Source organism: Brachypodium distachyon, chromosome 2, assembly GCF_000005505.3.
Source record: "Brachypodium distachyon strain Bd21 chromosome 2, Brachypodium_distachyon_v3.0, whole genome shotgun sequence".
NCBI classification, from domain to species: domain Eukaryota; kingdom Viridiplantae; phylum Streptophyta; class Magnoliopsida; order Poales; family Poaceae; genus Brachypodium; species Brachypodium distachyon.
The window spans coordinates 32,538,998-32,611,086 of record NC_016132.3 but is presented as its reverse complement, the minus strand read 5'-3'; the positions used below and the strand labels follow the sequence as shown (position 1 = coordinate 32,611,086).

The following is a 72,089-nucleotide window of genomic DNA, read 5'->3' as shown; positions in this document are numbered from 1 at the left end:
TTAGTTTGACGGCTAAACCGTCAGAAAAAAACGACAAGAAAACAATTTGTGTCGGTTGAGCCGACAGAAATATTTATTTTCTGCGTCGGTTTATTTTTGATGGGCGGCCGTCATGTTTAATGTTTTTAGCACGACGGTAATTAAGCTGACGGTGGTCCGTCAGAACATGGTATTTTTCGGACGTTCTAGTAACCGACAAAGAAATAAAAGTGCACTCAGAAAAAAATGCTTTGGGACGTTGCAATAACCGACACAAAAAATGGACTACCGTCAGAAAAATGGAATTTCACAAACTGGAATAAATGCTTTCTGACATTGTGATAACCGATAGGAAAATTGACAACGGTCAGAAAAATAGAATTTCACAATTATAGGCTAAAAGCTGCACGAATGAAACAAATAGCTCCAAATCATAATATATACAACCACATCCATTAATTAGATGCATGACATCCACACAACATGTACAGATTCATCATCCAGATCGTAACATATTTCACACATAAGTCTTGAGTCCATACATAGCTAGATTCAAGCATACTACTACCATATTCAAGTCCACACATCCAAAAGGAATGGCTGCTACAGAATACATGACCATTAATTGTTAGAACTCAAATTCCCAAAAAGAAAATAGTTTGTGATCTTAGTGGGCATGGCCAGCACTAGCTACAGATAAGCATTGTCAGAACTCCAATCACCAAAAAGGAGACAAGTAGATGACCATGTTGTTAGAACTCCAATCACCAAAAAGAAAACAGGTTGTCATCTTCTACTATTCAGTGGGTACGGCCAGCACTAGCTAGCATCACGATCAGCTTCACGGCCAGCGCAAGCATCATCGTCATGGCCAGCATCAATGTCACTGTTAGCATATAAAGCTTCACTGTCATCATCAGATCCATTCTCCTCAGCTAAATTGTCACCCCAATTGTTGCCCAAGCCGATAGCTGTAGTGTCATTGATCTCCACATTGACAGCATTGTTGTTGCCATTAGCACTGGTTCCAGCACCATCCATTCCATCATTATGGATTAATTGTGAGCCAGCATGTGAAGAACCAGGTGCTCCCTACAGGAAGCCATGATAATTTGTTAATGTGCTTGTCCATTAGAAAACAAGATTTGAGATAATAACCGAAAAACGGAAAAGGTATGTACTTTGTCACATAAGAAACCAAGATTTGATATAATAACAAGATATATAAGAACAGCCATTAGATGCATGACATCGACACCACAGTGTAATCTTCATCCAAATCATAACTAATAGTACAACAAGTCATAGACTTCACTTTGTGTCCATCCAAGTATCTCAACTAGTAGCTAGGTCCAAGTTTTAAAGTTACTACCAGATTCAAGAAAAATACAAGTGCACACATCCAAATAGCAATGGTTGCTACAGATTCATACTTTGTGTTCATCCAAGTATCTCAACTAGTAGCTAGGTCCAAGTTTTAAAGTTACTACCAGATTCAAGAAAAATACAAGTGCACACATCCAAAAGGCAATGGTTGCTACAGATTCACACTTCTAGTCCTCCCAGGATCCAAAGAAACCAAAAACTTACTAAAAATGATGCTATCCAAAGTGTTACAATTTTGAACATGAAGCCTCACTGCTGCACTGATTGTTGGCAGTCTGCCATTACAAAGATCATTAGTGATCCAAATTAATTAAATATGTCGTCCCAATTACAAAAGGTATTGCCGTCGATTTTCTTGTCACCATCAACATTTCAATTAATATTATATATGCAAAGTTGATGAATAAACATACCTGAAACTACGCTTGCACCTCTTGTCGACAACGCAATAAGTGTGCTGGTGGTTCCTTTCCAAGCTCAGCAAAAAACATCTTGCATTCATATGTATAGTTCCAGCATGAAGAAAAAATAATTAAAAAATGCATTCATATATGTTGTAAGACTTCATAAATTGAGCAGATTTCTAACTTTGGTCACTTTATGACCAAAAAGAACAGCTATGTCTCATCATATCTATTATCTATCAAAATTAAAGAAGACAAGCTAAGTCCTGCTAGCTGGAATGAAATCAATGTTTCCATGGTAATGTTTCCATGGTGACACAATCCAAAGATGGCCAGGATTTAAAATTTGTAGAAACTAAATGCAGTCAGTTTAACTATTTGGGTTAGGACTTCTTTACCATGATTAGTTCGTGGTCAACCTCTTGTTGCTGGGTTAGATGCACATTGTGTTGTGTTAGGCCCTCATTAGCACGTCGGAGTTGATGGTTCCCTTCGGACAAGTGTTGATAAAAATCAGAAGTTGATGGCCTGGATTTTTTTTTCCTTTAGCTGCAGCAACAAAATCTGCCTTTCTCACTGCGCCATCTCTTATAAGAAGGCGGCCATGAGGCAAGCCACCGCCGTTTGTGTACAAGACAAGTCCATCTACTTCTGGCTGCTCTGGATCATCTGGATGTGCAGCTTCAACTCCTTCCTGATAGTCTCTCTACAATATATAAATAGCAGTTACATTCATAGCCTCACACACAGACACACTCACACAAAGTAAACAAGACAAGATTAGAGTATACCATGCGGTTTTTGTGCTTTCTCGCTGGGGATTACTCCACTACTTCCATTGCTGTTCATATTCTTAGCACCTGATTTCATCACGACATATGTGTTCAAAATTGTAACCTTTTCGGGTCCATGTACAACTTTTAGTAATTAGTCATCATGGTTCTAAATCTAAAAATGGAAACAATGATTATTGTACTCAAGAACAATAGAGAACACTTACAATGAATTGTTGTGTCTCTGCAAATGGGCGTGAACCCCCTCTGTTTTGAGCAACATCTTCATTAGACAAGCGAGAATCTTGGGCTTTTGATCTTTTTCCTTGAACTCATCACTATCCCGGTATGCAGCAAGAAGGGGCCAAACATCCTCTTTGCACCATTCTACCCTAGCATTTAGGTACTCATTCTCATTGAGTTCTCTACGACATGCAAGAGTGTCATCAAGGATCTCTCCTTGGTTCTCATAATGCAGCTTCACACCATCGACACGAACTTGGTACATTATATTCCGCACTCTCTTCGTACAATAGTTCTCAAGAACACGGGCAGCCTCTCGCTTGTGCTCATCAGCAAAGTGAACAAACGCTGCAAAGTGCACAACAACAAATTAGTTCACAAAAATTGTGTGTAGGTCTTATATGTGACTCTAATTACCCAAAATTCCTTCTTCACTTTGTGTGCACATGTCTCTCCTTGGTCGTTAGTCTTCTCATAGTAATCAACCCATGTCGTTGCTGGATATAATTCTCCATTGCCATCCACCAAAGCACCAGGGTATTGTCGTTTCAGAATACATCCAAGCTGGGTGGTGTACTTGTACACGAGTATAGTCCCTGTACTTGAATTGCCTAAAAAAAAAATATTTGTTTAAGTATGAGAACTGCAATAAGATCAAAGACAAACAATATGCACATTTAGGAATTCACTTACATGTCACCCCGAGGTATAAGGACTACTTTCCGTCCTTGTAGAGGATTTCTCAGCTGAGTTCTTGACCTCTTGTGCCTCCCTCTTGTTTCTACAGCCACTACTTTAGCCCTTTTAGTACGAACAGAATCAGTGCCCCCAGAGTTAGTCTCTAAGTCTCCATTACCCACTGAGTCGGTGCCTTGTGAGTTATTCCTTCCTTGTGATGGGCTGATCTCCATGACGAACTGGTCATTTCTTTCAGCTGCAATACCACCAGAATTGGTTCTTTTGGTTGTTCCTTTCGCTGGGCTGATCTCCATGCCGAGCAACGCTCCTTTGGCTGCTGCCTCTCCCGGTACCTTGGCTGCTGCCTCCACTAGTACCTTGGTTGTTGCCTCCACTAGTACCAGCACTAGTACCTATACGCGACTTCCTTACTCTCTTGTGTCGAAGCCCCTCCATCTCCTATAATCAAACACAAGCTTTGTTAGCTGCTCCTACCAATGTTAAAATTAATCACATATATAAAGCACATACAGAATCAGGGAGAAATAGCAAATTAAGACAATACAAGTGAACATGTAACAGTAGCAACATGATATTAGATATTACAGCTGTTCTCAAGAAAATTATAGTGCGACAACAAAATTACACAAGCTACATGACAAATTAAACACATAACAGTAGCCATATGATATTAGAAATCTTCTGGGTCATAAGGTGTATGATCAGCAAGTGGGACTTGAAGCTCATCATCTTCATCCACTTCATCGTCTTCATCCACTTCATCTTCTGTTTTTTCAGCATCTTCACCATTGTCTTCACCTTCAAGGTTGGAGTTGGATATTTGTTCTAAATCTTTGGTATTAGTTATCTCATCTGAGATAAGGGATGTCAGATTGTCAAGATTAAGATCCAAGTCAATAGTGAAATTTCCATGTTGTTCTTCCTCTTGAAACACCGGGGCATCATCTATGGGCCCTTCGGTGGGGTTAGATTCAGTGGCATTGTCACTTGTCTACACATAGCCACGTGGAGGGACATGATAAACCACTTGCCAATCTATAAGATCTGACCTTTTCTTGCATGCATATGACAAGTAATATACTTGAATAACCTGACTTGCCAAGACAAATGGTTCAAAAGTCTGCAACCTAGATGTGTGCTTAATTTCTACCAGTCCTAAATTTGGTGAGCGCCTAACTTCGGTTGTTAGATTAAACCAACGACAATCAAATAATACAAGCTCTAGCTGCATGCTGCCCTCCCATTTAATTTTGATGATGACTTCAATGACACCATAATACTCAGTGACATTGCCTTCGTCATCGGTACAAGAGACACAAACACCAGTATTTATAGAAGCATTTTCTGATCTTTTGTTCTCATACTTCTCGAACCGAAACCTATAGCCGTTGATATCATATATTCCATATGATGTAACTTTTCGCGGAAAACCATAAGATAGTTCAGACAAACAATTATCAGTTCCAGAGGTCTTCATGCACTGCAAATGTAATATGATATGTAAGTTTTCAGTGCATTAATTTTGTTTGAAGGATTTATTTTGAAAGGTTAGAAAGATTACTTCATTTCTGAACCAATCAAAGAAATTGGGTCCATTTCTTTTGCCACGACCAACTTTCTAGACATTTAATCTTAAGTGACAACGCTGCTTGTCATTTGGTTCAACTCTAGTGCTCCTCCATTCTTCCTTTTGAAATTTGCTAAAACGATAAAATAAAGAACTCCTCCTGATTATTGAAATACATGGATAGGATTCTCAGAATTGGATTATTAACAAGAAGACTTACACAAAGAACTCGTCCATCTCTGGTATGTTGGTTAATATATACAGGGCAGCAGCCTTGTACTGATCAGGTTTGAGTATACGAGATCCTTGAGGGTTCGTGTATCGGCCTTGGTATTGAAAGATATCAATGGTGCATGAACTATCATTGGAAGGGCCATTCTCATCATACCGAGGAGTCTTATTTCTGGCTGACCGAACACCAGCCTTAAAATAAATTGAGAGAAAAAGAGTTGCCTCCTCAACTAAGTAAGCTTCAACAATGGAAGTCTCAACACGTGCCTTATTGTGTACCTTCTTCTTAAGATCCCCAATAAACCTAAAATACATGTTTTATCAACAATTTAGCTTGAAGGATGAGAATAAATCATTGCACATTGTGTGTTAAAAATTGGAAATTTACCTTTCGAATTGATACATCCATCGGTTCTGGATTGGACCTCCTAGTCTAGCTTCATAAGGAAGATGCACAATTAGGTGCTGCATAGGATTGTAAAAACCAGGAGGGAATATCTTCTCCAATTTACAGACTAGTGCTGCCACATTCTGTTCTAGAGAGTGCACAATATCCTGGTTCAATTCTTTTGCACACAGTTGACGATAGAAATGACTCAGCTCAGCCAAACTAATCCATATATTTTTTGGAAGAAAGCCTCTAAATGCTACAGGGAGTAAGCGTTCAATAAATATGTGAAAGTCATGACTTTTGAGGCCAAAGATCTTTGATTTCTTTAGATTAACACCAAGCTTGATGTTGGCTGCATACCCATTTGGAAACTTTAGTTTCTGAAACCATTCTAGGACAACTGCTTTGTCTTCCTTCTCAATGCAGAATTTGACCCCAGGCTTCTGCCACTTTGCATTGTTGTTTGGATCAGACAAATGCAAAGCTGGACGGTGGCAAATTTGTTGTAAATCAAGTTTGGCCTTCCAAGTATCTTTGCTCTTCTCAGATATATCAAAACATGTGTTCCATATTGCCTTAGCTATGTTTTTTTCATTGTGCATTAAATCAATGTTGTGACGGAGAAGTAATTTATTGAAGTACGGAAGCTGCCAAAAGCAACTTACATGGCTCCAATTGTGTGTTGAATTGTACCCTTTCTTATCATCTACAAGTCTATTCATTTGGTCTTCCACTTCAGCTCCTATCAAAGACCTAGGTGCAATATCATGTATAGTTGTAGCCTTTCTAAATGCATTCTCTTGGTTTCTGAATTCATGGTTTTCAGGTAGGTAGCGTCTATGACAGTCGAACCAGCAAGCCTTTCTACCAGCTTTGAGTCGAAATTCTTTGATATCAGACAAACAGTTTGGGCAAGCAAGAACTCCATGGGTGCTCCAATCAGAAAAGTTTCCATAAGCAGGAAAATCATGAATTGTCCACAAGTACGCAGCCTTCATGGTGATATTTTTTTTGACTGAAGCATCCCATGTATCTACCCCCTCCCATAACTTCATAAGTTCATCCACTAAAGGTTGCATTAGAACTTCAGTCAACTTCTTTCCAGGGTGTTCAGGCCCAGAGATTACCATGGAAAGGAATATGTACTCCTTCTTCATGGCTACTCCAGGTGGAAGATTAAGTGCAGCAACAAATACAGGCCAGCATGAATAAGAGGCAGTAGTTAAGTTGAACGGCGTGAAGCCATCAGTTGCAATAGCTAATCTAACACTTCTAGGGTCACTAGCAAAATCTTCGAAGTCTTTGTCAAATTTCTTCCATGCATCCCTGTCACAAGGGTGCACCATCTTCCCTGATGTGGACTTCTTATGAGACTTCATTAATTTGCTACATCCGTGTGTGCATACAATCTTTGTAGTCTATCCGTAATGGGGAGGTACCACAATATTTTCCTAGGGACTTTGTTTCTGTCATTCTCATATCTAGGGGTTTTACAGAAGTCACAAATGTATTTATGTTCATTCTCTTTGTAATACAGCATACAATTGTTATAACATACATCAATTTTGACATATGGCATTCCCAAACCTTCTAACAATTTCTTTGAATGGTAGAAGTCTTCAACCAAATTAGAATCAGGAGGAAGAAGCTCATGGATTAGCTTTAGGGTATCATCATAATGTGCAGTAGACATGTTGTATCGTGCCTTTAAATCTAGCATCCGGGCTACAATTGACAAACTTGTATGCTGTGTGTTGGTATGAACCTTATCATCAACAGTGTCAAGCTCCTCATTGACAATGTGTGGTGTATGTTCAGTGGCTAGGTCATGTAACATATCATTCATGCGGTCCCCTACATCACTAGTGTACCCCATATCAACATCATTTTCATCATTCACAATAGGTGTCTCACCATGGGCTGACCATGTTGTGCAGTTCTCCATACACCCCCATTTGGCCAGATGCAACTCTACATTCTCCCTTATGTGCTCATAATCATTGCGGCACTTCATGCAAGAGCAGCTAATGGTACCATTTTCCACTAAATTTGGCAGAGAAAAGGCACGATCTAAGAACAACTTGGTTTGTTCTACCCATTCAGTTGAGATACTTCTACGACTCCAACCACTATACATCCATTCACGATCTTCCATCAATCACACTGTTATGTTCTAAAAGAAAAAACAACACACTCAATAAAAATATAGTATACATGCAAAGGAGTGTAACATATATATCAAAGCATCGATGCATTGCATATCACCATATAACAAGAAACAACTACTCAAAATTTTAACTTTGCAGGATACATTTCAGAATGTTACAGAGTATTCGATTTCTTGATATTTACCTTGTCAGATTCGCAGGAGGCTGAACACAGAATGGAGCTTCGGTGCTACAAGCGTCGTCTTGGAGGTGCGAGCTTCGGCTAGTCCGGAGTCCGGGGCGGAGTTGTATGGCGCGGGAGGGAGAGAGAGCAGCAGCTTTGAGTGGCGTTGGGGGAGGGGAAGAGCGGCGGCAGGAGGATGGGGGAGGGGAGAAGCAGCGGCAGGAAGATGGGGGAGGGGAGAAGCGGCGGCAGGAGGATGGGGGAGGGGAGAAGCGGCCGCAGGAGGATGGGGGAGGGTAGAAGCAGCTTCGAGTCGCGTTGGGGGAGGGGAATAGCGGCGGCAGGAGGATGGGGGAGGGGAGAAGCGGCAACAGGAGGATGGGGCGCGCGGCCGCAGCGCGGGGAGTCCGGGGCGGAGTTGTATGGCGCGGGAGGGAGAGAGAGCAGCAGCTTCGAGTGGCGTTGGGGGAGGGAAAGAGCGGCGGCAGGAGGATGGGGAGGGGAGTGAAGGGGCGCGTAGAGCTAAACAAAAACTTTTCCTACGCGAACTCCCAAGATCTAGCCGAGGTAGAAGGCCACGAGGATTACCACTAGACGCGCAGTTGCGGATTATTGATGCGGCGCCTTGATGCAGTGCAGTCCCTCGATCCGATCCAGCTGATCCAATCCCGCGATCGTCGAAGTGCTGAACGTACAGCACCTCTGCCGGTATCCACACATGCGAGGAGGAGCTCCGGCGGCGGACTGCTAGGTCCGGTGCGACGGTTGAACTGAATCGGGCTAGGGTTCTCAACGCATGAGAGTGGAAAAACCGTGCCCCTTAGGCATCCCACGCTCCTGCTTATATATCGAGTGGAAGTGGGCTCCAAGCCTTGTGGCCCATCCACCCTGCGAGTCCAACTCGCATTGTCAGCCCAATTCCAGTTCGGGTCCAACCCGACCAAATACTTGCTCCCGCTCTTAAGTGTGTGACCCCGCAGGCTCATGGCGACTTGGACACGATTGGAGTCCGACTCACAATCGATCAATCGGTAGCGGCTCCTAGCAGAACGTGCCGACTCCCAAGTACCATCGAGTCATGACGACGTACCTTCCAATGTGACATACGTCTTAGTCCCTTTTGCCTCACGATATACCTTGTCGAACTATAGGCGATTAATCGTCATCCATTTAATAGTTCAACTCTCTTCTCGATCTGTGATATACGATTCATCCGACTAACTCTTAGTCGATCGACCCGGTTAACAGTTAACCAAGTCGCGCATGGCCATGCTTCCCGAATCATATCACTCGAGAGGGCCCAGAGAATATCTCTCCAGTCGGAGGGGCAAAATCCCATCTTGGTTATCCACATCACACAGCTTGATTCTCAGTCAACCCGAACTCTGCCTTTATAACTGCCCTGTTACGGAACAACGTTTGACAGAACCTAAGTTGGTGATCCACAACTCGGATTGTGCGATAACCTCAGGTCTAAGGATTACATTGATTGAGACATGCAAATGACGACCTACTCGTTGCATCTCAATATGGGTCAGTCCGACTCGCTAAACTCTTTAGCCGAGTCCGTGTAAGCTGGAATGACATCACCATGCCCATGACAAGTGGAACCGAGTCATCAGCCAACTTTCACATTTGTCTAGATTATGTGTCCAGCACAACCTCAATGACTAAGGACAATTTAGTATGAACAACATGAATACATAGTTCCACAATCAAATCACATATTCAATGATACATATCAGATGTTCAAACAAGGACAACTTAATAATATTTATCAATACATTGGGAATTACATCATACATGATTGCCTCTAGGGCATATTCTCAACAGGGAGAAACGGCGGCAGGAGAATGGGGCACGCGGCCGTGAGTGAACGCGGGATCCCCACAGCACGCGACCCTGAGTGGCGGCGGCTGTGAGTGGTGGCTGCAGGAAAGGTCGCGGGGGAGGGGAAGAACGTCGGCGAGTGGGGCTGTGCGGGGAAGGACGGGTGATCTGGGGCTGGCGGCTAGGTGGCGTGGTGCTCGGGGGAGGAAGGGAATAGGAGAAGAGAACGGTTAGGTTTTGGGGAGGAGAAGATGCGACCGCATATTTTTATTTATTTGTTCTTGTGTGCGTCTGTACAACGAGACTTATTTCTGACGTGGTTTCACAATTTACCGTCAGAAAAATATATTTTTTTGTGACGGTGCAAACCACCGCCACGATAATAATTTGGAACCTTTTCAATTAAATTCTGAAAACTAGTATATAACTATAAAATTTGACCATACTCTAAACAAGTACCGGCATAAATCATCTAATGTACAAATGTTTTCATACAAAATGATCTAATGTTTTGGGATCAAAAGGATAGATTAAAATTCATTTGCATTACAAACCTCACACGTTCACTCCAAAAGATCATATCACTCTTATGACATGCCACCATTACAACAGCATGTATGGTCATATTTCTCCCAAATGGCTTCAAGAAATTATGGCAACCTTACTAGTACCTAAATGGATCCCTGATTGATTTTCATTTTTTTGGAGCACATTTGGGTGTTATTTGAATTAAATTTGGTTAAAATACACGTTAATTCTAAATAATAGCCAACAAGTATAAAAAATTACCATAATCAAGTAGAATCTACGAAATATAGTCCTATGCATGTTCAGTTTATTTCAGAGTGTTTAGAGCAAAACTTATGGTAGTTGCTTCATAAAAGTGGTAAAAAACAATATTTGTGACAGTGTTATTTTTGTGACGGGGACACCATAACCGCCACAAATATTTGTTTTATGTGACGGTTCACCGACACATAAATTGTTAAGACCGACATGAAAATGCATATTTTCCATGACGGGCACCAGCCGCCACAAATATTTGTTTTAGGTGACGGTGAACCGACACATAAATTGTTACGACCGACACGAAAAAAAGTATTTTTCTGTTGGTTCTGTCAAAGCCTGCCCTGAAAATTAATATTTTTGTGTCGGTAGTGATGTAGCACCGACACCAACCTAACGGATCCAACGGTGAAAAAATATGAAGTACTAAAAAGTACTACAACTGAAGTACTGAAAAGTACCAAAAAGTACCAGAATTATTGATTTATTTTTTAACTAAAAGGGCTAAACCAGAAGCCGGAAAATCAGCAACTGATTTGTGTTTCTAAACATGGCTGCATGCGGCTACAAACGCTGCCTTTTATTTCTTTATTGCATGCGGTAAATTAGCTAGGTGAGGTTGCAATCGATTGAAGCCTGGCCTGTGCGTTAATATATATTTGATCAAATACAGAGTACTCCTTCCGTTCCATAATTCTTGTCGAAATATTACATGTATCTAGACATTTTTTAGGAGTAGATACATTCATTTTTGGTCAAATTTGAGACAAGAATTATGGAACAGAGGGAAGCAACGCACGTGTAATTCAATCGCAGAATCAACTTGTACAAATTTTGTAATACCTCGTAACATAACATGATCAGGAGCATTTGTCTCTTTCAGCAATAACAGGCACAAAAAATTTCTAACTACCGCGAATACCAATGGGTCAACTGCAGAATATGATGAGCAAAAGTCCCAAAATAATAGTTCAAAGATTCCACCTTCAGTTGGCACTAATAAGCTAAGTACAAACCAGTTGGCTGGAAGATACTACACCTTTGCATTAAAGACAGTTGTGATGAAGTTGTCGACTTTTGCTAAGTATAGCAACTATCTATGCTGTTGAAATTTCACATTATTGTTTTCATCATTTAATTCCCACAGTGATAAATCTACAACAACTCCTATGCTGATTTCAATAATATCAACTCGCAAGAGACATTCAACAATAAATATATAGATACACTGATTAAAATATTGTTCAACACTCATGGCACATGCGCAGATTTCTTTACTATTTCTTAATTCACAGTTACGTCAGTGCATCGTACGTCGTCCACCCCGTCGAACGAAAAAGCGCACGACCGTGTTCCCCTCTTCCTCGCATCCCTTCCCGTTCCTCTCTGGAAAAAAAGCCCCACGACCACCGCTGCCAGGCAGGGTTTCCTCTCGTGCACCCACGCCGAATGATGCAGCGCCGCCTCCCCCAACGCCAAGAACAGGCGCATCTAAAATTCTCTCAACGTGGATCCGAAACTGATTCTTTTTCTCTCTTCTTTTCGTTTTTTCTTTCTTTCTTTCCTTTTTTTTCTTCCTTTTCTTTCCTTTCTTTTTTCACAACTTTCCGAACAATTTGATCTCCAAACAAAATTCAATCTATTATGAAACACTTTCCAAAAGCACTCTCGATTGGACTCGGACTCGAACTCGGAGAAGGACTCGGTGTAGGACTCGATGGAAGATATGGTGGTAGCGGAAGATTATGGCGTGGTGGTGGTGTGGCAGGGAGTTTGGCGGCGAAAGATTGATGAACGAAACCTGCGTCACATGAAGAACAAGAAAACCAAAAGCAAGTTCGGTCTAGTAGAAAAAATCTGAAAAACGATCCAATCTAATCCAGAACCTTGACACGATTAATGCAGCAAAGATTCAACAATGCAAATACTAATGTGAAAATTGCAAGGCTCAGATTGGTTTTTGGGACGAAGGTAACTAATCTCTATTTTTTTTATTGGCTTTTTCTGGACTATAGGTAAAATAGATCTAAACTATGGAAAAACTGGAAAAATCTCACCGAGCAACCTTAAGCTCTGATACCACGTGATGTGGGGTCGGGGTGGCCCGATCTTTCGATGAGATTGATAACTCTCGATTTGGGTAGGAGATGACGTTGACGATCCGACTACGGTCTAGAAGGCAGTGCCTTAGCAATCGATACACCAACTCCAGCGGGTTTATTGATCACGCGAGGGCACGATCAACCTGACCACGAAGGTCTTTGTTCCTGCAAGCAATCGAAGAACAAGCAAGAACAAGATAAATAGCCGATGCAATCTGAAATTGCGAATATACTATATCAAACCAATGTCTCAACGAGACAATATGTTGGAGTCTTGACGACAGTAAAACAGGTGGTCTAACCGACACACGCGATTACACGAAAGTAGCAAAGATGGCTAAACTTTATCTAATCAAAACCCAAGGCTCTTTAGTGGGGCTCATGGGGTATATAAAGGAGGAGGGAGAGATATTTTCGTCCACCTTGAGTAAGGAGGCCGAAATCCAACTCTATCTCTAACTTTCCTAACAAACCACAACTCTTTAGGAAACAGAAAAACAGATCCGTCATCTTGTTTTGTCCGCCACGGTCAGCACGAGTCGAATATCTTGATGGGGCCAGATCCGTTCTTTCCAACAAGTACTTGTTTGCTTGATTTGGACTCCGGATGCGGCCTGGGTGATTAAAACAAATTCGGGTCTCCTGACGGCTCGAACCCGAATCGGATTCAACTTTAATTCATGATATCTTTCTCTTGCAAGCTTCGAATCATGTGCCGTTTGATTTGTTGGAAAAGTAGACTTGATAGCCTTCACTTTGAATCTCTCTTTGCAGGCTATCACACTTCATCTTCACTTTGGACTTGTAAAAGTTCAATAAGATGCCTATATAATAAGATTACACAATATAGTAGCTCCGCCTTTTTGCAAGTAACATAATGAAAACAATTTGTAATTGAATTCACCTGATTATAATTGTTATTATATACACCAACAATTAGGGTTCTAATGGTCGTATCCATGGTGATCATGTCCATATCAAATCATCTTAGTTTTTCTTCTATTTTCATCTGTAATCCACTAATTATGTCTAAAATCTTTATTTTTCAGGTACAATCATCTTAGTTTTTCTATTTCCAAACCTAACTCGTGTACCACATGGCTGAACAATTTCTCTTGAGTCCCCATTTTGTAAATCCGCCCAAGAACACTCGTGCTTACAATTGTCATGGTTCTCATAGTTTTGAATACTCCCGGTGACTCTCAAGCCTATGCTCTTGATCAGAAAATGAGTGGAGCGTATAGGTAGCAATAGGAACTCAGGCTGCAGAGGAATAATGTTTAGATATGCGCGCAGACATGGTGTATAAAACTTGTAAACCATGTCTCCAGCTAGCATAAGTGCACTGTATTTGTACTCGCATCTACAAAGGAAGTACGGTATTTTTTCACGCCTTCATTGTTTGTTTGTTTTTTTACATTAATGAATTGAAGTACGACAAAGAGTAAACCTTCCATGGAGATGGTCAGCTGAAGTGCAACAATAACACTAGTTAACCAAAAATCTACACGTTACTTCCTCATATCCTTCCTTCCATGCACACACCTCCTCTATGCCCATTGACGAAGGACAAATTTTTTTGAGGTAGGGCGAACTAATATTCATACATATAACATTTAATATTTATTTATGGTTGCAACAATGTATTTTGATGTATTTTTTTGTTTTTTAATAATTTGTATGGCATTGTATTTTGCAACATTTAATATTTACGAGTACTCATAACAAGGCGGCTAAAATAAGTCTCATATACCTCACCAAAATATGAATGCGTGTTTGTGATGATCTTTAAGCTACGTATCTTTGGTAATATAATGTTTCATACAACGCTATAACAAATAGATATGGATTGTCAACTTAGGTTTCTATAACTGTTAATATGTAGTTATATGTTTTATTCTAGAAACATCTCGATAGTTACAAAAAAAAGATTAAGTAGATATGTGACATAGCAAACGAGACTATTCTCAGCAAAGATATTGTTACATTAACAATAGTATAAAAAGTATAAAATAATAAATGTATTGTGTATAAAATAATTGGATCGGGCCGGCCCGACGCCCCACCTGTGCCGTGTCTGGGCTTCAACCTCAGGCCGGGCCGGGCACGAACCGTTTATTTTATTTTTATTTTTTGGATTAATACATTTGACCATTAGCCTTCTCAATTCTGGCCCAACCCAACTCATCTTTACATTTGGCCCGTGAACTCAACTAGTTTTGGCCCAAATCTAACCTTTTTTTTCCACCTTAGGCTTGAGGGGCCTTGCTGGGCCGTTGGCCACCTATATTTTGGCCCATCCAGGTGCTGCGCACCACGCCCTGACGCCCCCCCTCGCTAGCTCGCTCCGTCCCTCATCTTCCTCCTTGTGCGAGCACCGCCGCCCTTCCCTCCCCATCCCGCTGCCGGGCGCCGCAGACCGCTGCCTCGTGTCCTCCACCGTAGGTATCTATCTCCCATTCGATTCTCTCGGTCCCGACCTCCCATCACCCCACGAGGGCACGAACCCTTTAGTTCCCCGTCATAATCTTCCCCAATTCGTAACTGAGGCAAAAATCTATGCCCTGTGTTATTTAACACTAATAAGGGGTAATTTGTTTGCAAAGGGGAAAGGTCCCAGCCTCTCAGGTCTCAGATCTCATCCTGTAGGATCCTCTTTTGATAATTCTTTCGTATGCATATCACGAGCAGCTTCATCCTATTTACCGAGCATAGCATAAGCCGTTCCAAGAGTTCAGTTTTTCCTTTGCAGAGTTTGGTTTGATCTGAAAGAAATACAAGGATGGGTTAGTTACAGAGCATCCTGCAGAATCAATATAATTATTGCCTTCTTATCCAGCCCTTTAATATATTCTAACTGTGCCTGCTGATATAGTGGATAAAACTGAGCAAGAGAAACATAAGCAATAAAAGGGAGACAAACCTCAAGAGCAGCATTCGCATTACAAATGTCAGCAGCAGGTTTCTTCATTTTTATGAACATGTTACATAAAACATTCAACACTCAGTTAGTGGATTATGTCAATAATGTAAAACTGAATGAACTGTCAGATGACATAGGACCTATATACTATTACAAGAGTTGCAAAGCCATCCACCTGAATTAAGACTTGCAAAGCCTGATGTAAAACGCAATCAAATTCCGGTGCATGAAATGACAGAGGTGTTTACACCAGTTTATCGTCATAGGAAGTTCAGAAAATGTAGATGGTTACAGTTCGGTGATATAGTCTTTCTAGTGTCTGTATAACACAGGATAGGGAAAGAGCAAGATGGAATCATATGGCCAAAAATGAGGTAAAACTTGGGTGCTTAAATCAACTTTTGACTGATTTGCAGTACCACTTCCATAGTTGGAGCAACTCAGAAGTGGTGCCTTTCAAATGTAAAACAACAAAAGAAACTCATGTGAGAAAGAAACTCAGCTTTCACAGGAATCATACTGAAAAACAACTTACAGAAATACAACAAGCCAAACATGGGCCAGAGAATTGAAAATTACAGCGGTTAAATAACAGATAGCACCTATCAAATAAAGTTTAAGAGTTCTGACTAATCACCTAAACAATTCTCCTGTAATGAAACCATATGGTAAGCAAAAATGAGTTACTATAATCTGACCATTCAAGGCAGCAACCCAAAAGTAGCACCCTTTCAAACGTAAAAGAACAAAACAGAACTTATGTGAAAAAGAAACTCAAATTTCGCAGGAGTCGTACTGAAAAACAACTTCCAAAAAATACAACAAGCCAAGCATGAGCCAAATAAGTGCAAACTATAGCAGAAGAAGAACAGATGCCACCTGCCAAATAAAGTTTAAGAGTTCCGACTAACAACTTAATCAATTTTCTCCTGTAATAAAACCATATTGCAGGCATACATGAGCTCTATAATCTGACCATTCAAGTCAATTAGATGAACCAATTTCAGATGCACAAAGAAACAGTGTAATGCATAGATAATTCCAGTGCTGGGTTGATATGCTCTGCGCTAAACTAACACATAATGCATTTTTAGGGCCCTGTGGCGAAGATTTCAGTGTTCATTCAGTTAAGTACGACGGTGATACAAAATGTTGGGATCTCTATTGCAAAAACTTATTTAAGGTTCAAACACCAGCTGCAGCCATATGCTTCATAGATACATGTAGTAACATGAAGGTATACAGCAATAAAGGGGAAGAGGGGTGCCGCTGCCGTCGTGCGCTGATGTGCGCACGCCACCGCCGCCCCTCCGTTCGCGGGCGCGAGCCGCCGCAGCCGCCGCACCGCCCGCGGGCCCCGTCGCAAGCTCCGCTGCCCCGGGCACCTCCGCGCAAGCGCCGCCGCTGCCTCGAGCGCGGGCCGCCACCGCCTCGGCCTCGGGCGCGGGCCGCCTCATCTGCGCAAGCCTCGGGCGCGGGCCGCCGCCGCCTAGCTAGGTGGCGCGTCCGGCGAGCAGCGGCGGCGGCGTGAGGAGGGGAGTGGTAGGGGCTGACGAAAGGGGGAGATTATCGAGTCAGATCGAAGTCACGATCAGATTGTGGTCAAAGCGGCCGGTCGTGTAAATATAATTAGGATGCGGACGAACGGACAGAATTAATTTTTACGGAAGTACTGAAAAATATGAGACGGACTCAACAATAACCGTAAAAAAAAGCTCTTGTAAATATGGTCCAGTTGGACCTTGGAACCATTTGATATCACCTCCCAGCGCATGGTATTACTATTACTTCTGCAAGTTTTTACACAGGTTTTCCGCCGAGTTTCAGGGAGAGGATGTTTTTCACTTTTCACTAGTGGTTGCCGGGACTACATCGTTTTGTCTCTGTTTTGTCTCTGACTCTGTGTGATATGTTGAGTACAGTTCATCTCAGCAGCTTGATCCCGACCTCCCCACAGCATAAGCTTACAATTTTTTCTCTCACAAAAATGGCAAGCTAGGAGCTTCTATTAACGTGGAAACAGCTGGTCTGCCCAGCCAGCGCCTCGTTGGATGTTAAAGCAGCAGCAGCAGCAGCAGCGATCAGGAGGACTGATCAGGAGAGTAGCTGTCAACAGTAAACGGAGCGATGGCGGCCCTAAAAGATCCGGGCGACTTGTTTAGGTGCGTAGGCGGCCACGCTTGCGCTGCCCTCGCCAGTCGTACGAGCACCGGATCCCTTCCTGTTGCCGCAGCTACCGTGGCAAAACTTGTGGTTAAAACCGTAGCCTGCACATGTGGCCAATCTTGTGGTCAAGGGGGTTAATCCGTAGCCTGTAGCACATGTGGCTAATCTTGTGGTCAGGACTAGCCTCTTACACTACTTGCTAATGTTTGACAATATACTGAACTGAAGTCCTAACATCGATGGATTTGATTCGAACAGCCATGGTTAGGAAAGTATGTGACTTAAAACAAAACTTATTTTTCGTCAGAAATTTTACTTTAGCACCAATATTCATTTGAGCCTCGTCCCAACAGATCAGGCTCGTAACATTAGCAACCTCGATGTAATTTTTATTATGTTTACGGTGCTTTGTATTCATGCTAAACCTTTGGGTGGGCTGAAATTGAAGAGGACAAGATCTGATTTTGTATTCCTGCTTTTTAAACATATATTCCCTTCTTCTGTGGGGTTTCATTTGTGTACTAACATCTTCTCCTGGGCTCACTTACAGAAAGACACAAATAGGAGGAAGCTGGAGAAGGCTGCTCAGATGCTGGAAATGGTGATATCTGAAGCATATGCGAGGAGCTTTGGATGGGCGCCAATGACGAAAAGGCAGCTTACATAGCATGGCAGCTCTTTTTGTTGTTCTGGACGGTTTCTTTAATGGAAATCAGTGGGTAGAGCCCACTGGCTCGAAAATTCCTGCTAAACCTTTATAATATATATGGTTTATTTCTTTGAAAAATGACATAAGCTAACAAATATATATGGGTGAAATATCAGGTGAAAACCCTCGTTCGGTGCAAACCGTGAGAACTCCACCAAAAAAATTCAAAAAATTCTCAAAAAAATCACATATGTTAGAAAATTGATGCTAGAAATATGTGTAAAATTTCAAGTCTAAAGTCAATTTCATTTGGTAGCAGCGAAAAAAACAAATTCTGCATGAATAGTGATCTTTGAGTGTTTGACACTATTCATTGTAAATTTCTCTTTTTAATTTCTTCCAAATGCTTTTGATTCTGAACTTGAAATTTTGTAGGTTTGTACAACATCACACTCCCAACATATGGTATTTTTGTAGTTTTTTTTTGAAACTTTTAAACAGTTTTATGAAGTTTGCACGGTTTGCACCGAATGAGAGTTTTCACCGGATACTTCGTCATATATATGACCTATCTATATATATACGAACCAAAGTCGAGTATTTATTTCCCAATCTTCCCCACTAGTGTAATGTAATCTGATTTTGTATAATTTTTATACTGAATCAGCAACAACTAATATGGATCGGAGTGAGTAATAAAAATGCCCCCTTCGAATACTAATAACCAAAGTACCTCGGCACAACACCCTCTAGACAATACATGTACATGTCGAAAGATTGCCAGACTAAAATACTTGTTACGCCCTCTGTGACGGCGGATAGACCATGTGTTGAATGAAGGGCGTTGCACCGTGGTATTTTTGGCATTAAGATTTGGAGAGGACCATTTTTAGACAAGTCTAACCGAAAAACTGATTATTTTTTTAAGTTTATCCAAAATGATTCTAGTGTAAAACTTCAAACAAATCTGGTTCTATTGGCTACGGAAGGATATATTTGGTTAAAGTTTTACACTAAACTCTTTTTTGCTGAACTTTTAGAACAGATTTTTTTGTTGTCAGTCACACACAGGACGAATGTGTTGAGAAGTAAGCACCTCTCCCAAAACTTGTGGTCAGGACTGAGCTTCATCAGTTGCAAAAATTCCGTAGTCCATCACTCCATGACTCCCATGACCCAGCCGATGATCGAGGTAGCGTAAGATCGTGCATTATTGAGTGGCCTGGGTTGGCCATGTTGCACGAGAGCCCACGCGTGTGGGATTTCCGGTGGTCCACTCCAGCATCCGGGGAGTCGTTCTCATCGCCGCCCACAGCTCAGAGATAAGGGGGGACACAGGATCAGGTCCCATATTGTTAGGGCGATTGCGTCAAACAGTATGCAGGTAGCTTTGCTTGGGCGCCGCACTCTCAGAGCTGCATGTCAACAAAACTAAAGGGCAACATCGCAGGACCAAATGGATAAGGCGTATTATCAGATCTGTTCCTGAAATGCAAATTTTCTCTGCCTCATTTTCAATGGGAGACATTTATATATCCAAAACATATGTTCCTACGATATTGCAACAGTGTTCCCACACGCAGAAGGAACACTACCATACCATACTGCTACCGAGCCTCCTACCTATTTTAGCAATCACCTGATTAACCCCTTTCTAGACATGCTGGATTTTTACGTCTTGCAAGATGTAAAACCCGTATGAGCATTGTTTCTTACCAATCCAATAGGAGAACACTGCCCAGATGGCATTACAGCTCGTGGAGAAAGTTGAGGAGGCAACTCTTAGTTTTTCAAACATATCTTTACACACAAAAATTTGAAACAGGGTAACAGAGAAAACCAATCCCTGGCATCTTACCTTAAGCTTAAAAAGGTTGCAGAGGTGACATCAGAAGCAACTTCCTAATTCTGTTTCTTCAACCGCATATCAAATTTGCATTTGAATTTTGTAGAGTTAAAAACCTTCCTACTAGAGGTATGCAGCACTTATTGGCGTTCCGTTTAAATTTTTGTTTGTTTCTGGCACCTTTCTGTTACCCATGTTCTTATTCGGCCATTGATGTTAATCAAAATGGTCAAAGGGGTTTGACTGATCTAATGGATACAAGATCCTATATGTTTGGGGAAATATAAAACTGGAGAAAGATTGGAATTTGCCAACAAAACATAATCTCTGACTAGTTACTTTCATTTTAATAAATGGAGATGCTTGACTGTTTTAAATACTGATCATTTCAATTTTATGAACTATTTCAAAATTTATGATTTCCTTAAGAAATTGAACTTCCCAATTTGCTGGACCAAAGTGTTTATGATTCTGTAGCAAGGTATTACACTACAAAGTTTTAGTACACACCAAGGTTTCAAATTTCGTTGAAGTTTTAGTCACTTTGATGGGCTCGGAATTTTAGTCTGGCCAATCTTGTTGGTTTGACTACAATTTGACTCCGAAATAGATCATGTAAACTTGCTTTATCAGTCCACTATGCTGATTTGAACAAGAATGATTTGAACAAGAACCCAGTAATTAACTTGTGTAACTTTTGCAACACAAATTTGTGTTCGGCTACAATGTTGATAAATCTTCATGGAATTTCATACACCGAAGTCTAAAATAGTTTTCGAAATTCTTCAAATTTCCAAAATTCTGTTTATTATGGTGGGAAGTTTTGTCCAAAGCGAATCTTTAAACCTTCATACATACTGTATGTTTTTAATCTCAAAATTTTCGCTTCACCAGAACGTTGGAAATGAGAAGTTAAATGTCATGGAAAGTGATGACTAACAGATGCAATAGCAAAGATAAAAGTACACTAAACAAAAAAGAGTGAGAAAACCCAAATGCGGGAGAATGGCCTGAAAAACGGCATTGGTGTTTTTTTTCCTTGAACGCAATGACGAAGACAAGAACACATGAAGCAACGGGGCGAGAAAAGTAAATTGTTACAAACTTAGACACATGACAGAGAAATTGTATCTTTGGACTACAAAATGATACTTCATTTGTTTCAAAATATAAGGCGTATAACTTTTATTGACTGTCAAAGTTATGCCAGGTTTATCAAAAGTTGAACGACATTTGAAGTTCAAAATCAAGATCAATGTCGTGATTTTTTTTCCTAGTGTATTCATTTGAGATGTTAATGATTTTGGCGATAAGTTTGGTCAGAGTTTAAAAAGTTTGACTGTCAACAAAAATTATATGCTTTATATTTCGAAACCAAGCAAGTATAATTTCCTTCTTACTTTGGTCACTTTCATCTCTGGCTGGCACGCAGTTTTGCCACACAGCAATGACGTAATGATGACATGGGAAACAGTGTTTTTTTTATAAAAGAAACGTCGGAGCAATATTTTCATCCAAAAAGCATTCTGAAAACTAGAGACAGGGGGTGCCTTCCTTTTACAAAAAAAAAAGAACATTCTAAAAAAACTGTACCTCTACAGCGCCATCAATTTATCGGTGAGTAAATATAGTTTCAATTTTTGCGGCCATCAGGCGTTGAGACGAAGGCGCGTATAGGAACCGGCGACGTCGCGGAGAGCTCGTCCCCTCCACCGTGCCCACGAATCATTCCATTCCCATGCCTCCCACGCCTCCATAATACTACCGCACCGCCACCCCCCCAAGCTGCCATCGCCCACACCACAAGCACTCAATTTCCACTCCACTCCACTCAATTTGCGCAGGGATTCCACACTCCGCGAGGTGAGGCAAGAAGATACATGAAGGTGCTGTGCAGCGCGTGCGAGGCGGCGGAGGCGTGCGTCCTCTGCTGCGCCGACGAGGCCGCCCTGTGCGACCGCTGCGACCGCGACGTCCACGCCGCCAACCGCCTCGCCGGCAAGCACCAGCGCCTCCCGCTCCTCTCCCCCGGCAGCGCCAGCGCCGACCCGGCGCCCCCGGCCTCGCCGCCCAAGTGCGACATATGCCAGGTGCGCTGGCTCTTGGATTCATTCCTCGATCGGCATCAACCGTGTGATGGGGGATTTCGGTACTGATTGACTGATTAATTGATTGATCCTTTGTTGTTTGTTGTTCAGGAATGCCACGCCTACTTCTTCTGCCTGGAGGACCGGGCGCTGCTCTGCCGGGGCTGCGACGTCGCCGTGCACACGGCCAACGCCTTCGTGTCCACGCACCGCCGCTTCCTCCTCACCGGCGTCCAGGTCAGCCTGGACGAGCAGGAGGACGACTGCTTACCCGATCCACCGGAGCCGTCCCCCGCTCCCGCCCCTCCTCCGCCGGCGCCAGCGGCCAAGCGGGACCAGGCCTCTCTCTACGGAGAGGGCGACTTCAGCTGGGCCGCCGCTACGGCGGACGCCAACGAGAGCCTCCCGGACTGGTCCATCGTCAATGAGCAGTTCGGCTCCCCTGCGCCGCGGCACGCGGAGGCGGCGTCGGCGTCGGCGGCCGCAAGCCGGACACCCCCGAAGCGCGCGCCGGCCTTCAGCGGGCAGGGCGGCATGATGGACTGGCCCCTCGGCGAGTTCTTCGGCGGCTTCAGCAATTTCAACGCCGGCTTCGGCTTCGGCTTCGGCGAGAGCGGAACGTCCAAGGTCATCATCGTGCACCTACTAATCGCCCTGTTTCAATGAGCAATTCCTTCTTCCGCGATTGATTTGCCACGTCGAATCGGCTCAATTGTTGACATGTATCGAATTGGCAGGCTGACAGCGGGAAGCAGGGAGGCAGCACGGGCGGCTCGCCGTACTACGTGTCCTCATCGGACGACCGGAACGCGGACGAGCTCTTCGGACAGGTGCCGGAGATGCAGCGGTCCGCGGCGGAGCTCCCTTCCCCGCCGACGGCATCGGGTCTCCACTGGCAGAGGCGTCCGGCCGATTACGGCGCCTTCGTTCCGGACATCAGCTCCCCGGACAGCTCCCTCCGCTACTGCTTCCCGGCGGACCAGACGGCCGTAAAACGCCGGAGGAAATGCTAGCGGTTTGAGTTGGAGCAGATAAATCTTGGGGAAAACGATGTGGTTGTTGTACTAGTCTTTGCTGGGAGCTAGTAGTAGCTTGCAGGACACTGACATGATTGTGTTGCCATTTACTCTGTTTTTAGAAGAAGAAAATCGTGTGGTCACTTGTGGGCTTTCATGGCGATGATCGTATCGAAGCAAGGGGAAGAAGTAAACTGTAATCAGTGGCACTAGGAGCCATGATTTGGAACGCAGGAATTTCGTAGCATTTGGGTGGAAATTGCGCGATTTGGTTCGAATTTCGTAGAATTTCGAAGCCTTGGATCGATAGATTTAGATAGCTTTTCTCTGGCTCTCGTACATTTTGTAACCGCTTTTATTAATATATTGCAGTAGGCTCCGTATGTTCTTCAAAAAAAAAAACTTTTATTTCAGAACGTAAAGATAATGTGCATACCCTGTTAGACTCCACCACTCTCTGTACTCGGAAGTTTTTGGTGGCGGATCGAGAGACGGTATAACCAGAGCTCATATAAGAAGCGGTTGTGTAAGTAAGATTTTGAGTTCTATTTGAAAAGAGTCGAACTTTTTGTTACTGGACGAATGGTCCCCACCAAATCCTGAGTCAATCCTCGTCTCGGAACGACAGCTCTTGTAGACATCCACCCATGGACATTAACATACTAATCCATCTAATCGAAAGCAATTTTGTTTTGTGTGAAAACTCTTTTGCCGAAACATACTCACTCATAACCTGATCTCATAATATTTCAAAATTGGTTCGTGGCCTCCGGATACAATACTTAACAAGCAACTTTGAATTAATAATAGTAACCTTAGGATGACAAATACAAATGAGCAGGACCTATAAGCATACTACATAGGACATAACTATCAAGTTGCAAACGCATGTTTGAAAAATAATTCATAATAATATAAACCCACACATGCATTCTTATAATTAGTAAAACAGAGTGGCATTTGCAGAATATAATATTCTATATGATCAACATTATAACTTGCATTGTTCCTGGTTGTTGTACTGCTCTTCAGCTTCTCCACAATCGTCACGGTCGCACTCTGGATAATCTAATGTAAACAAATGAATACTACTATAAACACAATGTCCAAATGAATATCAAATGAACTCCAAATAAAATGATAACATGCAAATGGCACACAAGCACATATTATCAGTACCTACACATGGTATAAACTATCTCATACTAAATCTAAGCCTAATCCTAAAGGCTAGGAAAAGGATTGGTGCTAATCGGAGTTTTTTTAGGCTAATCGGAGTTAATCTAAGGCTAAAACAGAATACAATTTATAACCGAAGATGGAAATTTCTAAACGGGTTCCTTACTGATTCTGAAGTGTACTAGAAGAAATTCTGCAACTTAATCATTTCAACTCAAGAAGCAGCATCTAATTAGAGCTATGGTTCACAAGATATATGCTCTGGAAGATAGCTAAGCAATAGAAAGGTGCTGTGAAGATTAGTGTGATCAAGAAAAAAACGTGATCCATAACATGATCTAAACAACTCAAAAGGAATTGTCTAAAGCGTATAAACAGTTTAAAAGGTACAAGCCGTAGAAGAAAGCTACTTTATACTATACTGCAGCAAGTTCCTGCCTTGGTAGGACTTCAGCAGAGGAAGAGAACTCACTGGAAAAGAGAAACCCTCTCCGGAGTCGAAGAAAACAGGTGAGGCCTTGTTTGGCAGCTTGGTTTTCTAAGGGTTTTACCCGGCCCAGCCTAGGAACACTCGAAAATGCTACTGGGCCATTTGGTAGGCCGTTATAGGTGGGTAAAACCTCAAGAAAACATGGCAAAACATCGGGTCGGGAGAAACTCAGCTGCGAGTCACTGCTACAAAACGGTTTATATGTAACGGCACATCACTAACGGGTCCGACGCAACCGTTACTGATGAACAACATCAGTGTCGGTCGTGGCCGCGACTGTTACTGATGAACCAATCGGGATCTGGTTGTCCCCGCCCAGCCATACATTAGTGGTGGTCGCGCGAGGCGACCGCCACTGATGAACCATAATACCTCGCGAGAGACATCAGTGGCGGTCAGTTAAGTCGACCGCCACTGATGAACCACGCATCAGTAACGGTCGCCCTAACGCGACCGTTACTAATGCACCCCTTATTATCAGTAACGGTCGCCCAAGTCCCGACCGCCATTGATGAGTGTCACGGTTTAAATACGCGCGTCGTAACGGATCAGCTGCGGCCCCTTCTTCTCCGGCGACGGCGAAGCGCTACCCGAAGGCGCCATGGCCGCCGGCGAGCCCCCCGGTAGCGCCTCCTCCCTCTCTCTTCCTCCTCTCTACCCCCCGCGCCGGCAGCCACCGTCTCCATGGCCGCGTCCGGTGGGCGGCCATGGTCGGCGAGCTTCCCTCTCCCTTGCGAGCTCCCTCTCCCTCCCGATCTGTCTCGCCGGCCTCCAATTTCTCCCCGAATTTCCCCAATTTCAAATTTTTGATCTCCGGTCGCCGGCCAAAATGCGGCCTTCTCGTCGTCGCCCGGAGCTTCCCTCTCCCTTGCGAGCTCTCTCTTCCTCCCGATCTTTCTCGCCAGCCTCCAATTTCTCTCCGAATGTCTCTAATTTCAAAATTTTAGTTAGTCCCGGTTAATTAACACCTTAATCCCCTTGTCAATGATTAGGCTAACTATTTTGCTTTGTTTGTTTTCTTGTGTATTGTGTTGTAGATCGAAGGACCGTTCTTGGATGTACGCCAAGGAAAGAATCAATGCTCGATGGATAACCAAATGGACGGTCTTTTTTGGAGTCGTGAAAGGTGATATGGAACGAAAAGGACTTATGATGCGTTGTCCATGTGGCAAATGTGAAACACATGCATGATGAAGCCTGAAGATGTACAGGTGCACGTGCTGGCATCAGGTTTTGTGGAAGGTTATTCTCGCTGGATTTGTCACGGGGAGGATGCGGTTGATGTCGGTAGCGGTAGCGAAGATGATGATGTCCTGCGGTATGATCTGGCGAATGATTCCGAGAAAAAAACAAGGGTCGATGAGGAGGCTAATGTGGAAGTTGAAGGAGCTCCACGAGGCAGCATTGCCGAAATGCTAGATGACCCGTACCTATGGGACCAGTTGGAGGACCCCGAAGATGAGGCAGAGTCTGCTCAGTTCAAAAAATTGTTGGAGGAGGGAAACACACCCTTGTATGACAGAGCTGTCGAAGAAAACAACATGCTCGAAGTGACGCTCGAACTTTTGAGGCTGAAGGCAGCATCATGCTGGTCAGACAAGGGCTTCACGGACTTGTTGAGTTACCTTGCTTCGATTTTTCCACAGCCAAACAAGTTGCCCAAGAGCACATACGAGGCGAAGAAGATTACATGCCTGCTTAGATTAGATTGCGTGAAACATCATTCATGTCCAAACGACCGCATGGTATACATGGAGAGTACGAGAACCATGAGAGCTGCCACATATGCGGTGCATCGAGATACAAGAAGAAAAACGCCAGAGGTGGTGAAGACGATGGGGAAGAAGTGATGAAGGGCAGGCCGGCAAAAACTGTCTGGTATCTTACGGCAGGTGGCCGAGTTGAGCATTGGATGCAGAACATTAAGGACGTGAGGTATCTCGTCTATCACAATCCGGCGCAGGCTGCATTCGGTCCTGACGGTCACTACCGTGTGAAGGAAGCTGGGGTCCTAAGACACCCTGTCGATGGGACTCAGTGGAGGAACTTCGACACGGCATTTCCTGATTTTGGGGCAGAGCCCAGAAACCTGAGGTTCGGTCTCAGCACTGACGGGATAAATCCTTTCGGAAACATGAACAACAAGCACAACACATGGCCAGTGATCTTGTTTGTCTATAACTTTCCTCCATGGTTAATCATGAAGAGAAAGTACATCCACATGTGCATGCTCATACAGGGTCCAAAGCAGCCGGGAGCTGACCTAAATGTGTATCTGCAGCTAGTGAAGGATGAGCTAAAGCCGCTTTGGAACCCTGGTAGAGTGGTTTAGGACGCAAACAGGAGGGAGTACTTCATGATGAGAGCAGCACTTCTAACCTGCGTGCATGACTACCCCGCGAATGGAAATACTTCATGCCAGGTGACACATGGCTACAAAGCCTGTACAAAGTGCGGGGAAAACACGACATCGGAGAAGTTGCCCGCTTCATCCAAAATTGTTTACATGGGCCACCGAAAGTGGTTGGATGCTAAAGACCCTTGGAAAGATGACAAGGAAAGGTTCAATGGGAAGACGGAGCACGGGACAGCGCCGAAGGAGAAGTCTGGTATGCAAATCCTCGAAATTGTGAACGATCTTGAAGTTGTCCCCGGAAAGATTGCAGCGAAGAAATATAAGAAACCTGAAGGCGTCTTGTGAAACAGGAGGTCCGTATTCTGGGACCTGGAGTACTGGGCACATTTAGAATGCCGCCACAGCATAGATGTCATGCACGTGGAGAAAAATGTATGCAACAGCGTGCTGGACTTGTTGAAGACGAAAGATGGACCCAATGCACAGAATGTCCTGGAACTCATGTCTATCAGAAAAGAGTTGTGGGGGAAAGATCAAGTGTTGGCAACCAACAAGAATGGTTTCGTGACGGTGACCACGCAGTGTCGTCTTGCATGTTACAACCTGTATAAAAACGAGTTGCATAGGATGTGCCAGTGCCTGCAGGGCATTAAAGTCCCATCGAACTACTCGTCAAGCATCAAGCATCTAGTTGACATGAAGAGTCACAAGCTATCTGGCATGAAGTCTCACAACAACCATGTCATACTCACTTAGTTACTTCCAGTTGCAATCAGAGGTATCATGGAGCCGCACGTAAGGGAAACAATCATGAAGCTTTCTGACTTCTTTGACAGCATCTCGCAGAAGTCAATCACCGTTAGACGATGCCAGATACTGAAGGATAGTATGATACAGATTCTGTGCGAGCTCGAGATGTTCTTCCCTCCATCATTCTTCGATATCATGGTCCATCTAATGATCCACATATGCGATGAGATATTGTCCCTAGGGCCCTCGTTCCTACATAACATGTATGGCCCTGAACGATACAACGGGTTATGAAGCGCTACGTTCATAATAGATCGCGTCCGGAAGGTAGCATCGAGTTCTGCATGGATTGGTTGGCCGATCAGAAATCAATAGGTGTTCCCGAATCACGGCACAAGGGCAAGCTTGATGGCGAAGGTGGCCTTGGACATACATACCTTAATGTCTATGGAAGAGGAAGGGAAGCTGACTTTGAAAGAGCACATTTGTTTGTGTTGCAAACTGTCGATTGCAGCCGGCCTTATCAGGAAATGCACATGGACCAACTGTGAAATGAAAACCCTAAAAGAGGAGAAGTCTGGATCCACTAGGAGCACAATAAATTCGCAGCGTGGCTGAATAATTATTGGTACAGCAGGGAGATGACTAATGAATCTGAAGAGACGGTTGCATGTTTGTCACGAGAACCTGCTTACCACGTCTCTACTTGGCAATCATATGCGATCAACGGCTATAACTTCTACACTGCGTCTCAGGACCGTAAAAGCACGTATCAAAATAGTGGTGTAGTCATGACTTCTGAGACCACGACCGACGACAACAGCAAAACCAAAGTGTTCTTTGGCGTTATCAAGGAGATATGGGAATTGGAGTACTCGATCACAAAGATCCCAATGTTCCGTGTAAGATGGACCAAAGGTGACAAAGAAGAAAGTCACAGGTTCACGACGATGGTGTTACCTCCTGAGATCCCTCGTGAACAAGTTGACGTGAGAAAAATCCCGGCAAGAGAGGAACCATGGGTCTTTGCTAAACATTGCAAGCAGGTATTCTGCATAGACGACCCGGCAAATAAATGCCGCGTCGTAGTAAGAAGAGGGAAAAAAAGCATTGTTGGAGTGGACGGAGTTACTTCACAAGAAGACTACAAAGGTTTTCATGATCCGACGACCGCCGCAGATGACGAAGAAGCGGAACGCACGATATTAACGAGGAAAAGGAGAGGGAAAAGAAGAAGTGATGGGAGCAAGAGCGAGAAAATAACACAAAAACCCTACCTCAGAAGCACTACCGCGAGGAGTCAAGTTATGACTTACCGAAGTAAGGAGAAGCACTAGTAGTCACATTGTAAAATGTACTCGTACTGAATTTGAATGCAAACTTTGTACTAAGTGAAATTATGTGTGAAATTTGTATGCATGTGATAAATTTTTTGAATTTAATGTAGCACAAATACTAGAGAAATGCATGAATTTATTCCTGAAACATAATTTCAAAGGGACAGGTTTTTTAAATTTAAATTGGTACAACTGCTCCAACAAGCATAGGAGCACATCAGTAACGGTCAGCTACTATGTGACCGTTACTGATGTATAGGTGCTCATCAGTAACGGTCGCGTGGTAAGGCGACCGCCACTGATGTGCTTTGGCATATAAAAGGAACGGCCGAAACCCTAGCCCCTTACTCTTCTCGCCTGCGCGTCGCTTTCCTAGCAGACCAGCTGTGGACACTCTCCTCCCCCGGGCGAAGCCCTGCCGGATCTCCATGCCGCCGCCGCCGTCAATCTCCTCCCCGTCCCCGAGCCCTCGAGCCCGACGCCGCCGTCGACCTCCTCCTCGTCCTCGAGCCCTCGAACCCGCGCCGTCTTCCTCCTCCACCCCGAGCCGCCCAACTCTGCCCGACGCCGCCCAACGCTGCCGTCTTCCTCCGTGACGCCGCCCGACGCCGCCGTCGACCTCCTCCGCGTCGCGCCGCCGCCATCCTCCTAACCCTAGGTGCGCGCGCTCCTCTGCCTCCCTCGATCTCCTCTGATTTCCTTGTTCTAACCACAAGCATGTTGGATTTAGGTTACACAGCTATAGTCTGAATTGGATTTAGGTTACACAGCTATAGTCACAAAATCATGCTCTTCAATTATTATTAATTCGCACTTGCTGATTCTGTTTGCGAGTACTGCTCCATAAGACTCTGTTTATGATGTAAATATATCAATTTATGTATTGCTGTATATATAAACTGGTCCATCAATTAATGTTGTTTTGTGGAGTATATACAGAATTGTACCAATGCTGCAATAGTCTGAATTGGAGCTACTATTAAGTATGCACAGAAATTCATTGTAGGACAGAAAGTATGCACATAAATTCATTGTAGGACAGAAATTCATTGTACCAATTCATTGTAGGACAGAAAGTATGCACAACAATTTTGATCATGCAAATTTCAGTGAAACAGTACCTCGGAGCCCATGTTTTCAATTCATTAGACCAATTTGGTAGTACTACTTTTGGAGCTACTATTAAGTGTGGCCCTGGGACCTGAATTGTTTTCCAATAGATAAGCGATCAAAGCTATAGTTTGAATTGTTTTCCAATAGATAAGCGATCAAAGCTATAGTCTGAATTGTTTTCCAATAGATAAGCGAAACATTAGTTGCCCCCAAGTTGCAGAGAATTAGTAATTGTACCAAATTAAAAAAACACCAAGTACTGAGGCAAGTGAAATTTAGGATTTATATACATGCTGGGATACACCAAATATATGATTTTAGCTATATACATGCTGTTTACTTATGATTTTAGAGTAATTTAGGATTTATATACATGCTGTTTACTTATGCTATATACATGCTGTATATGATTTATATGCGTGCTTAATTTATGTGAATTGTGGGCCCGACCATCGTGTCGGGTCATTGGAGAAGGGGTCGGCCATCATGCCGAGGGGGTACATATGCGGGTGGGTTTTTTATGCAGGTTTCGAGCTCCTAGTAGAGAAAATTTGCTAGTTTTTTAGCATAGGTCATGCCGAAATTTTCGGCCGATATAGATTTGATGGTTTTGATGGCATAGGTACGAAATGGGCAAGAGTAGCCAGAAATCAGTTCTTGATCGGGAGGAGGTAGATCGTGTCGATGAAGAGTCTTCATCGGGAGAGCAAATTGCCAGCTCTGGCTCAGGTAGCTCTCGTTCAGAAGAGCGCGACAACGAGCGACGAGTGGAAGAGAGTAACTTGTAGCCAACTGAAACTACCGCTAAGAAGCCAAGGAAGAAGTCGCCGAGGGGGACCCACAACTTGAAGGAGTTTTGTTACGTGGTCACCCGACACTCTGACAGAGGCCGCCCGGAGTCGCTTGAGAGGGCATAGAAGGCCTTCGCAACGACCTGTGGAGTCGTTGCACGTAAAAATTGCAAGATCACCGACGAGTGGAATGACATCTCCGAAGTCGTTAGAACACGTGCATTGCGGACGTTGGAAGGAGGTTCCAAGTCACTGATGAGTGGCGCGAGCGATTCCTAGCGTCTGTCAACATAGCAGTGCAGAATGGTCTTGCTAATTGGAAAACCACCGCTAGAAAGTGGATGGACAAACCCTACGAGATCATCAAGAAGAAATGGCCGTCGATAACTGATGAGGCCGAATGGGAAAAATTCAAGAAGGAATCGTCTGACCCTGCCTTCATTGCGAAGAGTGAACGTATGAGGACGTTGCGCGCGAGGAAGCCCTTAAACCACAGGCTAGGGAGTGCAGGGAAAGAGGGGAAGAAGAAGGTCTGGCGCAAGTAGGACCGAGTTCTCGAGGCGGCAGGCAGGGTGCCTCTAGTGCATAACATGCTGGAGAACCAACGTGCTAGAGAATATGCACGTCAGCACATGACACCAGAGGAGTGGGCGGGCATTGAGCCAATGCAACCGCCTGTTAAAAATTTTACGGTAAGGGTTCACGTGCATTAATTTGTTTTTGGCGTTAATTATGACACTCCTGATCCATATAGACTCACGTCCTGTCTTATATGATAACAGGAAAAAATGCCCACAAATGAGAGGAGAGCAAGAGGTCAGAAACATCCGACAACTCCGTGTAGAGCAAGAGCCGGGAGTCGGCTGTGACCGCCGGCTTGCAAAAGGCAGAGCACACGGGCCGTGTTCTAGGGGAAGGCGAAGGGGCCTGCTGGGAGCGAAGCAGGGTCCAGAAAAAGCTAAGGTAGAGGCGCGAGAGCAGGCATCTGTGGTGTGTCAAGAGGTGTCAAGAGAATATGCAGTGCAAGCCGTCCATCATTTGGTGTCGGCTTTGGCCAAAGACCACCCCGCCCTTGACGCCATACTCGAGGGAGGAGTGGAAGGTTTGAGGAACCTCCTTCCTCCTCTTCCTAGCATGGACAACCCCAGGTTACAGCCCGGCTCCTAGCATGGACAACCCCCCCGCTAGCCAACCGGACCCAAGCGAGGGCATCCGGGATAACTATCCGGGTCCGAGCGACAACATCCTTGTAAGCATACTTTTCAAACTCTTTTTCACTTCTTATCTTCATGAATAAAGATCTTACACACATGTGCCTTCTTCTTGTTACGCGCAGGCACCGGTGAAGTGTCGTATCCACATAGACAAACCTGAGAAGCCTGTAGGCGCCATTGGCCGCCTGATGCCCAGACAATCACCGCCACTGGTGCACGGTATTCTAATGAACGACACACAAGTGAGTGTGATGGTGGACTCCGTCGTCGAGGAACATCGTGATTATGCTATCCCGCTACCTCCGGAAGAAGGCGTGGATATCCTAGGCGGTTGTCCAAACTACCGCATTATGTGGCCTAGGAGTTTGGTATCTCTCTACAACCAGCGCCGGCTCTCTATGATTCCATCTCCGTCCGCCCACAACGGTACTTCTCAATCGCCGCTCGGCCTTTCCCCTAGGATATTTCCTCCTGTCAATGCCGGCGGAGATGAAGAGCGGGCAATGTCGATGCCTCCACAGCTCAAAGATAGCCAGACCACAGGGTCGTCATAGGCTGGAAGCGTACCTCCTACCTTCTCTCTCTTGGGTGCCGCTGAGTCCATGGGTTGCTGCAAGATCGATGATAAGTACAAGGCAGAGGAGCAAAAGGCATGGGACAATAAGAGGAGGCATAAAAAGAGAGGGCGCGGCAGCAAGACCATCAAGGAGTCTTCCAATGTCAATTAAGGTGAGATGCACTATGTGCCTGACATAACTGGAGTCTGGGAAGACAATAGGCCTGACATTCTCATGAAGAACCCCCGTCAAGGCCAGAGATTAGAAGACGGATCCTATTTCGTGGCTAGGAAGTTTGACCGGGTGCTTATTTACTATCCTGAAAGACCGATGGTCATCGAAGATTCCCTGCATGCCGTGTCCAAAGAGATGCAAGAGCTTCATCAGTTCTAAATGCAAGCATCAGCTGGTTCTCAACAGCATGCCCAACAAATCAATATTCGAATCCCACGAGACTATGGCTTCTTTGACCAAGAAACTGGGAACATTCAGGAACGTCCTATCACCTTTGATGTGAAGTTCAACGAACTGTTCTACTTTTTCAACCGCCAAAAGCTTGATATCAACCTCTTAAGGCTGTGGGTCTGCCTACCAAATAAGAAAAATGCGGCGAATGGAGGTCAAAAAAGTAGCCATTTTAGACCCCGCAGTTCTCAACTACGGTGACATTGATCTTGAGCCAGAAAAGGATCACCCAAGAACCCTGGCATCTAAATACTTGGTGGCATGTCTGGAGAAATACGCGGACCACGACTTTATCCTCTTCTTCCTTAATTTGGAGTAAGTTGAATTTTATATATGGAACCGTTTGTTTTTTCTAATTCAGTCTTTCTTATACACCCTTAGATACTAATTAAAGTTTGTTTCTTTTGAAAACAGAGACCATTGGGTGACACTAGTCATTTGTTTGCCTTGTCCACGGTGTACTACTTTGATTCACTACTTCCAAAGAAGGGTGTTCGAGGTCGGTACTAGAAACCCATCAAATCACTCATTAACACTGCCTGGAAAGTGGCGACCAAGGGAAAACTGGCTGGTAAAGGCTATAAAGACGAGCCTCACCACAACCACAGGTTACCTTGCCAGCAACAGCCGGCCGGCAGTGTGTATTGTGGCTACTACTGTTGTCACATCCTTATGGAGAATGCCGGCATGTTCAAGCCTGAGTGGAAGGGGTCAGTCGCGGCTGTGGAAGAGTATTACCGGCCCCGAATGACAATGGCACACCGACCTAAATTGGTCGTGTATGACATTCAAAGGGAGTTCTCCCATCTCATCAACAATGAGGTCATCAAGCCTAGTGGGGACTTCTATGAACGCGTGGAACAAGTTGTGACTAGGGTTCACCTACAACAATAGTTTCAAACTTGAAATGAGATACATTTGTATTCTTTATATGCTTCTATGAAATTTTGACACTTTGTAATCAATGTCGTGAAGTGAGATACATTTGTATTCTTTATATGCTTTAAATGATGCGGCTTTATATACATTTGTATGCTTTAAATGATGTGGCAGTGTATTTTTCTGTGCTGTGATGTGATGTGCTGTGCTGTGCTGCATATATTTTTCTGTGTATTTCCTGTGTATTTTTTGTGTTTTAATTTTTTTTAATTACCGAAAATGTATCAGTGTCGGTCGCTCGCCCGACACTGATGTGGCAAAGCGACCGTTACTGATGTACATAACATCCGTGACAGGCGCGGAAACGTGACCGTCACTGATGATGATATTCATCAGTAACGGTCGGGTCGGCCTGCCCGCCACTGATGATGGTACATCAGTAACGGTCGCAAGGTTGGAGCGACCGTTACTCATGATACCCATCATCAGTAACACGAAGTTAGTAACGGCAGCCCCGATCGTTACTGATGTTGTTTTTCGACCGTTACTGATAAGCCTTTCTGTAGTAGTGAGTCGAACTCGTGTTTCCGTCGCCCACCTCCGCATTGCCTTGACCCGCCTCTGCGCAGTGGTCGCCTGCTCTGTGTTGCCGTCCCCGCGTTGCGCGTCTACGGCCGGTCGCGACCTCTGTTCCCGCCGCAATGGCAGCGACCTCGCTACCAGTCTCACTGTCGGGGAGTACGAGCCCATGGTACGTCTCCCCCCTCTCCCCTCTCTTTCTTCTCCTACCCTACTCTGCGCTGCCATTGACATCATCTGTATAACCCTATCAAGCATAGCAGAGGACGCCTTTGACTTCTCCAGGACGGTGAGTTCCTCTTGTCCTTTCTCTCCTCCTCTGCAGGTCAATTTTGGGACCATTAATGTTTCTTGTTGTTAGGTACTCACACAAGATATAGGTTGTTTTTTTTTTTTTTTTTTTGCAAATTTCAGTACAGTCGATGTGTCCTTGTTGAATTTCCCACAACAATTTTTCATTAGATTGTTTCACGGAAGAATTTTTATAGTTTTAGTTCTAGTTCTTGAATCTTGATTGGTATGGCTTCTCTTGGAGAGGAACTAATATACCTGGAAGTCAAAATATACTAAAACTGTCTTTTGCTTCTGAAAACTACCCGTCGGGTGTAGTTTCATTTCTTAGGAAAAACAAGGCACTCTTCAAGAAAAGGAAGGTACAACATCAGTTATCCTGGTGCTCAACAGAGGGACTTGGATCCCCTGACTTAAAGTCAGGGGATCCCTCTCTCTCAACATAGATGAACGGTAACAACAAAGCTATTTTCAGTGACGAAGCCTGTCATCCAACCTAATATTTTTTTCCATTCCTCGATTTCTTCATACCGATGTCGATAGGAAAGAAGCAAACGGTTGGCGCTCAGCCGCTCGAGTAGGGGTGGACCCATCCTGCAGCACCTGCTTCTTGCCACAGGCCATGGCCGTCACCTCCTTGCACTAGCCCACCTCCCCGACACGTCTGCCCGCCGCCCCACCGCATCACCACAGCCGCTGCACCGCCCAACTAGTCGCCGCCACTACTCATGGTCGCCACCGCCGAGAAAGGAGTGCGCGCCGCCATGAGGACCACGGCCAAGAGGAGGGCACGGAGTATTTTTCATCCCTCAACTTATCGATTAGTACATAAATGGCCACACAATTTTTTTTCCGTATACTTTTCGGCCATCAACTGTCCAAACGGGATATCAATGGTCCCTCGACCCGTCCGAAACGGTTTCGGCGCCAACTTGGCATGTTTTATCCCTGATTTGCCACGTGGGGATGACATGATGACTATTTAGTTGGACCCGGACCCTAGTCAGCCGACAGAAAGTGTTCACCAGACACTATCAGCCCGTGTGGGTCCACTTTGAATCTTTTATTGGTTTTTGAGTTGAATGAACTCAAGACTAAAAAAATTCTAATGCCAACGTGGCAAGTCACATCTTTTTGACTTGCGAGCAAATATGGAATGGACAGGCAATTTGCTTAGATGCATGACGCCATTTTATTTGACCAGCGCCCCAAGTTGTCGCTTGGTATCAAAATTTTAAATTATATTAAAAAAATCAATTGTCAATGTCACCTGTTTGACTTGCCGTGGAAATATGGAATGTGCATATGGAGCCAATTAGTTTAGATGCATGACACCATTTTACTTGGCCAGGCCAGTACAACTATTTGAGGGTTTGTCATACATTTTTCTCAAATGTCATGATGTGACACGGTAGTCCAATCGTCTGAGATCTTATTCCTTGCTCTCTTATCTCCATGGGCAGTTAGTCTTAGGAATGGCTAGTGGTAATCAACATCCTGCATATTTCGTCGCAACAACCAAAAGCCAACTTTAAAGACAAACGACAAGAACAAAGAGTCAGGAACTGACATCACCAGACACCCGAATTACAGAGCATGGTCACTGCGTTCTGGAAGTAAATCAGGACAGTTAGGTGACCCAATCCTGCAAAGGTTAAGCTAACAATCCAGGCCAGCAAGGATGTAGAGAAATGACCAAAATAAAACAGAGAAGAACTTCACAACGCAATCACAGTTTCGCTACAACATTCCAATCGACATCACTATAACTACAAGCAACAACATTGTAAATCAGTTCTTTTTGCGCTTAGCCCATCCTTGCACTTCGCAGGAAGGAGCCGGTCCTGGTGATCTCTCGCAGCGGCTTGTTAGTGAACCGGATGAGATTGTAGGCCCAGGCGCCGGCCACGGCCCCGCCAACCGGGCCGACGATGTAGACCCAGATGCCTTTGTAGCGGCCGGCGACCATCGCCGGGCCGAGCGTCCTCGCCGGGTTCATGGACGCTCCTGATATAGGCCTGCGTATCAAAGGTTGTTTAGGACTCCAGGACGGAATATAAGAATCAAAATATAAAATGGAGACCAGATCACGGAAGCTGTCGTGAAGTACCCGGCAAAGAGCACGTTTAGTAGCACGGTAGCTCCAACGGCCAGACCGGCGAGCTCACCAATCTGCGAAACAGGGCGGTGATCAAACCGACCGATTGAAATTTTCTACTAAATCCCTCTTTCCGCACTTTGAAATCATGCTGCAAACCATGTTTGCAATACACCAAATGCTGATCTTATACTTACAGCCCTGTTGTCGGTGGCGACCCCGGAGACGACGAACATGAGGTAGAAGGTGATGATGAACTCGAGCACGAGCGACTGCACGTCGGACCCGGCCGGGACGGTCCCGACGAAGTGCTCTCTCCCGAACAGCAGCCGCAGCGTGAGCCCGGCCGCCGTGGACCCGATGAGCTGCGCCGCCGCGTAGGCCGGGACCTGCTTCCAGGGGAACCGGCCGCAGGTGGCGAAGGCAAAGGTGACGGCCGGGTTGAAGTGCGCGCCGGAGATGTGCCCCACGGAGTACACCATGACCATCACGGCCAGCCCCCACGTGATGCAGATGCCCGGGAACGTCACCGTGCCGGCGGTTCTCTGGTTCACGGCCACCGCCGCGCACCCCGCGAAGATCAGGAAGTATGTCCCGAAGATCTCCGCCAGGATCTTCAACAAACAAGTTCAGGTCAATTGCTTGTCCGAGTTGGCCACATGTTGTTGATAAATTTAATTTAATGGATGGATAGATACTGATTGATTGATTGCAAGTATGACCAAATGAAGACTGGCTGTAGCAGCAGAACGATGACAATTTGCAAACACGAACGAATAATTCTTTTGGAATTTTCCCTTAGCCGCAATGTTATACTATTGTCGCTGATTTTGGATTGTTGTGTATTCATTCACATGCTGACACGCTCTTAGCGGATCAAACCACGCGAGAGTTTCTCAGCTTTGTCCATTCCTTTGACTCTTCTAGTGTTTCGACTTTGGACACTACTGTGTTTTGTTTCTCCTACCTGAACTACGGAGTGCTTGTGTAAGGGCGATCAACTACGATCTTCTGGATAAAAATCCAAGAATCATGTCAAGATATGCACAAAGGGAAAGAAGGGGAAGAATTGGTCGAAGAAAATCATATGCATATACAAACACATACCTTCTGGACGAACTGGACAGAGAGCATGGGGTGCTTGCCGCTGCTGTTGGGAGATTTCTCCGGATCCTCTGCTTCATTCCCTCCTCCTCCTCTGCCTTCCTCCAGAGCTCCGGCGTGCTCTTGCAGGCCATTACTACCTCCATGCTCTCCTCCTGGCATCCTCTCCGATCACTCCCTCTCTATATCTCTATCACTATCTCTAGCTTTGATCTGCGTGTTGATCAATCACCCTTTCCTCCGCGTCTGCTATTTATGGCTTCCAGGCGTCCATGCTCCAGCTAGATATAGAGCGAGGTCCACGTTTCCTGGCAAGTGTTATCTTGCGGGTTCTTTGGATTGACCACTTTCGCAATCATCTCTCACGGATATAAGGTGTGCAGAGAGACTAGTCTAAGGCTCAGCCCGGAAAATGGCAGCTGAGTCTGTTCATACCAAAGTTTCTCGGCATCTAAACGCGATCTGCAGACATGTTTTACTGGCAAAGCGATCTGCAGACATGTTTTACTGGCAAAGCGATCTGCAGACATGTTTTACTGGCAAAGCAAGTCATACTAGAAGAGGCCTTCTACGGTACCATGAAATTAATTTGGTCCGTTTATTTTAATTGATCCAACGGCATAGATTAGTTACTACTCCCGGATACTCCAATCTAGAGAAGTGAAGTATTAGACGGAGTATTGAGAAGACGAGGGTAAAATCGTATTTCCTTTCCCCTCGCTCCTTCGCTGGGGTACTCAGATGGCTGTGAAGACGGCGCGAGGGACAATGGCGGCGCCCGCTGGGAAGGAGGCGATGGCGGCGCCCGCTGCAGGCGCAAGGGACAACGGCTGCGGCGCGCCATGGGAGGGCAGCGGCGGCCGCAGGCTGGGAAGGAGGCGATGGCGGCGCCCGCTGCAGGCGCAAGGGACAACGGCTGCGGCGCGCCATGGGAGGGCAGCGGCGGCCGCAGGCTGGGAAGGAGGCGGTGGCGGCGCCCGCCGCGGGCTCAAGGAACAACGGCTGCGGCGCGCCATGGGAGGGCAGCGGCGGCCGCAGGCTGGGAAGGAGGCATGGCGGCTCGCGCTGCGGGTGCATGTTCAGTGGCAGCCGCACGAGGACGGCGGCGGCGCGCTGGAAGAGCAGCAGCGGTGCGTTCTGCCAGGATGGAAGCGGGCAGCGGGCTGTGAAGGCGGCGGCGGCCGGAGGCTGGAAAGGCGGCAGCGCGCCCAGCGAGGACGGCGGCAGGGAATCGGGTAAACGGGATTACGGGAGAGAGACTGCCGAACCATTTTTTTATTTTTTTCTCTATGTGAAAATGTGAAAAGACAGGAACGTCCTTTTCTAGTACTCCATTTAGTCTTCTGGAGTAACAGGTACGAGGGAATCTGCCTACTAGAATGGACGGCTGTGGCGCCCGCATGTCAGTGGGCCCGCACATGTTTCCGTATATGCCTTGCGTAGACTGTACAACTAGCAACATCAAGTTGTATGTCTAGATGTATTAATTTCCCTCGAAATAAAGTTGTATGTTCTCGCAAAGAAAAGAAGTTGTTTGTACTAATATAATCTGTTAAAAAAAACAAAAAACTTTGCATGGCTTCAGTTTTCGGGACGAATCAGGTGGATTATTAACGCCCGTGACATTTTTAGTTAGAAAGGCAATGCTGAGCCGTCATGCCCGTCACCATGAGCAGACTCCACGCGGCATGCAGACTAGCTAGGCCGTGAACGCGGGTTGACTATAGATGCGTACCGTTTGATGGTTTGGGTTAGGGGGAGTTTGATGTTGGTTACCAAAGAAGTTTGCAGTTTGAGCTGCAAAACATTTTGACTATTCAAATATCTAGCAATAAAATGAGTCGGCCATTTGCCATTAACGTTGGCTACTTCGTGCTGCATGCAGGCTGTTTTGCCGTGGTGTCCCTGATTAGATCAAACCGATCATGCGTACCGATTAGATTTTGCCAAATAAATACTCCCTCCGATTCTAAATTATTGTCGAAATATTTATTTTTGAAGAAAATATTGTCGAAATATTATATGTATCTAGACGCTTTTTAAAAATAGATACATTCATATTTAGGCAAATTTAAGTCAACAAATTTAGAATCACAGGGAGTAGTGTTTTGGATATGGAAATCGTCGTCGATTTGCAACTTTGTCCGTTATTTGTCATTTGAGCGAAAATCATGCATATAACTATATAAGGAGGTCAGTCAAATGACTCAAATCTACACGAGTCATCCATTCCATCCAATGGTATAGACTGATCCATACTAACCTCCAAAATTTATATTGGTGTGAATGCAAGACAAGTCCTGAACCGCAACTTGTATTTGAATTCGGCATTGAACTCGGTCGGTTAGTTTCATTTTCAATAAAATGGAGCCGGGGAGGGGTCCCTGATTTTCTAAAAAAGTCCTGCACAGTCGGTGCCTATTTGCGAGCTCAGTTTTGGGTCGATACCTTTTTAAATTACGGATGTGCTATTGAGTAGTCAACTGTTTTTTAGTTAGAGTATCGACGTGTTTGACCGTCGGATTTTAATCCAACGATAGTAAGTGGGAGAGAGAAGAGAATGATGATGACAATCAAATCTTGATCATCCAACAACGTCGACTGTGATTTAAGACTTTTTTCTTAAAAATCAGGCGATTAATAAATAGCAATACCTTTCAAATTAAAAAAAAACAAGGATCAGGCGTCTGCTGTGATTTGGACTTGTTTCGCTTACCAATGGCTTGACAAAATTTCCCATAAAGTACGATAATGATGTCGTGTGCCTTACTTGGATGGTCACGGCATTCACGATGTTCCTAGCTTTCGTAGAAAAGAGCAAAAGGTGAAAAGGAAGAAGGAAAAGAAAAGTCATCGTTTTGTCCTCTTGTAACTGTCTGCACCATTTTGATTTGTTATCAAAATTAAATCCTAATTCTAAAAGGCATCGGGTTACACAAAACTGTCTTTCTTTAGGACAGAGGATCGTAACGTCGATGATTCTATTTTATCCCAGCAATAAATCAAACAAGAGTTTGGAGTGCACGAAATGATACTGACGGAGTAGTGGAATAGTATATGATTAATTTGAGTCGCAATGTTCACGCTAACCACTCTAGGATTTTCTTTGCAATTAGACCGAGAGCCAGTCTCTTTCAGAACCGAACAGCGCTGCACTGTTGCCGTTGGTCGTGCAATCGGGCTCAAATCTTTGACATTCTACGTGGATTGTACGCCAGATGTGCAGATAGTACAAAGAAAGAAGAAATGAAAAATAATTCTGCTTAGCTCATTGACAATTCTATAATCTTTCAAGACGGTTGGTGATTCGAGATTACACAGTGTGCGTTTGACCTCACGTGGTGATCCGGCTGTTTCTTTTATAACTGTTGCATTTCGCCATCTGTCCTACGGAGTACATGTTTTTCTTGTGTGCTCAGTTTAATTATCTGAACTTATTTTCTCCGTTCATTGTAATAAATAAGCTATGTGCTCTCTCCGTACGTAAATAAAATAATGGAAATGCTTCGTGTGCGTTGGTTATGGAAATGCTGGGGAGGCGCTGATCTGGAGAGATTCAATTTTTTTGCCAGGGATGCCACCACGCTAGCTCTTTTCCAGGCTGGGTCCAGATTTGTGATTGGAGATGGGCCCGATGTTGTTTCTGGCATGATCATGGCACCACCATTAAAGATCAATTCCCTGAGCCTTTTGCTGCTTCTACCGGCCGAAATCTCTCTGTTCAAGCGGCCTTGAGGAATCAGAGATGGGTCTCGGCTGTTAGGCGCGAGCCTAATGCTCAGGTGCTTGCCCAGTTCGTCGACCTTTGGGTTCGTCTGCAGCCTGCAGGAGGTCCATCTCACCGAGGTGCAGGACGTAATTGTCTGGAAATTTAATGGCTCTGGCTGCTACTCGGCTGCCTCAGCATACTCGCTCCAGATGCATGGGCGCATTCTCTCCCTGTTGGCTTCCCTTGTCTGGCCGGTGAGAATTCCCTTGAAGATCCGCTTCTTTGCATGGCTTGCTCTTCAAAATCGTTGCCTCACAGCCGATCGTCTCGCCCGGAAAGGAATCGATCATGATCCGCTCTACAAATTTTGTCGGCTTCATCCGGAAACTGCGGCTCATCTCTTCATTGCCTGTCCGGTGGTGTCAGATATTTGCGTGTATCTCCTGCAGCTGTGGAGTTTGCCACTTGTCTGGTGCGGCTCCCCGGGTAGCTCGATGCTTGATCATTGGGGAGGCTGTGCGGAAGGGATCTCGTTGGCGGCCTCTAGGGAGCGTCTTGGAACCTTTTTGACGTTGTTCTGGTGGATCATCTGGAAGGAGAGGAATGCCAGGACGTTCAAGAGCAAAAGTGCATCTAAGGTGACCATCATCGGTCGTGCAATGGAGGAGATTGCGGGCTGGAAATTTGCTGGTCTTAAGGGAGCCCTTTTGATCCAATGATCGAACTTTCGTGGTTTCATTTAGATAGACCTCCTGAGTTACTTTAAAATTTGTTGTATTTCGGTAGTTTCGTTGTGTTGCTAGATCTGGTTGCCTAGCTTTGTAATCCATGTATATTCTTCTTGCTTAATCATTGATCATTGAATCGCAGCGCTGCTGCTTTTCGTCAACTTTTTTTTGCAACTTTGACCTTTATTTGTCATGTGATTAGTTTTTTTTATCTGAACTACGGCTGGCAAGCCTGCACAACTTTATTAAAACCAAAATGAATATTTCAAAAGAGAGGGGGTGGAGAACATACGGGGAGCGGTTAATTACAATGGTCTTTAAAGACACTATGAAGGAACCTTTCTTGGTCATGGAACGATGCTGTTCCGACATTGCCCTTTGCCCTTTGGTCCTCTAGATGTAGCTCATTACCTCAAAAGGCTCTTCTGAAACTTTATAGAAGTGGGTCTTTTGTGGGGCAACCAAATCTGCCCAAGCAGATCCACGAGTTCCCCTAGGAATGACAAGTGGTAATCAACATTACATCGAGGATCGATGGATACAGCAGTATCATACCATCGACCCGCGCTGTGTGATCGGAGGTCGCCATTAGTTTGACTTATGCTCAGTCCCCACTCTGTGTGTAGTCTACCGCAACATCCTGTCACAGATATGGCCGGATGCTACGGACATGCTACCACTAGTACATTATGCATGAGCTAGAATGCTGGATGTTGCTTTTCAAGCTCATCAATGGCGGTAATATATGCTCGTAGCTAGTGGTAGAGGGAGACGCCGATAATAACATTGGAAGTAAGAAGATCGCCGGTTTGGCGATCTCCCGATTGAACTCCTAAATTTTGGAGTTTGCAGTGCACTGCACCCCGATCCTCCTCCCCAAACATGCCTCGTGATCAAGGTGCCCTTACAAACAAAAATAGCCCAACCTGAAAATTTCTAAATAGCCTACTAATTGACTGCCAGATTGGATGCAACACTAGTCCCCAAAATAGTGCTACTTCCTCTGTTACATAAATCTTGTCTCAAATTTGCCCAAAAATAGATGTATCTATTCCTAAAATGTGTCTAGATATATGTAAGATTTCGACAAGAATTATGGAACGGAGGGAGTAGTAAATGGTACCGTAAAAAACCTAGGCTTCGTCGTCTGGCTGGTCAGGTCCCCTGTTGCCCTTCCTCCTTGCACTTTCTCCCCTTGGACAAAAGTAATTTTTGATATTAGGTGATTTAAAACATTCTACTATTCAATGTCAGGTCGATCTGCAATTCAGTAGGACTGTAGGAGTATTCAGGAAGAGGCCACTCTCTTAACTTGGTTTCGTAACAGCCACATTCTCATGCAAGTCTCCCAGGGGCGTACCCAGTTGGGTGTTGGGGTGGGGCAATAATTTTTGAAATCCTATTTTACCAATAGAAATTATCCAAAAATGGTCTTCTTCATGGACTACAGCTTGCTGGCCATTTGGGATTGATGCACCGGAGTTTGTTGTCAACTCTGACAATGTGGAACTCGTTCAAGCTATGCAGGATGGTGGTTTCTCCAGGGAGCCTGCAGCGGCGGTGATTGATAACTGTGCAAATCTAGCCAAGGACACGAAGATTGTCTTCGAATACTGCCTCAGAGAGGCAAATACTGTGGCTGACAGTCTTGCCAGAGATGCTAATCTTCCTGAGCAAGTATGGCTGGATGATCAACCTACTACTGTAGTTCCTCTACTCCTGAACCATGTAACCAGTATTTGATGCAAAAGGAAGTTTTACACGGTCAACAAAAAACTTGGTTTTGTGACATACCGAATTATGTCAAACATTGCAGAGTTTGAAGCTAAACCGAATTAGTTTTTCCAAAATGATGCAAAGCATGAACCATACACTCCCCAGTGGAAGTTTTTCCAATAGACAGATTTACATCCAGATGCATAAATCATTTGAGGACATCTTCAGCATTCCACAGTTCCAGTTTCAGTTTATCTGAACCACATAAATATATGAGTATTTCCACAATCTGCATTCAGGAAGATCCTGAAAAAACGTCGCTCACCACCATCTCCAAACCAATTCAACAATCTGACCCAAAGAGGGAGAAAATTTCAACCTGACACTGCTTAGCAACGCCTTCTCCTCGCTGGCACGGCAACTCGATCAGTTGGGCGAGACGAGATCCTTGTAGCATCTGATGGCCTCTCGGGTGTCGTCGAACCCGGCGGCGACGTACAAGAAGCCCATCACCTTCTGCAGCTCCTGGTCGTTGGCGTCGTCAAGGAACGGCACCACCGGGACGGCGTTCTCCGGCTGCAGAGAGTACGCGTTTGGGTTGTCGTCGACGATGATGGCGCAGTCGAGGGCCCTGCCAGTGGCAGCCAGATCCTTGACGAGCCTGCCATCCCCGTCGTCTCGGCAGGCGCCGCGGTACAGGCGGTGCGCGATCACCGCGCCGTCGGGGTCGAGGCGGTCGAGCACGAGGGAGGCGTACTGCTCCAGCCCCGCGGTGAAGACGACGACCTCGAAGGCCTCTGCCGCCGCGCGGAGGAACTCGTCGACGCCCGGGCGCTTGGTGACGTAGAAGGTGATCGCCTGGCCACCGATGACTGGGCGAACGGTGAAGTCGTAGCGCGCCGGCACCGGGTCGGTCTGGGAGTGGATGAGCGTCTCGTCGAGGTCGAGGAAGAGCGTCTTCTTCCCCGGTTCCGGCGGCGGCGGGAGGGCGGTGGCGTGCACCCTGTTCTGCCGCTGAGCACGGGGAGACAGCAGCGGCTTGGGCGTAGGCGGGAGCGGAATGGAGCGGAGGCGCTGGAAACCGGCGGCCGCCGCCCTGCGCTTGGCCGGGGAGCCGAGGATGGTGAGGCGGGCGAAGAGCTTGAGGAGGCGGCGGCGGCAGAAGCGCACGGAGGAGGCGACGGCGGCGGGGGCAGCCGCGAGGGACTTGAGCGGGGAGCCTCCGCTCCGCTTGGTGGCGGACAGGCGGCGGCCACAACCGCCACGGAAGGCCTTGCGGCGCCTCGCCGCCGGCGTCGGCGACGGCGACGGCTTCGCGGGGCTGCCGTTGAAGGGCCTCGGAGCTGGTGCCTTCGTGGGCGTCCTCGACACCATCGCGCAATCGGCGGCAGCTCCTGCTTCGACACTTGAGTTGGATTTTGGGATTACCGAGCTCAGGAAGACGAGGAGGAAGAGGAGGAGACTGATACGCGGTGTGTTTGAGTTTCTCTGGAGGGAGAATTTGCAACGGTCGGAAGGGGAGGGGATTGGAATGGAAATCGTGTGCGATTTGAATCGCGAGGCAACGGTCGGTTGTAGACTTGGAGTCGTTGGAGGCTCGGAGCTCGGCCTGTGACGTGTATAAACAGCGGCCCGACAGCTGCATTTTTTTTTAGAACCCGCCGGCTACACTTGAATCACGCCTGTTTTGGACTTTTTTCTGGGACTGTTTCCATTATTTAATGGAGCCGACTATGTGACAGACGAACGGTAGTTATCATATGCGCATGCAAATTGAACTGAGAGGGTTGTAGCATCAGCACATGTGCATTTAAAATGCTCTAGAAAGTTAAAAAATTGTGTAGCTCAAATCGTGTACCCGATCAATAATCCGTTTCGCAGTTGATTTCGTCTGAGCGAGGGCTTCAAAACAAGATCCCGGTTGGATATATTTCGACGAATTTTTGGTTAAGCTCAAAGTTACCAATCATGTTAAAGTTTCGCATGTGAGTTACCAGATCTAATGATTAGTTACCAGCTTTCAATCTACATTGGGGTGTTTTAATGTTGTTTTTGGAGCTCCAAAGTTACCAACCAGCAATACCTCAGTTATCAGCATGTTCATGATTTTTTCAATGTTAGATATATCTGGACATGTTTTGGTTACTTTTCCAATCTATTTTTTGATATTCAGAAATAGTATCAACTTCAACACTAGGTAAAATTGTGTATGTTTGGGCGAATGCTATGTCAGGAAACTACATCATCTTCCAAACTAGATTTCATCTCGGACAATAGGGTAACTATATCCATATTGTGACGGTGAGTGACTTACACAACCATGTAACTAGGTCGGTTTCATGATTATAACTCTAATGTGAAGATCTAGGTAACTACGTTGGCGTCATGATGATAATTTTAACATGAACACATGTATAACGACATCACTGCCGCCATGATGATAACTCTGACATGAACAACTGGATAACTACATCGGTGCCATGATGATAACTTTACCATGAACAACTGAAAATGACTATGTTAGAGACATGATAACTTTAACATGAACACCTAGATAACTACATCGGTGCCATGATGATAACTAACATGACTGGCTGGATAACTACATCAGTACCATGATGATAATTTAATATGAACAACATGATGACTACGTGGGTGCCATGATGATAACTTTAACATTAACAGTCAGGTGATTACATCGGTGGCATGGTGAACTCAAACATTGACAACTCATCGAGTAACTTTAATAAGGATATGCCGGTAAATACACCGGTCCCATGGTGATAACTTCAAGATGGAAGTTGAGTAAATGTCTCGGTACTACTATGAGTACTAGGATGATAGTTGGTAACTATAGCCCGAACAGGCGGGTAATTCCATCCATGCCATGGTGGTGGTCATTGTGACTTGGACACCTGGATAACGACATCAGTGACATATTAATAACTATAACCTAAACGGCAAGGTAACTACATCAACGCAACAAACAACACACACCTCGTTGAATTCATCATAGATACATACTGGAAGTGCATGATTGATAAGTAAGACAATGCAGAGAAGATGCAATGGATCAACCATGTCGGGGGGATGACCTCGGATAGGGTCAAGACGGCACACATCAGCCGAGATAACGAAGGCAAAGCCGGTACAGGCATGTACGCCGGCACCTTTAAGCCGAACTAATACTAGGCCGACATACCAAGTGTATGCCGGCATGTCTATCTTGTCTTATGTGATTGCAGGATAGGCACAAATACTCCGATCTCGGCCAGGGCCGAGATATCTCAATGGCCTTATCCTTATCACATGGTGCAAGGTAAAGCAGCGACCTCTTTATCACGGGAAAGCAGTCGTTGCTTACGTCTCGGTGTCAGGCCACTGCGCAAAGAAACACCGAAAGGGAATCGGTGACGGAAGCCGGCGTGTGGTCACTGTACGTGTTGCCAGACGCCAGGAAAAGTAAAACTGCCTTGTCCCCTGCCGTGCGCCCCAGAGGGAACCGAAGGACGTGCCCGGCGGGGCCCGTGGAAGATAACGTTAGCCTTTGGTCCACATGTCAGTGTGACTTGGGCGGTCCATTAATAGGAGCACTACCCCTCCGAGGAGAGGGGCTTCATTTTAGTCATCTAGGGTTTTCCCCTTCTTCTTCTTCCTCAAGAAAACCGCTCAATGAGCACCATTGTAGATCTTGGTATCTCAGCAAATACAACCAAGCAGGAGTAGGAGCTTTACCTCGACAAGAGGGCTCCGAACCTGGGTAAACCATGTGTGCGTTCTTGTGTTTGTGCGTGATTCTCATCACGTCCTCCCTCCTCCGGATCCTCCTTCGTCCATTGGCCCCAACATAAGCCATCCTATGGCATCTGCCGTGACACCACCACGACAAACCACTCAGTGCAACTACGAGACTAAATCTGAGGCACCACTTCATCGAACACCTCAAGTGCTTAGAATACCTTCTGAATCCCCCTTCAACTTTCTCTAGTAGCACTCCGCCAAAAACGAGTTTAGGCTCGCCATAGAACATTTGGCCTAGCAGCAACTAGCCGCAGAGGCAACACACAACAAGCAGGCAACACAACAAGCAAACAACGACTAGCGAGTGGCACAGGCACACAGCAGCATCGGCAACACACATCAAGCAGGAGCAGCAGCTAGGTAGCTAGTTCTGGCACAAGTTCGTGTGGCAGGAGGAGTACCTTTGCGAGTTGGACGAGGCGCTCGCACTGGTGGGCAGCTTCTGCCTCTTCGAGCTCTTCTTCCCGTCCTAACCGTGACTAGTGATGTGGTTTAGCGACGGCGAGCGCCACATGAGGAGGAGCCACAGCCGTATCCAGCCCATCATCGCCGGCGTTGTCGACGAGCACAAGGCGGCACGATCTGCAGCAAGCAGCCTGCAAGGTGCGTGGCGCGCGAGCTGCGACAACAGCCTTGGACTCAGAGCAGACATGAGGGATGGTGGCAGTAGGGACCGGGGAGAGGAAGCGTTCGTATGCATCAGAAGAATAAAAGGAACGAAGAATAAGGTTGTCCGTTCATTGCAGATCGGACGTGGCGGAACGCGTCCGCCACTACTACAGAAAGGCTTATCAGTAACGGTCGAAAAACAACATCAGTAACGGTCGGGGCCGCCGTTACTAACTTCGTGTTACTGATGATGGGTATCATCAGTAACGGTAACGGTCGCCTCGACCGTTACTGATGTACCTATCATCAGTGACGGGCAACATGCTTGTTACTGATGCCGTAGACATCACTGTCGGTCACACACAACCGCCCGCCACTGATGCAGTTCGGAGAAAATAAAAAAAAACACGGCCAGGCCCCAGGCCTGCCCCAGATCCCACCCTACGGACGCCGGCTCGTCGTGCCCTACGTCAGCGGCGGCGGTCGGAAAAGACCGGCCTCGGCCGGCGGCAGTCACAGACGGGCTATGTGGACTAGTCGCAATTTCTTCCAATCCCTTTCTCTTGTCTGTTGCTTCTACACCAAGAACAAGTCACAATTTCGTGCAATCCCTTTCTCTTGCCCTTTGCTTCTACACCAAAGAAATCAGATTATTGTGTTGCACATCCACACGTACAAAAATCAGAGAGAGAGATAGAAGGGGCGTACATCCACAAGTACCCAAATCAATCCCAGATCGATGCATACAATAGAAAATCACTTCTGCACTAGCGAGAGAGAGAGATAGAGAGAGGGGGAGAGAGAGAGAGAGTACCGGCGGCGATGGGATTCGAGGGAAGCGGATCTGGCGGCGGGCGCGGTCGAGGGCGCCGGATCCGGGGGCGGCAGGGTCGAGGAAGCCCGGGTCAGCCGCGGGCAAGGTCGGGGGCGGTGGATCCGTCGGCGCCGTCAAGCTTCGCTGCTGCTCCAGATTCTCGAGTAGCTTGGAAACCTGCTGCAAGAGGAGAGGGAAGGGGCTGGTAGCTTGGACGCCCGCGGCAGGAGAAGGGAGAGGCTTGGGCGCCCGCGGTAGGAGGAGAAGAGAGAACGGAGGGAGAACGGGGATCGGGACGGAGGCTTGGGCGCCCACGCAGGAGAGAAGCGAGAGAGAAGGGAGACGCCAGATCGGGAGGAGAACGAGGGAGATGAGGAGAGAAAAAGTTTCAGGAGGAGCTTGGATGGAAAGAGAAAGAGAGGTGGGCCAGTGGATCCGATGCCTTCGTCGCTAGGCCAATAGGGTGAGAGCACACGGATCTGTGCTTATTAGCAGTGAAATATCCAGAGAGCATCGGTGGCGGGTCTAAAGGTAAAAGTCCGTTACTGATTGTCAAAAATATGAATAATAACATATAAAAATGGTAATTCATATTTTTTGAACCTAACATTTACAAATCTCTTTGGCAATATTGTTTGACATGAGAAGATGCACTTATATACGAAAAATGAATACATTATCATGAACTATGTTATACACATGGCTGTGACTTTGGTCATTTGACTTGAAACACATACACATCATACATGATAGTTCATTTTCTGAAGTTGTTTTTAAACATTTGTCAAAATTCAAGTTTCTGAATTTTCCTAGCAACTAGTACACATAAGAGGACTCCATGCCAAAGAATTAACTTTTTTGTCATTTGCTTAAAACGTAAAGTTCAACTATGAGAAATAACAAAATTGTAATATGTAGATCTTTTTTCAAATGTTACCATATGATATTATTGTTCCACTATGTTAATCAAGAAAAAAATAAGACTTTAGCAAAAAGAATCACATTTTTCTGAGTTTTTATGAATTAGTTATGATTTTTTCAATGTTTAAAGTTCTCCAGGGGTCATCGGTGGCGGGCTTGGCATAGATGTAAAACCCGCCACTGATGTGTGTTTTAGTGAATTTTGCGATTTTTCAGATATGACTATTAGTGACGGGCATGATACGCCCGCCACTGATGAGGATTCATTAGTGGCGGGTTTTATGCGCCCGTCACTTATGGGGTTCATCAGTGGCGGGCATATCGCGCCCGCCACTGACGATGGTTCATCAGTGACGGGTTTTATGCGCCCGTTACTGATGAGCCGTCTGATGAGTCGTCCGTCACTTATGTTATGTTTTGTAGTAGTGCGCGCGTAAGGAAGTTTTCCAGACGGTTGGAAAATAGATTTCCCAAAGCAGAATTTTTTTATAGCAGCGGTGATGGTTGTCACTTTTTTTTTCCTTCCACCACTTCATTCCTATATGCAGGACCTTGTATCGGCCGACCTTATCTTAATCGCTAAAAAAATGCAGGACCTTATCTAAAAATTGGAGGCGTTGGTGTATAATGGGACTTTAAAATTGGAAAACAACATGGCCGAACGTAGCTGGCCTTTTGCCCTTCTCCTTATGTTTGATGGGCCTCTTCTCTTAATGGGCCTTTCTTTGTTTAATGGTCAACTTCTCCCTATGGGCCTTTCTTTGTTTAATGGGTCTAGAAATCTGCCATTAATTAAAAATAGCCAATTAGTATTAATGTTAAATTTGGGGCTCTAATTTTTGGGTCCTAAACAACTGCACCTGCCACTTGTATGGCCCTGTCTTATCAAGGCTCTTCGGCGAGGACTTTTTATGGAATCGTGGACCACCTCCTCTTGAGGCACTTGTTTGCTGTGAAACCTTGGCTCTTGCCAAGGATCTAAATGCCCATAAGGTGTATATGCATCGGATGCATCCATGGTGATCAAAGGAATTATTGAAGGGAGTAAGTGCTCCAAAAGTGTTATTCTTTGTGGGATATTACAAGTCGTGATTTTCAGGACGTTTGTTTTGTCCATGGGGTGGGGGCGGAGCTTCAAACAAGAATGCTCACAATCTTAATCTTGTTAGGACTTCTCTGTCACTGCAACACGATTGTTTTCTGTGGATCTAAGCCATGGAAGCCATGGATTGAGTCAATTGTATCTTTGTTGATTGATTTATAAAGACTGTGTTTATCGCTAAAAAAAATTATGGCCTAGCCCCTCTGAACTAAGAATTGCACATGTCGAATATTGGGACCATGTCTTGTTTGTTTGGCCGATCCACTTGCCCCGGAGCCCGAACGAATTCTCCGATTTCATCTCGGCCAGACAATCAGCAGCGTTAGTCCCTCTTCTCTGTCGCGTGCGCCCTCCACTGCCTATCACACGACATGACGACGGCACAGTGCATTTGCAACCACCGTCCTTCCCCTGTTTCACGGCGGTGGATAGATAGGCTAAGCGCCACCATCGTCCATGGAGATCTTGATGAAGTAGTGGTGGACTAGTTACTCTACTAACAACACGGTACGTCCACCTTCTTGTTTGGCATGCATGGATGTTGTAGCACGAGGATGTACATCAACTTGATCTACTCCTACATACCATGAACGGATGTGGTTTGTTTCAGGGACAGAATATTAGCTCAAGTACTTTTGAAATATTTCATTTATCTATTTTTGTTTTGAGTGAAAATTTCATTTTTCTAGTAGAACTGTAGAACTGCAAGGATCTCACCTGACCTTTTCTATTTCGAGCACATTTTTTTGGGTTTTTTTATTTCTATGCCCCTCCTCCTTAGCTGTACTCAGGAATACCCAGGGCTCATAACTATGCTCGCTTCTAGACTTGTTTGTTTTCTGCTTCTTCGCAAATGCTCTCACGGAGCACCTGCTAACGGTCAAGCCCTTTGACCGTTTGCTTTCGACGGGTGGGCCGCGGGAGTGCTGACAGGTGGGGCTGGAGCCGTATTTCTGGCGCGTGGGCTGCGAGGAGAAAATGCAAGCGGACAATGCTTAACGAGTCGACTGAGCTTACATGTGGGCCAACGCATGCACGTCCTGACAGTTAGGGCGGTCATCGTTAATGACAGGTGGGCCGAGGAAAGGCTGGCCGCTGGGGCCGAGCCAAAGGATGATAGGTGGGACGAGGCTTCAGATGACAGACGGGGTAAGTGTCATCTTTACTTACATGTGGAGCCTACTTGCTCTCCTTTACTCTCACCCCCAGCTCACCCAAATCCCGACCAAAACCCTAAATCGGCGGAGGATGGCGGCGGCGCTGCGGCTAGTAGGTGTGTAGAAACGAACGGGAGGCGGCGATGGCGAGCACTAACCCACCTCCGTACCACAATGTCCGTAGCTGCCGCCGATTCACGGAGGAGATATTTTGCCGCGGGGAGCCTGATATCCGGCCCGATGTGGCCGAGATAGTGATTTCCCACACCTCCGGAATGGAAGAGAAGAAGACGAGGCTGCGAGGTAAAGCCATCGTTGCTACCATCCATACAGGATCAGCGTTCAATCCGCCACCCACTTCGGCTGAAGAGGTCATGGCAGCTCTCAAGCAGCGCTGCAACTTCAAAAGGGGAGTGCGCATCACGGTATGTCCTGTGCCCGCCAACTTTCTGATTCGCTTTGATTCGAGTGATGATTGCACGGCAGCGGTGATGCAATCGATGCGCATCAGGTGCCCTGCTGACCACATCTTGTTTCGCCGCTGGACCTCCATCTTCCATGGAGAGGAGTCAAAACTGTCTTTTAGCTGCGTTCTTAGCTTGGATGGACTGATGGAGGATGCGCAAGAGTTGGAATTTGTGAAGAATTTGATTAATTAGCTAGGAGGCGAGTTCGTGGCAATTTTGCCTAGGACTGATCTGCTCTGCGTGAAGCTCAGGGCATGGATGCGTGATCCTTGTGCCATCCCGAAGTGGTTGCTGATGAGAGTGCCTACTTCGGCCACACAACCAGCTCCTCAATACGCTGATGAGCTCCTTGATGATTCAATTGCAGCGGGGGCAGAACCAGAAACCAGACGTGCTTTGTCGTTCGGGGTCATCGTCCACGTCCATGAAGTGGTCGATAGGTTTCATCTTCTTACTGATGGTTCAGACCACAACAACAGGGACTACTCTGATTCTTCTTCAGATGATGAAGCTTATCTGGACTATGGTGGTTCTGGAATACCGCGAGGAGATCTCACTCGTCTCCATGAGTTCGCCTGTTTTGCCGGCGTTGTAAATGGCTCAGGTCCTCCAAAAGCAGGGGTTAATCCATGTTGATGTTGTGTTCTACTTAATCCATGTTGATTTTGATGTATGTTGTCTATGTATTAGTAGTTTGTTGTCCGAAGACTACCTATTTGTACTGATCAAGAGCAGGTTGTTGCTCTTTATCTGAAACTGGGCATGTACTGTTATCGGCACTTATCATTTCCTATGAATTACTTTCGCAATTGAACTTCCTCCAAATTGATTTCTGACTGCACAAATGAAAAGCAAATGGAAAGTTATGCAAGATTACCAAATTTTAATATGTTTTGAGAAGGTTGACTTTTGTTGGCCACTATACAATTTTGGAGGAAGCTTAGAAAGTGAATTTGCTCCAAATTGATTTCAGACTGCACAAATGGAATCCGAATGGAAATTTATGCAAGATGACCAAATTTCAACTTGTTTTGTGAAGGTTGACTTTTGTTGACCATGGAAAAAATAGCCACATTTGTTTTCTAGATTTGATCTTTACTTTTGAATTCCATCACCATAGTTTTCGAATTCCATAGCTATACCCTGTCCAAATGAACTGAAGTTCCGTATACTGGCCACATATGTCTTGTGAAACCAGTATCTCAGATTTGTTTCATTTCTGAGATGGTTTGCTAATTTTTAAATTTCAAATTCACTTAAATTTGTTTATTTTTCACATTTTTTATGTCAAACATGTGCAATACTCATCCCAGAAGATTTAGGCATCTTTTTGAGTGCATCACAAATGTTTCCACCAGATATGAGATTTTCTGGACTTGAGATACTATATTTTCGTACATTTTTTGAATTTCTGGGTTTATTTATGAAAAATAGATAAACCCATGGAACTCATCAGAAATGATGAGACAACCAATGAAGAAAAGTTGTGCCTAGAAAAAATTGGATTCAATCCGTTTCAGTCCAATTTTAAACCTATTTGTGCATGGGAACATGGATTTCAGCACATCAAAATGGCTGCATTTGGAAGAACCCCCAAAATGGCTGCATTTGGAAGAAACCCCAAAATTCCACCTTCTCCAAATTTATTTCTGATTGCACCAATAGAAAGTACATCAAAAGTTAAGAACACTGGTGAAATTTCAAACCCATTTGAGAAAGTTGACTTCGCGTTGACCAGGATTTAAATCCACCCAAATCCATTCAAATCTGCAAAAGTAAAGAGTTTTTTTGAACTTTTCTTGGAGGAGTCAAGTACTAACAATGTTTGCATACTTCCAATAGCTGTTCCACAACTTATCATCTATTTCGTATCATTTTAGCCCCAACACATCACATTTAACTGAATTTGAAATTCAAGAAAAATATTAAAACACGTCCAAACTGAAAATGCTTTTGCCTACATGCAATACATACCAAATGTGCTTAGTGTGCCAAATTTTACAAGATTTTGACAAAAATTTAAATCCAAATGTCAAAATGAGTTCATTTCTCAAACATCTCCTTGAGGTGTTTCAGAAACACCTCACGGAGATGTGGTGCAATGTACATGAAGTACATTGTGAAATTTAGATAATGTTCTGATTTTTTTTATGTGATGAATCTATCACTAAAAATTGACACTTGCAGAAAATCATAATTTTCTGACAACTATTTCATATTATTAACATTATTATACTTTTGAGTTGAGTGTAAATCACAGTAATGAAGGTATAAAACATATAATTTTCATTGAAACCTATGTGTTTGCGTTCTACTAGGTTACAATGGGTCCAATGGACCTTTCTTACATTAATTTCTTGTGGTAAATGTATTGAAAAAGGTGATTTTTCATTTAATGCTAAAATGTGCTGAAAATCCAAAATATGTACGAAATATAGTAAATTTGCTTCAGAAATTCTGAAATTCTTTGAGAAGAACAACTAACATGTAAGGTTACCAACAAAAATTCTTATATGTTCTAAACCTTTATTTACTAACGTTTTGGACCCAACACTTGAAATATGGATGAAACTCTATCAGTGGCGGGTGAAGCAAAGCCCGCCACTGACCCTAGTCATCAGTGCCGGGCCACGGGTGCCCGCTACTGATATATCGCCACCAAGTTTGTTTTGGCCACAAATACATGAAAATTATATCTTGCCTTCCTTCCCATCAATCAACAACCGAATAGCTCCGCACATGAACTCTAGAAGAAAGAGGCCGGCAAGAAACGACAAATTTACAAACATATATCGTTGAAATTTTGATTTTAAATTTTTTGGTATCACTATCGGCCCCGAGGAGCCCGACACTGATAATTATGGCAGGTTCGAGGCCTATTTGGCAAGTTGCTGCTCATTTTTTCGAGTTTTTTTTTCTTCCTTTTTCCAAAGCGGGACCCACAATCACTTGTCTTCAAACTCACTTTTTTCAGTGTTTATTGAATTATTATTTTCAGTGTTTCCTGAATTATTATTTTCAGTGTTTCTTGCATTAGTACTTTCAGCGTTTCTTGCATATTTTCAGTGTTTCTTGCATTATTATTTGCGGTCATTTCTATATGGAAATTAATGTAACTAAAGAAAACTCGAATGGATCTTGAAAATACATATATATAGTTCATGTCTCCAGCATTACATATAGAAATATATAAAAAATACATATGGAAATTTATTTCTCCATGCTCCTGGTGATCTTCTCCAAGGCCTTGGTACATTTCTCCAGTGTACCGATCAACGATTGGAGCACTTCCACGGAGACTTGTACCGTCGGCGGCGGTGGTGGCGGCGACGCACGGCGCACCGGCGGTGCCGAAGGAGCGAGAGACGGAGATAGACGAGGCGCCGGCTACGGAGGAGGCGGTGGCAGGGCCGGTTGACGTACCACCGGCGGAGGAGGAGGCTGGACCGGCGCTGGAGACACGGCCTTCCTTTTACTACAGCGCCACCTACTACGGATTTCATTTTCGTCCGATGAGGTGAAGAATGCCCTCCATCGGTACGGACTTTCTCCCTCGAGCTCCCTATTCTCCGCTTCAATGGAGGAGCACTGGAAGGAGTCCTCAGACCACCGCACCATATCGATGGATCTTTGGTAGCAAGGAAAAAGGCTAGATGCAAAGGCCGGAATGATGGCACGGAATATATATAGGCATAGAGCTCTTTCGAGAGACTTCCGCACCCCTCAAGAAGTCAAGCTCACTATTAATTAAGGAATATTGAAGGCCAGAGGGCGCGCGGGAACACATCAGTTTCCCATGCAAGGCCCTGCAACTGCCCATGCACGCCGGTTTCCCATGCAAGGCTGCCGCGCACGCCTCCGCAAGTCAAACCGCTCCGGCGAAGAGTCCCAGAGCATTCATGCAAACTGCTTTCAAAGCCCACCACCCAACAGTCATCACCGGAAACCACTCCCCTTCCCGTTAGCATCGCTATTTAACCCAGCGCCATGGCACTACTTCTTTCTATTGTTCTCCTTTTTCTACACATCTTCACCACTCTCCACTTCTTCTGTGCGGTTAACCGACGGGCAATGGTGTTCCAATGCCGCACCTTCAACCCGCCGCCCCTCACGGAGGAGCAGTTGTTCTCACCGGGCGTGCTTGTGGAGCGTACGCTCTAGGTGTGGGCGATGTCGCGCAGCAGGAGCCCCGATGGCGTTGGTTAGGGACTTCCTCCACGCCGGAGGTGGCGCCTGTGGAGGGGCCTATCGAGCCTGGCGTGGCAGCGGAGGAGGAAGCCGGAAGCCAGGAGTGATCGGCCGGCATCGTTGTGATTGTAAAGTTATTTTATATTAATGTCGTTAATTGTTAGAATTTGCACTGCATGTTCTATGATGATGAACTGCTGTGGTTAGTAATAACCGCTATATTGAACTGCCTGTGATGTGATCGCTTCCATAATTTTGCATGTGAGGTGTGTTTTTCTTTCTTCGATTAAGCTGTGTATTTTGGCGGCGGCGGCGCCGGTGCTTCCCTTCGTAAGTCTCGCCGGCGAGCCCACGGAGGCGCATCTGGCGGCGGCGTTGCCAGTGATTCATTCGTTCAATACCGCCGGCGAGCACGGAGGCGTATTTGGCGGGGGCGGCAGCGTATTCGACAAACAACCCTAAATCGGTCCTATTTGGGGTAGGCGGGAAAGAGATGAGAGAGATAGGCGACGGACCCACCTGTCATTCGTTGCGTCGCCCCATATGTAAGTTAAGTCGACCACCCCCACCTGTCAGGATGTGGCCCCATGTAAGGGAACCAGACCCGTTAAGACCTGCCCGCTTGCACTGTCTCCTCGCAGCCCCACACGCCAGAAACGCGGTTCCGGCCCCACCTGATAGCACTCCCCGTGGCCCACCCGTCAAAACCAAACGGTCAAAGATGCTTGATTGTTAGCAGGTGCTCCGTGAGGGCATTTGCGAGGAATTGCGAAACGAGCAAGTGTAGCAGCGAGTACTGTTTCTGACCTCTGGTATAACTGTGAGTACAGTTAAGGACTTTTTTTTTAGAGCTATTTCGAGCACAGCCGTGTGGATCCGTTCTATGTTGGGCGTTTGGCTTCCCTTCAATCGCTGCTGTAAAACAAGACAAGGAGCGAAGTCAGTTCGGTAAATTCAAGCAAATCACCTACTATCTAAAAAAAAAAATCTTTACTCTGTTTTCCGACAAAAAAAATCCTAGTATAAAAATAATCAAGCAAATCACCCAAATCCAAATCTCCAATAGCCGAAACTTGGACTATCAAATTTTATCCAACGTAAAAGCAATGCCCGGTCTCAATTCACCGTAGTTAATAGTGCGGAGTATTCACTCCGTTCCAAATTAACTGACGTGGATTTATATAACATTAAGGAACTATTTTTGTTAAAGCTCGGAAGTCATTGGTTCCCATTGTTTGTTCCGGAGAGATGCAATTTTTTCTCTATCATAATTAACTACGATCTAAACCTGGCAAGAGGTCATCTCACTACATAACCTAAAGAAACATTATCACCTTGCCGCCAACAGTATCACAGAGATGTAGTGTCATCGTCCATTTCCAAGGACCGTCGGCGCGCTAATGGTTTTGATACCAAAACCGGGGGCACCCATTTTTGCACCGGATGATGCCAATACCCAGAGACTATAGTACAGTATGGGCCTAAGCTATGATCCTATTGGTAGTAGCAATTCGTATGGATGAAACAGATATAAATATAGTACAAGTGAAAGATATATCATGCTGCCATAAGCAAATCTTTTCCCGAAAAGCCTTGTAACTAACTAGTTGCAGACTTTACTTTGTGATATGTGTGGTGTGATTATGTGTCTTAATCTTAATTAACAAAAGTCGTCGTACCCATCCATATGAACATATACTAAGTACATAACTAATGCTACCTCCACGTTTGAGAAAGTTTGACGTACTCCGTGCAGTCGATATATCGTGCATTCGCGGCTGCTTTCCACGTGGCTACTAGAGTTTTGAGGTGTTTTCTCGATTATTATCGATTTTAAATTGAAAAACACTTGAAACCTCAAATTGTTGTTTGGTAGGAAGGTTTTAGAGGGGATTATCCCTAGTTTTTTTTTCACAAAACACTCCATTTTTGTACGAAATTAAAAGACTTCCCATACTAGAGTTTTGGGTGAACACCCAAACCCCTTAAATATCAAAACACCAGTGACTAAAAAATTACACTAAAACCAAATAAGGTTTAATGTGTTCTTTTTTAAACAACGTGATATTGTGAATTTAAAACGCATTGACCATGCATATGATAAGTTGGAAGACTGGGTGATGTAGGGTTTGGACGGCCGCAGATACATGCATGCGCTAGTTGGACGTCCTGAGATATGTAATTTTTTTGCGAGGAATATGTGATAATATATTTTATTGGCACTTTAGCTCAAAAGCCTGAGCATTAGCAAATGAAAGACGGAGAATTAAGGAAATGGAATGCAATTGTTGCACAAATAATATGTGCGCGTGTCAGATAAATGAGAGAGGTGTCTAATGGACTAAGTGGAGAGTACACTGGGAGTCAAAAAAAGACGGGAAGAATGGATGATTGTGTATCACGGAAAGCTTACGCCAAGCCAGCCCATGCCACTAAGATGAGTTTCAAAATAGAAGTGAACCGTAAGTGGCTAAGGGTCCCTTTATTTAGGCTGGAGCTGTTTGCTTATCAACTTGTATGAAAAGTTGTAGAATGATAATTACCTGCGGATGGTTAAGAGAAAACAAAGTATCAGCATGCGACCGGTGCTAAAATCTTCAATTTTCGCTTAGGTCGATCGTGGTATGTCATTGATGGTGTATAACCCAAATAATCTGGTATTCCAATGATCTCTGGTTTGGTTTGGTACGGTAGGAGTGAAATAGCAGAAACTTTGGTTTGTTATGATGAAGAGTTCTTCTGTCAAGCAGCAAAGCAAATCTCTTCAGTCAAGCAGCAAAGCAAGCAATGTTGTTGCCTGTCTTTTTCTCCAGCATCGTCCAGCAGTACAACGTTCCAAGTCAATCGTTTTTAACCATGCGTACCAAATAGTAGTTGCAAGATGCATGTATGTCCCTTTCCAAGATGTAACTATCTAAATAATACTTTTTTTGTCTCATATTAAGTGACTTTCTATTACATGTATCTAAACATATCTTAATATATAGATACGTTCATATTTGAAAAAAGTTGAGTCACTTAATATGGGACGGAAGGAGTAGTATTTTATACCGAATCTGCTCTTAAACTCGTCATTTGCGCTTATATCAGGAAACTCAACACTTAATCAAATTTGCAGCAAACCGGGGCATTACATTCCATTTCCAGCCAGGTGCAGCCATACTTTCAATGTCACCCTAAACAAACATCAAGTAAGATTCAGCTCCATGCTTCTAGATCTAATATAAAATTAGCTTTTTCCAGCTTCAGTTCAGCTCCGGTCTAAACAAAATTAGCCTAAATTGTCACTATTTTTTGTAGGAGACCTAACTCAGAAAGTGCTGGTGACGTCAAACCTTCGGCCTGCATGCATCCGAGCATCAAAATCCTCATGGAAGATATGCATTACAACAAACAGCTCAACTTGCAGCCCTGTCTTTATCCGACGTTAACCACTGCATCACCAAGCCTGAAACAGCTTTCCTTTTTTTTTTCGGGTTCCGAAACAACTTTCCGCGAGCAGTACATGATTCAAGATAGTTATATCCCAGCGAGCATACGATTGGCTCATGTTTCCAGACCGTACAAAGATCGAACTGGGAGACATTTTTTTCTTTTCGAAAAGGAGATGAAATCGTGGCCCTATGTATCAAAATGATGCACACAGCTTTTTTATTATATTATTCAACAAACCTGGCAAGATGAATATATTGACCAACTCAAAGCCGCCTTTTTTGACGACAACCGTCGCAACACCTACAACCTTGATAAAGGGGGTGACAATGATCAGGCCGCATGCCTTGACCACACACCAACACACATCATCCAAAATCGGAAGCCGCATCAGGGCACAACCGATCCAGCAGACCCCCTGATGTGGGTGTGGGTGGCCCGATCTTTCGATGAGATTGATAACTCTTGATTTGGATAGGAGGTGACGTTGACGATCCGACTACGGCCTAGAAATTGCGAGTATACTATATCAAACCAATGTCTCAACGAGACGATAAGTTGGAGTTCCGAAAGCGGTAAAACAGGTGGTCTAACCGACACACGCGATTACACAAAGTAGTAGCGATGGCTAACTTTTAACTAAACAAAACCCAAGGCTTCTTAGGGGGGCTCATGGGGTATATAAAGAAGGAGGGACAGAGATTTTCGTCCACCTTGAGTAACAGGCCGAAATGCAACTCTATCTCTAACTTCCCTAACAAATTATAACTCTTTGGGAAAACGAAAAACAGATCCGTCAGCTTGTTTTGTCCGCCACGGTCGGCACGCGTCGAATCTCCTTGTGGGGCCGGATCCGTTGGAAAGGTCTTGTAATTACCTTTCCAACAAATACTTGTTTGCTTGATTTGGACTCCGGATGCGACTGAGTGATTAAAACAAATTCGGGTCTCCTGACAGCTCGGACCTGAATCGGATTCAACTTTAATTCGTGATATCTTTCTCTAACAAGCTCCGAATCATGTGCCGTTTGATTTGTTGGAAAGTACACTTGAAATTCTTCTCTCTCAGCTGCGTGGATGTTTGATTCTTGTTGCACCTCCCGTTGGCCTCCATTGTATCTCATCTTGACCTTGGATTTGAAAAGCTCGACCAAATACCTACGTAATAAAATGATATAAGATAGTAGCTCTGCCTCTTCATGCATATGACATTGAAAACAAATAGTACTTGACTTCACCAGATTATAAATGTTATCGAATACTACAGAATTGAGTGTGCCGAAGGTCGTATCCATGGTCATCATGTCCATATCACCCCCAGCGTGCACCGCATGCACACACTTCAGAATCAGCCGCCGCCATTCTTCCGCTGACACATCTTCAGGATAGGGATAAAAGCATTGACCTTGTCGAGCCTGTCATTGATGCCGCCATGACGCCAAACAGCGCCACCACCCTGCGCGCGTCCATTATCACGCGCCCGCCACCGAGACCCCACTGCACCATGCCGTCGAGACCCGCCGTCATCGACGCAGAAGATGCCACGCCGCTCCACCTATTGACCCTCCTAGCCAAGACCTGCTCCAAGATGATGCCCTCAGGAGGGAGAAACAACGTCGTGCGTCGCCATCGTCCGATCCGAGAAGACTCAGAAACGATGCAGCCTGCGTGACAGCGATAAGTACAAAACGATGCCTTCGACAAGGTAATGACGCATACACGCCGACATCGTCCGCCATGACCAAGGTCGGCTCGGTTTTCACCGGCAGTATCGCCATTTCCCGAACCCACGGCTAATTTGATCCGAAGACGCCAGAGGAGAACAGAGATCACTGCTGCCGCACGAAACAGCGCATCAATCCTGCCATGGCATCCGCACGTCCACGAGTCAACAGATGCCCCCATCACGGACAACAGATGACCTCCAATCTGTCGTGTGCAGCAGCCAATAGCCAGATCCGCGCCGCCCCCTTCATCAGAGGCCGCATGGCCTTCGCTGGCGGCCACCTCAGGGTACGACAACGTGGAAGAGGCGTGGAGGGGAGCCAGTGGTAGTGGCAGCAGATCGGCCCCTGAGTCGCCTGGAGGAGACGACGCGAGGAGTCGAGATCTGTTTTTCTCGGTGGCTCAGTTTCTGTCCCTGATCATATGTAAGTCGGAAAAAAAAATTAAGAACAAAAATGAATTGCCAAATTTATAGAACAATATTTACCGGACAAACTGAATATACATTGGCCGATAGCCTAGCTAAACTAAGAAATATACAACACACACCACCAAAAACGTCGACATGGATGGACTAAGAAATATACAACACACACATCCAACTGATCACCAAAGACATCGAAAAATTGTTGGTGTTTTATTCCTCTGTGAAACATCCTTTCGACCTGGATGGTTTGCATGCACATCCTAAATTGTGTTTTAATGATTTTTTCCGAAAAGGAGGATGATACCCCTGCCTCTGCAATTGTTTCCATGATGAAATCAAGGGCGGCAACGAGGTAGTACTTAGTATCATTGCTTTCGGAGGGAGTATTTTCATACTATAGCAAACTCTAGCTAGTCTTGAATCCCAACCAGCAAGCATTAAGTTTGGTTTGAGGATTTCTTTTTCAAAAGAATTTAATTCGATCTCACTTGTTCTACTTGCTCACTACTACTCTCTCGTTTCATAAAGATTGGCACGAATTTGAACTAGAGCTAATTCAAATTCGTGCCAATCTTTATGGAACGGAGGAAGTACTTAATTGTCACCAAACATTATTGGAAAGCTCCACTCCATCCTATAAATTGGCTTCCAAGTTGCTCACATTCCCATCAAAGCTAGCTCTCACTCACTAAGACTAACAACACACACTCCAACACATTAGACACATTCTTGCCTAGCAAACTTGCTTCCAAACTAAATGGCTCCTCCCGTCCGCATGGCTATTGCGATCTTTCTCATGCTCCTCTTAGGATCATCATCATGCCGCCTTTCGCAGGCTAGGATGATGCCAAGCGATGATGCACATCTGCATGCAAAGAAGAGGAGTGCTCTGATTGCTACAACTTCTGCTGGTGGTGCATCGCCTCAAGATTTGCTGCTACAAAGACAAAGAGTAGCAGAGCCGTCAAAGCCGGAGGCCAAGGCGGCCACCGAGATGGTCAACCGTCCCGATGACTCCGGCTGGACGTCGACGCAGGGTTCAGTGCCCAGCCCCGGCATCGGCCACCATGCGTAGATCCAATGCGTACATATATACATGTATATGTTACGGTAGGTACATGTCAAGCTAAGCTTAATTATACGTGCCTAATTGTGTATATATGGTGATCAAGATGTGCGCACACATCGATTCTTTCTGGTCACAGGCCTGGACATCTCAGGCATGTATTTCATATTCTTCTACTTCGTACGTCCAACAAATGATGTCTCAACTTTGACTAAATTTGAATTCATCTATATACTAATTCATGCCTCCCTGATTTATTCAGATATTTTTGGTGCAATTTAAATTAATCATCATCGATTGTATGCCACGTCAAACTACCTGGTGTTTGGTGCATAATTGCACTGTCCTAGTGACTATATTGCTCGCGTTCGTAGTGCATGCTTGACCTGGCACCGCGCGTGTTGCACTTGTATAGCGACGTCATCTCGTAGGTTGTTGCTACTACTCAACTCTACATTTTGGTCTACAAACAGAAAATTGACGGTATATGTATAGATGTATGGAGCACCTAGACGTCGATTGGGATACTGATTTCGTTCTACAACAAAATTTTGGGCGACGCAAGAGCATTATTTGTTTGATCTGTCGTAAACATTTAGTTTCATAAAAAAATTGTCTGACCAGAACTCAGAATCAGACTATGACACGTTTGTTTTCCCTAAATTTTTCACACACAAAATTACTCCGTCCAATTCTAAACTCTTGTCATTATTTTAGTACAAATTTGAACTAAAACAACGACAAGAATTTAGGAACGGAGGAATACCTAGCATCTGAAATAATTCTGTAGTATTAATTCCCAAGTTACCTTATACAGTATGGCTTGCCGTAAAATATGTTACTGTACCCTGCAAAAAAATTGTTACTGTAGTACTTACAGTGGAGATCGATCGTGGCTAAATTTGCCTAGAGACTGATACGGTAGAACTCACGTATAGTGCCGGTATCTTTTTTTTAAAACAATATTGGTTTCTACTTTTCTTTTTCTTTTTTGCATGTGGACATTTGTTTTGTTAATAGGAGTATTAATATCTTATGCCGCCGCCTGATCAGTTAGGGCAGATTTGGCAGGCAACCAGAGCACGAACGGCCCTAATTCTCTGTGTCGATCTCCGGCCACTGCATACATGCATGCGTGGCACGCACCACAAATATGTCGCCGGCCGCCATGCAAGCACTAGCAGCGAGCGAGTGTGCGGTCCAGCCAAATACTCTGTTCCGGGCATGTCCGCGCACGCGCTAATATATACGGAGTACCCTTTAATATTATCTGCTCGATGATAATTTTGAGTGCGGGAGCAATTGAGCAAATAAACGTTTTATGGCTTTCATAATCTGTACAAGACGGTCTTGATTGACTGGAGAATTATGTTAGCTCGTCTCGCTCCCTCTATGTAATTTTTTGTTTTGTACATTCTTGCTAGCTCCTGTAATCTTGGATTTTTTTTTAATGGTTCAATAAATTGGTTCAGGCTGGCAAAGGCCAATCGTAGTTTTTCTTTGGGGTTTTTTTTATTTATGTGCCCCTCGTCCCCTCAGTTATACCCGAGGTTAGAAACACACCTGTTCGTTTCGCGATTCCTCGCAAATGCCCTCATGGAGCACCTGCTAATGGTCAAGCCCTTTTGACCGTTTGGTTCTGACGAGTGGGCCGTGGGGAGTGCTGATAGGTGGGCCTGGAGCCGCGTTTCTGGCGTGTGGGGCTGCGAGGAGACACTGCAAGCGGGCAGGTCTTAACGGGTCTGGTTACCTTACATGCGGGTCACGTCCTGACAGGTGGGGTCGGTCCACTTAACTTACATGTGGGGCTCCGAAAAAAAGTGACAGGTGGGTCCGTCGCCTATCTCTCTCATCCCTTTCCAAATACGCCGCCGCCCCTGTCAAATACGCCTCCGTGCTTGCCCTGGCTACGGCGCCGCCAGATAGCCTGGCGAGACTTGCGAAGGGAAGCCTATCTCTCTCGTCCCTTTCCCAAATACGCCCCCGCCCCCGTCAAATATGCGTCCGTGCTCGCCCTGGCAATGGCGCCGCCAGATACGCCTTCGTGGGCTCGCCGGCGAGACTTGCGAAGGGAAGCCTATCTCTCTCATCCTTTCCCAAATACGCCGCCGCCCCCGCCAAATACGCCTCCGTGCTCGCCCTGGCAACGGGGTTGCCAGATACGCCTCCGTGGGCTCGTCGGCAAGACTTGCGAAGTGAAGCGGCGTCTACATAGCCTAATCGAAGAAAAGCAAATTCTACCCAAGGCTACACTTGTTCGTTTTGCACAGAAATAAACTTTACAATCACAATTATGAAAGCGATCACGTCACAGGCAGTTCAATAAAGCGGTTCATCGTCATAGAACAATTCATCATTATAGAACATGCAGTGCAAATTCTAACAATTAACGGCACGGCATTCAAATAAAATGACGCGGCCGATCACTCCTGGCCGCCGGCTTCCTCCACCGCTGCCCCCTCCACAGGCGCCACCTCCGGCACGACGTACGAGATGCCGTGCATCTGGCCGGCATGGGGGAACGTGTTCCCCGTGTTGGTGTACACGTTGTACAGCGTGAATGCGATAAACTCGCATCCACACCAGTACACGCGGCCAAGGAGGTACTCGGCGTCGTGGCTGTTGGTGAGGTGCACTAGGATGGCCGTGTCGATGCCATCCTCTCGGAGCTGCTTCACGCGGTACATTGGAGGGCCTGCGGCCTCCCGGTGTTAGAAACCGGTGTGGAGGAAGTCCCTGACCAGCGCCATCGGGCTCCTGCTGCGCGAGATCGCCCACACCTGGAGCGTACGCTCCACAAGCACGCCCGGTGGGAACAACTGCTCCTCCGTGAGGGGCGGCGGGTTGAAGGTGCGGCCTTGGAACGCCATTGCCCGTCGGTTAACCGCATAGAAGAAGTGGATCAGGTGAAGATGTGTAGAAGAAGGAGAACAATAGAAAGAAGTAGTTCCATGGTGCCGGGTTAAATAGCGATGGTAAGGGAAAGGGGAGTGGTTTCCGGTGATGAATGTTGGGTGGTGGGCTTTGAAAGCAGTTTGCATGAATGCCCGAGGACTCTATGCCGGAGCCGTTTGACTTGCGGAGGCGTGCGCGGCGGCCTTGCATGGGAAACCGGCGTGCGTGGGCAGTTGCAGGGACTTGCATGGGAAACTGATGTGTTCCCACGCGCCCTCTGACCTTCAATATTCCTTAATTAATAAGGAGCTTGACTTGCGGAGGCGTGCGGAAGTCTCTCGAAAGAGCTCAGTGCCTATATATTCTCTGCCATCATTACGGCCTTTCATCTAGCCTTTTTTCCTGATACCAAAGATCCGTCGATATGGCGCGGTGGTCTGGGGACTCCTTCCAGTGCTCCTCCATTGAAGCGGAGAATAGGGAGCTTGACGGAGAGAGTCCGTACCGACGGACGGCATCTTGACTTCATCGGACGAAGATGAAGTCCGTAGTAGGTGGCGTTGCACTGGCCGCCGTGGTCGTGGACGCCACCGGTCTCCACCACAGCGTCGAACTACAACGCCGCCTTCGCCTCTGCCAATGTCTGGCATCAAGTGAGGCGGCCGTAAAAGGAAGGCCGTGTCTCCATTGCTGGCCCAGCCTGTTCGTCCGCCGGTGGTACGTCAACCAGTCCCGCAACCAGCACCACAGCCACTGCCTCCTCCACCGCCGGCGCCTCCAGCAACTCCTACGGCCCCGGCGTCGCGCCGTACATCGCCGCCACCGCTGTCGCCAACCTCGCCTCCTCCGCCGCCGTAAAAGGAAGGCTGTGCTCCGATCGTTGATCGGTACACTGGAGACATATGTATTTTTCCATATGTATTTTTCCTTTTTTATATATTTCTATATAGACACCTCCGAATCTATACCCAAATAGTTGATAGAATATAATTTGAATATGAATATGATTGAGATCTAAAAAATATATATATATATAATAATAATAATAAATAATAAACAAAAATATATAATAATATTACATCCATTGTTAGCATGTCTTAATTATATAAGACCCATCATCAGCGTGCAAGATCACAATTGCATGGGATCCTATGATTTATGGTGTGCAGACGAAGAATAACCAAAGAAGCAGACAAGAAGGGTGTATTGTGTCGTGGACATTATCATTGAAGCACAAGAATACTCTCAAGATGAAGGAGGCCACGTTCGCATGCATCCAAAGAAGTGGCAGCCAAAAAACCTCATCTTTTCATGCATGCATACACTCAAAAGGCTATAAAGAAGGCCTAGGACCTATAAAGAAGGTGCATCATGACCAATAAGAAAGGAGAAGTAAATAATGCATGGGAGCACTATTGAAGCCAGCCATATCTTGCCTATAAAAGGAGCCTTCTTGCTGCAATGGAGGACAAACAACATTCCTGAGAACACAAGCCTTCTAGACGAAGTTAGAGCAGCTAGCGAGCAAACCATCTGCTCTCTAGTAGTAGTAGTAGTACCTCTTCCCACTGTAATAAAACTAATATAATCAAGGCAGTGTAACATAAGGTCAGGAAGGTAGTAAGGTAATTCCCTTGTCTTTGTGTAAACCCTTCAGGGGTTCCCGAAAGGGAAAACAATATGTAAGCTATATTGTGAAATGAAGTAGTTTAGTATTTCTCTTGGTCTTATTAAATGTGTTTATACGGGTGAGTGCTTATGCTAGGGATCCTATAGGAGAAACTTCTACGTGTAATTCTCTGTTAAGCCTCTTGTATGGCGTTTCAACGAGAACCCTGTAACCGTAGAGAAGTGTTCCCTTCGGGTGGAACTGCCTGGGAAGACGATAAGAAATCACCCATATAAACTTGTTTAAGAACACATAGGGAAATAAACTTAGCTACTCCTGAAGCAATATAGTGAAAAATACGGTGAGTACTGAGTAAGATTTTTACACCACCGCACGAACCGTCGGTAGCTCCGTTGGCCTCACCAGCCTTAAAAGATCCTGTAAAAGATAATCATAATAATTAAATATTAATCAATCATATAATTTAATATTAGTCGATATAATCTGAATATTTAGTATCTAATATTTATATTAAGTATTTATATTAAGTATTTGTGGTATCAGAGCTAGGTTTAATCATTGAAAGATTAAAGTATCTAGACTTAGAAGTTAGCGCAGGTAAAGTTATCAATACTAAAGAAAATATCGACATCAGGTGCAGAATAAATCTCTCTGAAGAACATATTTTGCATACTGCTCATAGTCAGCTAAATACAATTGTTGATCTGATATATAACTTTTTTATATCTTGGGGAAAAAGGCAAGACAACTTAGATAATTTTTTTTTGAATTTATACTTAAAGAATACCAAAAACTCGCAGAAAAATACTCAGGGTTGAATAATAATATTGATATAGTTCTGCATAAGCTAGAAGAAGCCAAAGCAAAATAGAACATAGTCTGCAAGAATAACGATTACGTTAAAGAATAACTCTTATCCATTGGAAAAAATATTGGACATTGTCTAAATAAAAATAGAGACCCTTTACCTAGCACTGAAACAAAAAGAGATATTGCTGAAATTAAAGGACTTGTAAAAGAAGTAAAAACTTTGATCCTCTCGTAATTTGCATGTCCGATTATAGTCAAGCATTAGAAGAAGTTTCTAAATATTTAACACCGCCAGTCGGATTCTCTGATCACGATTCGCCAAAGGAAGACTCAAAAATAATTATAAGGCAAAACAATATGATCCTGCAGTTATTAATTCAGATTTTAGATGAACTAAATAGAGAAGAAAGTAACAAAGATATTGTGTTAGCATGATCTGGAATAATATCAGCCTCAAAAAATATTAATTCAGAAAAATGGACCTATCTAAAAGCCTCATTAGAGGAGACAGAAACCTCCAACTACTATTGATTTGATTATAGTATCTACATATTGCTTCACAATCAGTTCGTATTGTAAATTCCTTAAATCCTAAGTATAACCTAAACGCATTTATTGCATGGACTACTGCAAGGATTTCTCTATCAATATTATTTACTGTTTTTAATTTATATCTTCCTAAGGCATACCTACAAATCTTTTCCTCTGCATTTGGGGAATATTTATTAGGTTTTTGCTTTAATACAGCACCCCAACCTACCTAAGATGCATCAGTTTCAATTATGAAGTAATAATCTTCTAATGGCAATTCTAAAGGTTTCAAGTTTTTAACCTTTTCTTTTATGGACTTGACTAATTTTATGTCTTCAGAATTAAAATACCTTTGGCCATACTTTCTTAGTTTAGCATATAAAGGTCCAGCTAATTTTGCTAGATTATCTATGTAATTTCTTGCATAGTTTACAATCCCTAAAAATTGTTGTAAAACCTTTTGTCATTCATAGCATCTGGGAATTGCAAAATTTTCTTAGCAATATGCTCTTGTAAATGTATTCCTTCTCCTATTTCATGCCCAAGAAAATTGATTTTCTCTTCACAGATCTCCATTTTCTTTTTGGATAATATTAACCCATTTTGTTCTACTTTTCTAAAGAAAACTTCAAGGTGAGCAATATGCTCCTTGTATGATTTTGAGAAGACCAACAAATCATCCACATATACTAATATAAATGCTTGATTCTCATTAAATATATTTTGCATTTTCCTTTGAAATAAAGCAGGTGCATTTTTTAATCCTAAGGGCATAGCTAACCATTTATAATGGCCCTGAGGACATGTAAAGGCTGTCCAAGGGATAGATTCCTCAGCCATTTTTACTTGCCAAAAGCCAGCCTTTAGGTTAAACTTAGAAAAATATTTACTCCCTTGTATTCTATTAATCCATTCTTGCTTATTGGGAATATTGAATGTGTCATCTACTGTATTATCATTAAGTCGTTTGTAATTAATAACCATCCTAGATTTACCCCTGACTTCTTCAGCGTGATTCCTTACTATGAAGGCGACAGATCTATGAGGACTTCTACTTTCTCTAATGGCTCTTAACTTTAATAGTTCTTCAATATGCATTTTGAACTCTTCTATATCCTTGGGAGTAGCTTCTATTGGACCTGACTTGATTATGTAATAAGGGTTGATAATGTTTATTTTGCACTATTTTGTCTATATCCTTTTTGGTTTTTATATCTCTGTACCAATTTGGTGAGAATGATTGTAATCCTATACATTTTGTACATGTATTTTCTATATGGTATTCTTGTATCGTGTCACTAAGCTCTTCTTCTTTGTAGATTTCAAGGGGGTCTATATTTGTATTACATTCATTGTGTAAATTAGATATTTCTACATTTTGTAATGATTTTCTTTGTTTCCTAATCTCTGATATGTATGGAACGTTATCTTGGAATGGGATGAATGTAACTCCTTCTTCATGTATAATTGTGGTTTGTAAAGACTGCTGTAAAAATCTTAAACCTAATATCATGTCATCATTTATTACTGATAAATCTGTATTGTAATTTCATCTATTATATATCTTGTACCATTTATATAGGCTTCAATATTATATGCTAATTGGTTATGAATTTTCTTTATACCTGACATGTCCGTGGATACTTCGGCTTTATTATTGTCTATGGTTTTAACTATTTCTGGGCATTTCACAAAATACTTATCGTGAATGATGTTCTTTGTGCACCCTGTGTCTAATAATGCCAATATT

The 72,089-nt window shown here is 44.8% G+C and overlaps 3 protein-coding genes and 1 long non-coding RNA gene across 4 annotated transcripts; 1 reads left to right on the top strand and 3 right to left on the bottom strand.

Moving 5' to 3' along the window:
- Positions 1-14,671: 14,671 nt before the first annotated feature.
- Positions 14,672-17,664, bottom strand: LOC104582724. Its single transcript, XR_730674.3, has 2 exons — positions 15,646-17,664; positions 14,672-15,487 (listed from the first exon to the last, which is right to left on the bottom strand). It is a non-coding gene; the product is annotated as an uncharacterized LOC104582724 (long non-coding RNA).
- A 4,297-nt stretch (positions 17,665-21,961) lies between these two features.
- LOC100823880 (B-box zinc finger protein 22) lies at positions 21,962-23,811 on the top strand. The gene is made up of 3 exons (XM_003568708.4): positions 21,962-22,396; positions 22,505-23,020; positions 23,131-23,811. Exons 1-3 carry the CDS (start codon positions 22,187-22,189, stop codon positions 23,404-23,406), a joined length of 1,002 nt encoding a protein of 333 aa, XP_003568756.1. The 5' UTR covers positions 21,962-22,186; the 3' UTR covers positions 23,407-23,811.
- Positions 23,812-36,914: 13,103 nt separating this feature from the next.
- LOC100823574 (aquaporin NIP1-3) lies at positions 36,915-38,952 on the bottom strand. Its single transcript, XM_003568707.4, has 4 exons — positions 38,616-38,952; positions 37,706-38,122; positions 37,521-37,582; positions 36,915-37,428 (listed from the first exon to the last, which is right to left on the bottom strand). The coding sequence occupies exons 1-4, from the start codon at positions 38,772-38,774 to the stop codon at positions 37,218-37,220; spliced, it is 849 nt and encodes a 282-aa protein (XP_003568755.1). The 5' UTR covers positions 38,775-38,952; the 3' UTR covers positions 36,915-37,217.
- Positions 38,953-44,867: 5,915 nt separating this feature from the next.
- Positions 44,868-46,361, bottom strand: LOC100835092 (probable C-terminal domain small phosphatase). The gene has a single exon (XM_014898770.2). It carries the CDS (start codon positions 46,137-46,139, stop codon positions 45,192-45,194), a length of 948 nt encoding a protein of 315 aa, XP_014754256.1. The 5' UTR covers positions 46,140-46,361; the 3' UTR covers positions 44,868-45,191.
- Positions 46,362-72,089: the final 25,728 nt, after the last annotated feature.

Coding starts and splice junctions, on each gene's coding strand:
- LOC100823880 (XM_003568708.4), top strand. CDS start 22,187: ATGAAGGTGCTGTGCAGCGCGTGCGAGGCGGCGGAGGCGTGCGTCCTC. Junction 22,397..22,504: donor CCAAGTGCGACATATGCCAG/GTGCGCTGGCTC, acceptor TTTGTTGTTCAG/GAATGCCACGCCTACTTCTT. Junction 23,021..23,130: donor GCGAGAGCGGAACGTCCAAG/GTCATCATCGTG, acceptor TCGAATTGGCAG/GCTGACAGCGGGAAGCAGGG.
- LOC100823574 (XM_003568707.4), bottom strand. CDS start 38,774: ATGCCAGGAGGAGAGCATGGAGGTAGTAATGGCCTGCAAGAGCACGCC. Junction 37,583..37,705: donor TCGCCACCGACAACAGGGCT/GTAAGTATAAGA, acceptor CCTGTTTCGCAG/ATTGGTGAGCTCGCCGGTCT. Junction 37,429..37,520: donor CTAAACGTGCTCTTTGCCGG/GTACTTCACGAC, acceptor TTTGATACGCAG/GCCTATATCAGGAGCGTCCA.
- LOC100835092 (XM_014898770.2), bottom strand. CDS start 46,139: ATGGTGTCGAGGACGCCCACGAAGGCACCAGCTCCGAGGCCCTTCAAC.